Genomic DNA, 72,089 nt, shown 5'->3' with positions numbered 1-72,089 from the left:
TTTTGTCCTCGTTAACAATGTTCCCTTCGGGGTCTACCTGGCGCCAACTGAAGCTGATGTCCTCGGTCTTGGCTTCCACTTGCTTCGTCCTTCATTGTCTCCGGTTCCACGTGTCACTCTATTATTCAAGTATTTAATATAACCCGATTTTAACCTATACATAAAAATATATCCCCTTTGCAAAGGATTTTCCATACCGGCCATGACTTTTGCTCGAGGGAATGTATTTGGTTTTCTTTTATTTTCCCACAGCACGACCACCCATCATTTTATTTGAATAATGATTGGTTTCAAACATATTTTTAAGGACTCGCCATAAGAAGCGGATTCAGAATTATATGGGTTCTTAAAGCGATCTTATCTTAATATGATAATAATAACTGAATTCATAGTCAAATATTTTATATTAACTAGACAGGTAAGCAATTTTATTCCCAATGCAAATTCAAGTAAGCCAAGCATGCATACTCTCTCTCTATTACACGTGTCGGGGTGATTTACCTAGAGGAGGTTTTAGGTCCTTTCTTTACTGAGACCATGGACCAATAACTTTAGATACAAAGTATGATTTATCCGAGACGTGCAAGGCACCCCCACCTTCCAATGGAAAAGACTTCAATTCATATCTTTAAAATGAAATCACTTCATCCTTTTTTAATCTTTTTTTATTACAGAGATTTTTGATAATTTTCTTAATATATATATAGAGAGAGAGAGTTGAACAAATGTTATTCATGTGAACCCTTAATATATATAAATAGTTGATCGGATGCTGACTTATATATAAATGACCCTAGAATAGAGTTTTAATAATTCCAATAGCTCCGTATGATGATTTTGGACTCAGGAGCATGTCCGAAAAATTATTTGAAAGCTCGTAGTTAAATTAGGCTTGAAATGACTAAAATATAAATTTAAGCTTGGAAGTTTGACTGGGGAGTTGACTTTTTTATATCAAGGTCGGAATATGATTCTGGAAATTTGAATAGGTCTGTTATGTTGTTTATGACTTGTGTACAAAATTTAAGGTCAATCGAACTTGATTTGATAGGTTTCGGCATCGAATGTAGAATTTGGAATTTGTTAGTTTTGAATAGGCTTGAATTGGGGTGTGATTCATGTTTTAGTGTTGTTCAATATAATTTGAGGCATCGACTAAGTTTGTGTCATATTATGGGACTTGTTAGTATACTTGGTTGGGGTCCCATGGGCTTGGATAAGTTTTGGAAGAGTTTTTGGAAGAGTTTGGTGTTTTAAGCATAAGTATGTAATGATCCAAAGGTCCAGTTTTAGTTCTAGAGATCGAAATTCAATTCCGAGACTTCCGAAATTTTGATAATGAATTATAGGAGTGATCTGGAAAGTTTGGTCTAATTTCATCAAGTCGCGATTGGGTTTTTAGCGCAAAACATGAATTAATTATTTAACGAGCGAAATTAGTATCGCATTGAGCAAATGAGATCCAAATTGAGTTTTGATTGAACGACTAGGTTCGTATTATTATTTTTGACTCATAGGAACAAGAATCGTCGAATTCCGAGATTGTATAATGGAGTTAGAGCCTTTTTAGTGAAACAAATAACTGCTGGTACAAGCAAGTTCTGGTATGGACTTTTAGTGACGGCAAATGAAATTTTAGTGACGGATGGGCAGAAAATTAAGGACCAAAAATGGTCATTTCCTTCATTTCGTTTTGGATTTTTGGAGCACGGTTCTTGGGCGATTTTGAGGATTTCTTCACGACTTCGACTTGGGTAAATGTCCTATATCCAAAAGTGATTATATTTCATAAATTCATGGTTATATTCATCATTTATTTTGGAATTAAATGGAAGAAATCAAGATTTTTGCAAAACCTTTCAAGAACAAAAATCTTAGATTCGGAGGTCGAGTTGTTATCGGAATTTAATAAAATTAGTATGGTTAGACTTGTAATTGAATGGATTGCCAGATTTTGTGAGTTTCGTCGGATTTCGAGACGTGGGTCCCACGGGCGATTTTTGAGTTAAATTTTGGATTTTGTTGGAAAATTTATATTTTTATATGGAATTAATTCCTATAATTAGTATTGACTGAATTGAATTAACTGTCGTTAGATTTGATGTGTTCGGAGGCCGATTCGCGAGGAAAAGGCATAGCAGAATAAAGAATTACATAGTTCGAGGTAAGTAACAGTTTTAAATTTGGTCCTGAGGGTATGAAACCCCAGATTATGTGTTATATGATCGGTTTTGGAGGTGACGCATATGCTAGGTAACGGGTGTGTGGGCGTGCACCGTAGGAATTGTGACTTGGTCAAATTCTATGGAACTGTGTAGTTGGATAATCTGTGGTTATCTGTACATTCTCCATGTAGTAGAGAAATTGAACCACAAATCGTTTAGATTATGTGTTTCCACTGTAGGGACCCACAGAGGTCGTGTACATGTTGAATTATCTGCTAAATTATTATTTTGTACTCAGTCACAATTTACTTATTTATTTTATCTCAGTCTCTATTGTTCATTATTGATGCATCATATTATTGTTGTTTGAGCTGATTATCATGACTATTAAGAGCCCGAGAGACTGGAGAGATTTATGACTGAGTGAGGTCGAGGGCCTGATTGTGAGATATTATACTATAGCACGTGAGTTGCCCGTGCAGCACGTGAGTTATCCGTGAGGATCCAGATATTATACTATAGCACGTGAGTTGTCCGTGCTAATCCATATATGTATACAATAGCATGTGAGTTGTCCGTGCAGCACGTGAGTTGTCCGTGCGGATCCAGATATTGATACTATAGCACGTGAGTTATCCGTGCAACACGTGAGTTGTCCGTGCATATCAAGATATTATATTATAGCACGTGAGTTGTCCATGCAGATTATAGCGTTTGGGTTCATATATTATACTACAGCACGTGAGTTGTCCGTGCGGATTATAACGCTTGGGCTGAAGGAGCCCCTTCCGAGTCTATACACCCCAAGTGAGCGCAGGTACCTACTGAGTGCGAGTGATGAGTACTGAGTAAATGAAATGGCTGAGTGACTGTGGTCCTGAGAGTATGCATATGATTTCATTCTTATTGCACTACAATTGTCATATATTACTGTGTTAGAAATTTCTGAAAGCTATTATCTTCTTTTTCAGTCAAACTTGATATGAAATTATTGTTAAGTGTTAAATGTTGAACATGAAAGCATGCCCTAAATCTTATGTTGGAAATTACTGTAATTGGACTCAACTGCGAAGCTCGTCACTATCTTCAGCTCTTTATTTAGTATTGAAACTTGCTGAGTTGGTTGTACCCATACTACACAATTTTGGAGAGCTGTGCAGCGAGAATTGGCACACAGGCTCAGTTGAGTACAACATTTCATCCTCAGACGGACGGACAGTCCGAGCGTACTATTCAAATATTGGAGGATATGCTATGCTCTTGTGTCATTAATTTTGGGGGTTTTTGGGATCAATTTCTGCCACTCGCGGAGTTTGCTTACAATAACAGCTACCAATCGAGCATTCAGATGGCTCCGTATGAGGCTTTTGGGAGATGGTGTCGGTCTCCGGTGGGTTGGTTTGAGCTAGGTGAGGCTACGCTACTGGGTACTGACTTGGTTCAGGATGCTTTAGAGAAGGTTAAATTGATTCATGAGCGGCTTTGCACGGTGTAGTCTAGACATAAGAGTTATGCTGACCGGAAGGTCCGTGATATTGCTTACATGGTTGGGGAAAAGGTTCTGCTCAAGATTTCACCCATGAAGGGTATGTTGAGGTTCGGAAAGAAGGGCAAGTTGAGCCCTCGGTATATTGGGCCTTTTGAGATACTTAAGAAGGTTGAAGATGTGGCTTATGAACTTGCTTTGCCACCTAGTCTATCAGGTGTTCATCCAGTGTTCCATGTATCCATGCTCCGAAAGTATGTTGGGGATCCGTCTCATATTTTGGATTCCAGTACAGTACAACTGGATGGTAATTTGACTTATGATGTGGAGCCGGTGGCTATTTTAGACTGGCAAGTTCGAAAGTTAAGGTCAAAGAACATAGCATCAGTGAAGGTACAGTGAAAGGGCCAGCCAGTTGGAGAAGCTACCTCGGAGATTGAGCGGGAGATGCGGAGAAAATATCCATACCTATTTGAGACTTCAGGTATGATTCAAAACCCATTCTAGGACTAACGTTTGCGTTAAGAGGGGAGAATGTAATGACCCGGCCGGTCGTTTTGAGTATTATAACTTTGTTCCCCTATTTACTGCTCAAGTTATGCTTTACAATTGTTTTATGACTTACCAGGTTAGTTGGTTCAGGTCCGGAAGGATTTCGAAGTGAATTGAGACATTTAGTCTCATAATTAAAAACTTAGGTTAGAAAAGTTGAGCGGATATTGACTTATGTGTAAACGACCTCGGATTCAAATTCTGATGATTCCAATAGCTCCATGTTGTGATTTTGGACTTAGGAGCATGTCCGGAAAATTATTTGGAGGTCCGTTGTAGAATTAGGTTTGAAATGGCGAAAGTTGAATTTTTATAAAGTTTGACCTGGGGTTTGACTTTTTGATATTGAGGTAGGAATCCGATTCTGGAAATTGGAATAGGTCTGTTATGCCATTTATGACTTGTGTGCAAAATTTGAGATCAATTGGACGTGATTTGATAGGTTTTGGCATTGAATATAGAAGTTGGAATTTCTTAGTTACATTAAGCTTGAATTGATATATGATTCATGGTTTTAGCGTTGTTTGACGTGATTTGAAGTTTCGACTAAGTTCGTATTATGTTTTAGGACTTGTTGGCATGATTTGATGGCTCCCGAGGGGCTTGGGTGCATTTTTGGATCATTGGTTGAGATACTAGTAAAGTTAAAAAATTTGGGAGTTTTACCATGGTCAATATCGGCTCAAGAAGACATCTTTTCAATGTTTTTAGTGCACGAGAAGGTCCGTAGCATATTTTATGATTGAAATTCATATATGGTTTGTGTCCGGGAGGTTCCGGATGAGTTTCAGGGTGGTTTCGGATCATTTCGGAGAAGTTTGAGTTTGCCGGTTTCTCGTGAGGTATTGTTCATTCGCAATTGCGAACCATTTATCGCAATTGCAAAAACACTGTTTAGCAAAACATTGTTCACTCGCAATTGCGAACAATTTGTCGCAATTACGAACACTGCTCATAGGAGGTACTGTTCATTCGCAAATGCGAAGTTTTTGCCCGCAAATGCGAACCTAGACAGAATGTTTAAGATATGATTTTCCATTTTTACCGATTTGGGGCTCGGATAGAGGCGAATTTTGGGAGATTTTCAGAGAAAACAATGGGGTAAGTGTTTTTAACTCAATAATGGTTAAATTACCCGAATCCATGAATGTTTTTAACATTTAATGGGTGAATTAAGTTGGAAAATTTAGAAACCCCTCTAGGTTTAATTTGAAGATTTGAGGGTTGAGTTAAGGTCAGATTTTGGTAAAATTGGTATGGTTAGACTTGCAGTTGAATGGGTTTTTTGGATTTTATAACTTTTGTCGGGTTCCGAGACGTGGGCCCCACATGCGATTTTTGAGTTAAATTTTAGATTTTATTGGAAAAATAGTATTTTCTTATGGAATTAATTCCAATAAATTATATTGACTGCAATGAATTAATTGTGACTAGATACGAGGCTTTCGGAGAGCAATTCTTGAGGCAAGGGCATAACGGGGTGAGAATTACACTGTTCGAGGTATGTAATAGTTCTAAATTTGGTCCTGAGGGTATGAAACCCCGGATTATGGGTTATGTGATTGGTTTTGAGGTGACGCACATGCTAGGAGGTGGGCATGTGGGCGTGCACCGTAGGAATTGTGACTTGGTCAAATTCCATGGAACTGTGTAGTTGAATATTTTGTTGATACCAGTACATTCTCTATGTGTTAGAGAAAATTGATCTGAGACTCATATTAAAAATCATGCTTAGACATATGCTGTTAGTATTGGGACCCACTGGGGTCATTTCTGTGGTTGAACTATATGTTCAAATTGTAATTTCACACTCAGCCATATTTATTCACTTCATATCATATGTGCACGCCGCAGCATGTTTCATTGATTTATGCTATGAATGGCTTGATATAGCGCTTGGGCTGAATAAGCCCTTCCGGAGTCTGTATATACCCCTAGTGAGCACAGGTACCTACTGAGTGCGACTGCCGAGTGTTGAGTGACTGTGAGGAATGAGTGATTGTGAGGAAAGAGTGACTATGAGGTTGGAGTGAATGGGAGGACTGAGTGACTGTTACTCTGAGAGGATGCATTGATTTCATTATTTGCTGCATTTCAGCGGTCATATATCACTATTTTGGAAATTTTGGAAAACACTATTTTCTGTTTCAGTCAAATTTGATATGAAATAACTGTGAAATTTTAAATGTTGAACGTGAGAGCATGCCTACCCTTTTATGTTAGAAAGTACTGTATTTGTACTTAACTGAGAAGCTCGTCAGTACTTTCAGTTCCTTATTTATTATTGTTACTTACTGAGTTGATTGTACTCATACTACACCCTGCACTTCGTGTGCAGATCCAGGTGACCCCGGACACAGTGGGTGTAGATTCTTTCACACAGTTGATTTTCCGGAGATTCAGAGGTAGCTGCTATGTTTCGCAGACCTTGTCTCTCCTTCCCTATCCTTTGTTTATTGTATTTGGTCTCAGATTACTGTAGACCGGGTTTCCTAGACTTGTAATGTATAGATGCTCATGTACTCAGTGACACCGAATTTGGGGAGTGTTTATATCTATGTTTGTGGGATTTACTCTTAAATTTAAATATTATGTTTTTAAATTTAAAAGATATGGTATTTTATTTAGAATGTCGGCTTGCCTAGTGTTGAGATAGGCGTCATCACGACAGGTGAGATTTTGGGTCGTGACATATAATGTTTCTCGTGTTCGTACCTTTGATGAGAACTATCTGAGCTACATTTGAGGTTACAAAGAGGCTAATTCCCCTAAATAAACGGGGTAGTTACTACTTCTGCGTTAACTTGCCGATTTGAAGTATGATAGTAGACTTTGCACATGCTTACGCTATAGCATGTTATTTATACCAGTCCAAGAGCATGAGAATCTTATTTCATTATCATATACATGTGTACTTGTTTATTTGCTCATGTATGATATGCTGCCGATTTGAAGTGTGATAGCAGACTTTGCATATGCTTACAATATGGCGTGTTATTTATACCAGTCCAATAGCATGAGAATCTTATTTCATTATCATATACATGTGTACTTGTTTAATTGCTCTTGTATGATATGCTGGGACTGGAGGCTTGTGACCATGCCAGGCGATTTATATTATTGGCACATGAGTTGTCCGTGTCGTATGTGGGAATTCTATTTCTATGATAATTTATCTGATTTATTAATTTTCTTCCTCTAAAATTGTGCACATGTGCCTACGGTTATCCTCTTCATGAAATATGAGGAGTTGGTTGTAACAGTGACGTTGTGGTGGTGCTTGTTGAACTTGCAATATAGTTCTCTTCCTTGAGACATCTCCCATATTTGGGTACACGGATTGCGCAATTGTGTCTTGAGTTATATTGATGTGGCGTGTCTGTGGGATAGTTGTGTTTAATAATATAAGGTCATTGGACCTAGAATGGGTACTATCAGGTTTGATTACGGTATATTCGGGAGGATAATATTGAAAGCCGGCTTAGAAAGTGATTATGGTTCTGGTTGGGGCGAGAGAGCTCCACGACTTATTGCTCTGATAAGGGGTCATGAAATTTCTGCATGTTTCTTTTATTATCAGCACTGTACGAAGGTTTTGGAACGAGGTTTGGCTTGATATGGGGTTTAATACTTGTACTTGGTTGGTTTAGAGTAATTACTGTGATCGGGAATGGTGCTGCGAGCATGTGAGTTGTGTAGTATGTAATGTGATTATATCTGGGGTTATGGCTATGGCTTAATATAGCTTGTTCAGACTTATACTATGTAGATGTGAGATTTAGATCTTGGAAAGAATTCTGGGTATTAGAAATCGGGCTCCAAGTTTTGAGCTAAGGTTAAATTAATGATTTTCAGTTGAGTTATGTTTTCAAGCCTATATAGAATAGGGTGTCATGGGATCACCCCCAGATATGTGCATGGTAAGGAGGAACAGTGATTTAAAGTCTTATGAACAACTTTTGGCACGTTCGAGGACGAACGTATGTTTAAGTATGGGAGATTGTAACGACCCGACCGATCGTTTTGAGCATTTACACTCCTTTCAACTATTTGAAGTCTTGAATAACTTCCTACGAGGTATTATGACTTGTGTAAATTGTCGGTTTTGGTTTTTAAGGTATTTCAGAGTTAGTTTGGAAGAATGAATTTCATGTTGGAAGCTTAAGTTGAAATAGTTGACCGGATGATGACTTATCTGTAAACGACCCCAGAATAGAGTTTTGATGATTCCAATAGCTCTGTATGGTTATTTTGGACTTAGGAGCGTGTCTGGAAAATGATTTGGAAGCCCATAATTAAATTAGGCTTGAATGGCTAAAATAGAAATTTAAGCTTGGAAAGTTGACCGGGGAGTTGACTTTTTTATACCAAGGTCGGAATCTGATTCTAGAAATTTGAATAAGTCCGTTATGTCGTTTATGACTTGTGTGCAAAATTTGAGGTCAATCGAACTTGATTTGATAGGCGTCGGCATCGAATGTAGAATTTGGAATTTGTTAGTTTTGAATAGGCTTGAATTGGAGTGTGATTTGTGTTTTAGTGTTGTTCAATATAATTTGAGTCATCGACTAAGTTTCTGTCATATTATGGGACTTATTAGTATACTTGGTTGGAGTCCCAAGAGCTCGGACGATTTTTGGAAGAGTTTGGTGTTTTGAGCATAAGCATGTAATGATCCAAAGGTCCATTTTTAGTTCTAGAGATCAATATTCGATTTCAAGACTTCCGAAATTTTAATAATGAATTATAGGAGTGATCTGAAAAGTTTGGTCTAATTTCATCAAGTCACGATTGGGTTTTTAGCGCGAAATATGGGTTAATTATTTAACGAGCGAAATTAGTATCACATTGAGCAAATGAGCTCTGAATTGAGTTTCAATTGAACGACTGGGTTCGTATTATTATTTGTAACTCATAGGAACAAGAATCGTCGAATTCCGAGTTCGTCTGATGGAGTTAGAGCCTTTTTAGTGATAACAATAATTGTTGGTGCAAGCAAGTTCTGGTGTGGACTTTTAGTGACGGAAAATGGACTTTTAGTGACGGATGGGTAGAAACTTAAGGACCAAAAATGATCATTTCTTTCATTTCGTTTTGGATTTTTGGAGCACGATTCTTGGGCGATTTTGAGGATCTCTTCACGACTTCGACTTGGGTAAGTTTCCTATATCCAAAAGTGCTTATATTTCATAAATCTGTGGTTATATTCATCATTTATTTCAGATTTAAATGGAAGAAATCAAGATTTTTGTAAAACTTTTCAAGAACGAAATTTTTTAGATTTGGAGGTCGAGTTATTATCGGAATTTGATAAAATTGGTATGGTTGGACTTGTAATTGAATGGGTTGTCAGATTTTGTAAGTTTCGTCGGATTTCGAGACGTGGGCCCCACATGCAATTTTTGAGTTAAATTTTGGATTTTGTTGGAAAATTAGTATTTTCATATGGAATTAATTCCTATTATTAGTATTGACTGAATTTAATTAACTGTCATTAGATTTGATGTGTTCGGAGGCCGATTCGCGAGGAAAAGGCATAGCAGAATAAAGAATTACACAGTTCGAGGTAAGTAACAGTTTTAAATTTGGTCCTGAGGGTATGAAACCCCAAATTATGTGTTATATGATCGGTTTTGGAGGTGACGCACATGCTAGGTGATGGGTGTGTGGGCGTGCACCGTACGAATTGTGACTTGGTCAAATTCCATGGAACTGTGTAGTTGGATAATCTGTGGTTATCTGTACATTCTCCATGTAGTAGAGAAATTGAACCACAAATCGCTTAGATTATGTGTTGCCACTATAGGGACCCACAGAGGTCGTGTACATGTTGAATTATCTGCTAAATTGTTGTTTTGTACTCAGTCACAATTTACTTGTTTATTTTATCTTAGTCTCTATTGTTCATTATTGGTGCATCATATTATTGTTGTTTGAGCTGATTATCATGACTATTAAGATCCCGAGAGACTGGAGAGATATATGACTGAGTGAGGTTAAGGGCCTGATTGTGAGATATTATACTATAGCACGTGAGTTGCTCGTGCAGCACGTGAGTTGTCCGTGAGGATCCAGATATTATACTATAGCACGTGAGTTGTCCGTGCTAATGGCTGAGTGACTGTGGTCCTGAAAGGATTCATATGATTTCATTCTTATTGCACTACAATTGTCATATATTACTGTGTTGAAAATTTCTGAAAGATATTATCTTCTTTTTCAGTCAAACTTGATATGAAATTACTGTTGAGTGTTAAATGTCGAACATGAAAGCATGCCCTAAATCTTATATTGGAAATTACTGTAATTGGACTCAGCTGCGAAGCTCGTCACTATCTTCAGCTCTTTATTTAGTATTGTTACTTACTGAGTTGGTTGTCTTCATACTACACCCTGCACCTCGTGTGCATATCCAGGTACCTCCGGACACGGCGATTGCTTGTTTTTCGGAGCTTTATCTGCGAAGACTATCGAGGTAGTTGCTTGGCATCCGCAGACCTTGACTCTCTTTCCTTTCAGTTAATTGTATTATTCTTTATTTCCAGATAGTGTTTTATCCGTCAGACTATGTTATCATTTAGATGCTCATGTACTCAATGATACCGGGTTTTGAGAGTGTTTTATGTTGGTATTAATGAGATTTTGTATTGAACTTAAATATTATATTTTTAAACTTAAAAGAAATTGTGGTTTATTGAGGTTGTCGGCTTGCCTAGTATCGAGATAAGCGCCATCACGGCAGGTGAGATTTTGGGTCGTGACAAGTTGTTATCAGAGCCTAGGTTACATAGGTCTTACGAGTCATGAGCAAGTCTAGTAGAGTCTTGCGGATCGTTACGGAGTCGTCTGTACATTTCTTCGAGAGGCTACAGGAATTTTAGGATCACTTCCCTTCTTGATTTCCTCATCGTGCGATTTGATTCTATTGCGGCTTGTGCCTTTATTTCCTTCCTACTGAATCTTATGCGACGCTGAGCGCTTGTTATCAATTGGGCGTCGAGGAGTTGTACTGGTATTGCAAACGTGGTACAGGATGTTTTTCCCTACGTGTTCGGGCAGGCTATTATCGTCGCCTTGCACAAGAGTGTTATTTTATTCCAGCTCAGTATCTGTATTTTCTATGATTTCGAGACTGTGCACGGGTTGCTACGATGGCTATGTGTTGTTATCGCACAATATTGGTGTAATGGTAAGGTGCTCGTTATGTGGTGAGGCGGTGAATGGCTCGAAGAGAGGATTTCTCAGTGCATGATTAAGGGGTTCAGCAATTAATTCCAGCGGAAGAAAGGCAATCGGACTATAGATGTCCAAGTTTGGTTGTTAAAGTAACAAGATTTGGTATTTGCGAGCATGGTGGAATTTACATTGTGATGCGGTATCGCCGTCCTTGTTTGAATGCATTATGGTCCGCCGGTGTTACGGTCTTCTTGGATTTCACCTTTGGGGCAGGGTGTTATGAAATGGTGCATGAGGGGCGGTTGCCATAGATAGCTATGTGCAGCGGTTTAGAATCGAATGGGTATTTCTAATGTTGATGGCTCGAGAAAGATGATCTTCGAAGAGGCTTAGAGTCGGTTACATTGTATTGGTTCAGGTGCTACAGAGATGCATTTTGATTTGATGCAACAGTTGGGCAGCCAAGTATGATGGAAGACATGACGGGAAGTGTTTCGCGGTGGTTGAAGTACTAGCAGGTCAAGTAGGAGAAGTAGAGGTTGAGAAGTTTCTTAAAGGAGATGGTTTAACCGAAGTAAGAGTGGCAGATTAGCATATGGATTCTGTGATAGGGTAGTCGCGCGCCTTGAGAAAGTGTAGAACGGTTTGGAATCGTGATAAAATGTGATTTGGCCTACGGACTTTATTTAGAGTGATGGTTACTGTACGAAGAAAGATTGAATATGGCAGAAAGGAGTTTGTTTGAAATGAAGAGGGATGTGAAGATCTGATTATCATTTCAGGCGCGATATGACTTGAGTTCAGAAGGTATTGTTGAACTTTCAGTTGATGTCAATAGGGAAAGTGCAGACTTATACAAATGCTGGGCGAGCATGAGCTCAGGAGAATTTACTGATTACGTAGTCGTTGCACCCAGTGCAGCATCGTTGGAAGATGTCGGTAAGGAATTCCACAGGTGGGTTATCTCCTGTGAGCAGTTAGCGCTGGCGTGATATTGATAAAGCTTCTGCGAGAAATATTACTTACTACCTGGTAAGAGGTCGAGTGTGTGATTGTGGCTGGTGATTCAGAATGTTCATGAAAAGCTTAACAAAAGACTTTGAGAAGTCTGGCGAGTTAACAGTGTGAGATCATGGTAATTGAGAAGGAGAAATCCTTGCGGGTTCTAAGTTTATATAATTGCACCTTAAAGCTAAGTGGGGGAGCCTGCTATTGACAATTTGATTTCATGGTAATGTGTTAAATTTTAGTTTTGGTCGGAGACATACTTGTGGATCAGTTATGACTTGCAGAGATGGAGATCGAGGATGACTCGAGTAAGGAAATTCCTGAATACGGATTATATGGCACTTTATAGAGATACGGAAATCATGGAATGATTAAATTATTATTTTGAAGAACGTAGTGCGCACGAAGTATGAATTTGATTGGTAGTGTTAAGCAGTGTTACTTCTTTGGGGTGGTTGTGCTAATGGGGTTTGTGCCTTTCGGCCCATTTGGGCGGTGCAATTTAGATTTGAGCAAAGTGGGTGACTCCTAAGAAATTTCTAATGGGTTTGAGAATTATATATAGCAATTGAGAATGTTTCCGGACTTGTGTATGGATAAAATTTGAGATTTGCATTTAAAGGTGTCGGGACTTACAGTAATTTTGTATGACTATCGATTCTACATTTCAGAATAAGAAAGGAAAGAGGAACAATTTTAAATTCACGTAAGGTATTTTCAGAGTGAGTGTTACGGTTGTGGTATTTATGGGGTAATTATGATGTTGTGAGACTTTACAGAAATTTTGGTGGCAATATTCTTGGGTTTGGTGACCTACGTGGCTCGGTCGAGTTAGAGGGATTCGGTTCTGATAACTTGGTTATGTGCAAATGTATTTCAAAGTGTTCTTAAGGGTTTCTACCATGGGTTGAACCGGATATATTCTACTGGTGTAGGAAATGTGTTATGTATTATGAATTCCTCCTAGAAGGAAGCAAGATGAAGGTTACTGAATGACCGAGTATGTAATTTGCTGGTTACCCAAAGTTGATAATGAGATTCTCGTACTTGTCACATGATGGCATGATATATGTGGTGTGTGGCGCGGGATTAAGATTTACATGTACAAGGTGGCAGTTCATTCTTGAAAGGAAGATCACGAATTTTGGACGGAATGGTCAATTTCAGATAATTAGATGAATGTTATAACTGCTCGGTAATCCCTGAGAAGGGTGCGCATTTCAAAAGGCGCATTGTGTTTTGACTTACAGATGTTCATTGGTATTACAGTACTCACCTGGTTGATAGACTGCTCATATTCAAATTATTATTGTGTGGCACGGAAGAATTATGAAAGTATTCCTCATGGGAAGATAGTGAATGGAAGATGTGTTAGTCATTCTAGTGCTGCAGTTGGGATCAGTTACGGTGATTCAGTATATTGTTTCGGGTTGTGGCCTGTTTGAGATGAGTATTTTATTTTAACTCAGATGAGGCACTAGTTGCGTTAATTATTTGTGATAGTTACGCGCTATAAGTGTGCATATATGTGAGGTTTGAGCCAACGTGCAGGCATCGGGGCAAGTATTCATACTCGAAAGAATGCTTAGGCTATGATATGCCTAAAGTTGACTGTTAAACGTAAAGTTATAATGTAACGATCCGGCCGGTCATTTTGTGTATTATAACTATGTTCCCCCATTTACTGCTCAAGTTATGATTCATAGTTGTTTTATGACTTACCAGGTTAGTTGTTTTATGACTTACCAACTTAATTAAAAACTTAAGTTGGAAAAGTTAACTGGATATTGACTTATGTGTAAACAACCTCGGATTCGAATTCTGATGATTCCAATAGCTCAGTGTTATGATTTTGGACTTAGGAGCGTGTCCGAAAAATTATTTGGAGGTCTGTAGTGGAATTATGTTTGAAATAGCGAAGGTCAAATTTTTATGAAGTTTGACCGGGGGTTGACTTTTTGATATTGGGGTCGGAATCTAATTCTGGAAATTAGAATAGGTCTGTTATGTCATTTATGACTTGTGTGCAAAATTTGAGGTCAATAGGACGTGATTTGATAGGTTTCGGCATTGAATGTAGAAGTTGGAATTTCTTAGTTTCATTAAGCTTGAATTAATATATGATTCATGGTTCTAGCATTGTTTGACGTGATTTGAAGTTTCGACTAAGTTCGTATGATGTTTTAGGACTTGTTGGTATGATTTGACGGGTCCTGAGGGGCTTGGGTGTATTTTTGGATCATTGGTTGAGAGACTAGTAAAGTTAAGATATCTGGGAGTTTGACCATGGTCAATATCGGGGTGAAGACGACCTCTTTTCAGTATTTTTGAGTGCGCAAGCAGGTCCGTAGCATATTTTATGATTGAAATTCATATATGGTTTGTGTCCGGGAAGTTCCGGATGAGTTTCAGGGTGGTTTCGGATCATTTCGGAGAAGTTTGAGTTTACTGGTTTCTGGTGAGGTACTGTTCATTCGCAATTGCGAACCATTTATCGCAATTGCGAAAACACTGTTCAGCGAAAACACTATTCACTCACAATTGCAAAAAAATGTCGCAATTGCGAACACTGTTCATAGGAGGTACTATTCAATCGCAAATGCGAACCTCGACATAATGTTTAAGATCTAAAAATGGGACGAAGTCCCATTTTTCATTTTTACCGATTTGGAGCTCGGATAGAGGCGCTTTTTGGGAGATTTTTTGAAAAAATAACAGGGTAAGTGTTCTTAACTCAATATTTGGTTAAATTACCTGAATCCATGGTTGTTTTTAACATTTAATGGGTGAATTAAGTTGAAAAATTTAGAAAACTCTCTTGGTTTAATTTGAAGATTTGAGGGTCGAGTTGAGGTCGGATTTTGGTAAAATTGGTATGGTTAGACTCGAGGTTGAATGGGTTTTCGGATTTTATAACTTTTGTCGAGTTCCGAGATGTGGGCCCCACATGCGATTTTTGAGTTAAATTTAAGATTTTATTGAAAAATTAGTATTTTCTTATGAAATTAATTTCAATAAATTGTATTGACTAAAACGAATTAATTGTGACTAGATACGAGGCTTTCAGAGAGCAATTCTTGAGTCAAGGGCATAGCGGAGTGAGAATTAAAATATTTGAGGTAAGTAACAGTCCTAAATTTGGTCCTGAGGGTATGAAACCCCGGATTATGTGTTATGTGATTAGTTTTGCGGTGACGCACATGCTAGGTGACGAGCGTATGGGTGTGCACCGTAGGAATTAGAACTTGGTCAAATTCCATGGAACTGTGTAGTTGAATAATCTGTTGATACCAGTACATTCTCTATGTGTTAGAGAAAATTGAGCTGAGACTCGTATTAAAAAATCATGCTTAGACATATGCTGTTAGTATTGGTACCCACTGGGGTCATTTCTGTGGTTGAATTATATGTTCAAATTTTAATTTCACACTCAGTCATATTTATTCACTTCATATCATATCTCAGTCTCGGTTGCTATTTATTACTACATCATATTATCATTTTTGGGCTGATTATCATGATTTCTAAGAGCCCAAGAGACTGGAGAGTTGAATGATTATCATGGGATCGGGCTGCACGCCGCAACATATTTCATTGATTTATGTCATGATTGACTTGATATAGCGCTTGGGCTGAAGGAGCCCATCTGGAGTCTATACACACCCCCAGTGAGCGCAGGTACATACTGAGTGTGAGTGCCGAGTGCTGAGTGACTGTGAGGAATGAGTGATTGTGAGGAAAGAGTGATTGTGAGGCTAGAGTGAATGGGAGGACTGAGTGACTGTTACTCTGAGAGGATGCATTAATTTCATTATTTGCTGCACTTCAGCTGTCATATATCACTATTTTGGAAATTTTGGAAAAACACTATTTTCTATTTCAGTCAAATTTGATATGAAATTACTGTGAAATTTTAAATGTTGAACGTGAGAGCATGCCTACCCTTTTATGTTGGAAAGTACTGTATTTGGACTTAGCTGAGAAGCTCGTCACTACTTTTAGTTCCTTATTTATTATTGTTACTTACTGAGTTGATTGTACTCATACTACACCTTGCACTTCGTGTGCAGATCCAGGTGACCCCGGACACAGTGGGTGTTGATTCTTTTACACAGTTGATTTTTCGTAGATTCAAAGGTAACTGCTATGTTTCACAGACCTTGTCTCTCCTTCCCTATCCTTTGTTTATTGTATTTGGTCTCAGATTATTATAGACCGAGTTTCCTAGACTTGTAATGTATATATGCTCATATACTCAGTGACATCGAGTTTTGTGAGTGTTTATATCTATGTTTGTGGGATTTACTCTTAAATTTAAATATTATGTTTTCAAATTTAAAAGATATGGTGTTTTATTGAGAATGCCGGCTTGCCTAGTATTGAGATAGGCGCCATCACGACAGGTGAGATTTTGGGTCGTGACATATAACGTTTCTCGTGTTCGTACCTATGGTGAGAACTATCTGAGCTACATTTGAGGTTGCAAAGAGGCTAATTCCCCTGAATAAATGGGGTAGTTACAATTTCTGTGTTAACTTGCTGATTTGAAGTTTGATAGCACACTTTACACATGCTTACGCTATGGCATGTTATTTATACCATTCCAGGAGCATGAGAATCTTATTTCATTATCATATACATGTGTACTTGTTTATTTGCTCATGTATGATATGCTGCCGATTTGAAGTGCGATAGCATACTTTTACACATGCTTACGATATGGCATGTTATTTATACCAATCCAGGAGCATGAGAATCTTATTTCATTACCATATACATGTGTACTTGTTTAATTGCTCCTGTATGATATGCTGGGACTGGAGGCATGTGACCATGCCTGGCGATTTATATTATTGGCACGTGAGTTGTCTGTGCCATGTGTGGGAATTCTATTTCTATGATAATTTATCTGATTTATTAATTTTCTTCCTCTATAATTGTGCACATGTGCCTACGGTTATCCTCTTCACGAAATTTGAGGAGTTGGTTGTAACATTGCGGTTGTGGTGCTGCTTGTTGAACTTGCAATACGGTTCTCTTCCTTGAGACATCTCCCATATTTGAGTACACAGACTGCGCAATTGTGTCTTGAATTATATTGATGTGGCGTGTATATGGGATAGTTGTGTTTAATAATATAAGGTCATTGGACCTAGAATGGGTACTATCAGGTTTGATTACGGTATATTCTGGAGGATAATATTGAAAGTCGGCCTAGAAAGTGATTATGGTTCTGGTTGGGGCGAGAGAGCTTCATGACTTGTTGCTCTGATAAGGGGTCATGAGATTTCTGCATGTTTCTTTTATTATCAGCACCGTACGAAGGTTTTGGAATGAGGCATGGCTTGATATGGGGTTTAATACTTGTACTTGGTTGGTTTGGAGTAATTACTGTGATCGGGAATGGTGCTGCGAGCATGTGAGTTGTGTAGTATATAATGTGATTATATCTGGGGTTATGGCTATGGCTTGATATAGCTTATTCAGACTTATACAGTGTAGATGTGAGATTTAGATCTTGGAAAGAATTTTGGGTATTAGAAATTGGACTCCAAGTTTTGGGCTAAGGTTAAATTAATAATTTTTAGTTGTGTTATGTTGTCAGGCCTATATAGAATAGGGTGTCATGGGATCACCCCCAGGTATGTGCGTGGTAAGGTGGAATAGAGATTTGAAGGTTAAGAACAACTCTTGGCATGTTCGAGGACGAACGTATGTTTAAGTGGGGGAGATTGTAACGACCCGACCGGTCGTTTTGAGCATTTACGCTCCTTTCAACTATTTGAAGTCTTGAATAACTTCCTACGAGGTATTATGACTCGTGTGAATTGTCGGTTTTGGTTTTAAGGTATTTCAGAGTTAGCTTGGAAGAATGAATTTCATGTTGGAAACTTAAGTTGAAATAGTTGACCGGATGCTGACTTATGTGTAAACGACCCCGGAATAGAGTTTTGATGATTCCAATAGCTTCGTATGGTGATTTTGGACTTAGGAGCGTATCCGAAAAATTATTTGGAAGCTCGTAGTTAAATTAGACTTGAAATGGCTAAAATAGAAATTTAAGCTTGGAAGTTTGATCGGGGAGTTGACTTTTTTATATCGAGGTCGGAATCTAATTCTAGAAATTTGAATAGGTCCGTTATGTCGTTTATGACTTGTGTGCAAAATTTGAGGTCAATCGAACTTGATTTGATAGGTTTCGGCATCGAATGTAGAATTTGGAATTTGTTAGTTTTGAATAGGCTTGAATTTGGGTGCGATTCATGTTATATTGTTGATCAATATAATTTGAGGCATCGACTAAGTTTCTGTCATATTATGGGACTTGTTAGTATACTTGGTTGGGGTCCCATGGGCTCGGACGATTTTTGGAAGAGTTTGGTATTTTGAGCATAAGCATATAATGATTCAAAGGTCCATTTTTAGTTCTAGAGATCAATATTCGATTTTGAGACTTCCGGGATTTTGATAATGAATTATAGGAGTGATCTGGAAAGTTTGGTCTAATTTCATCAAGTCGCGATTGGGTTTTTAGCATGAAATATGAGTTAATTATTTAATGAGCGAAATTAGTATCGCATTGAGCAAATGAGCTCTGAATTGAGTTTCAATTGAACGACTAGGTTTATTATTTGTGACTCATAGGAACAAGAATCCTCAAATTCCGAGTTCGTATGATAGAGTTAGAGCCTTTTTAGTGATAACAATAACTGTTGGTGCAAGCAAGTTCTGGTGTGGACTTTTAGTGACAGAAAATAGACTTTTAGTGACGGATGGGCAGAAACTTAAGGACCAAATATGGTCATTTCTTTCATTTCGTTTTTGATTTTTGGAGCACGGTTCTTGGGCGATTTTGAGGATTTCTTCACGACTTTGACTTGGGTAAGTTTTCTATATCCAAAAGTGATTATATTTCATAAATTTGTGGTTATATTCATCATTTATTTCGGATTTAAATGGAGAAAATCAAGATTTTTGCAAAACTTTTCAAGAACAAAAATTTTAGATTTGGAGGTCGAGTTGTTATCAGAATTTGATAAAATTGGTATGGTTGGACTTGTAATTGAATGGGTTGTCGGATTTTGTGAGTTTCGTCGGATTTCGAGACGTGGGTCCCACATGTAATTTTTGAGTTAAATTTTGGATTTTGTTGAAAAATTAGTATTTTCATATGAAATTAATTTCTATAATTAGTATTGACTGAATTGAATAAACTGTGTCTAGATTTGATACGTTCGAAGGCCGATTCGCGAGGAAAAGGCATAGCAGAATAAAGAATTACACAGTTCGAGGTAAGTAACAGTTTTAAATTTGGTCCTAAGGGTATGAAACCCCAGATTATGTGTTATATGATCAGTTTTGGAGGTGACGTACATGCTAGGTGACGGGCGTGTGGGCGTGCACCGTAGGAATTGTGACTTGGTCAAATTCCATGGAATTGTGTAGTTGGATAATATGTGGTTATCTGTACATTCTCCATGTAGTAGAGAAATTGAACCACAAATCGTTTAGATTATGTGTTGGCACTGTAGGGACCCACAGAGGTCGTGTACATGTTGAATTATCAGCTAAATTATTGTTTTGTACTCAGTCACAATTTACTTGTTTATTTTATCTGAATCTCTATTGTTCATTATTAATGCATCATATTATTGTTGTTTGGGCTGATTATCATGACTATTGAGAGCCCGAGAGACTGGAGAGATTTATGATTGAGTGAGGTCGAGGGCCTGATTGTGAGATATTATATTTAGCACGTGAGTTGTCCATACAGCACGTGAGTTGTCCGTGCAGCACGTGAGTTGTCCGCGCGGATCCAGATATTATACTATAGCACGTGAGTTGTCCGTGCAGCACATGAGTTATCCGTGCGGATCCAGATATTGATACTATAGCACGTGAATTGTTCGTGCAGCACGTGAGTTGTCCGTGCGGATCCAGATATTGATACTATAGCACGTGAGTTATCCGTGCAGCACGTGAGTTGTCCGTGCGGATCAATATATTATATTATAGCACGTGAGTTGTCTGTGCAACACGTAAGTTGTCCGTGCAGTACGTGAGTTGTCCGTGCCGATTATAACGTATGGGCTGAATGAGCCCCTCCGGAGTCTGTACACCCCCAGTGAGCGCAGGTACCTACTGAGTGCGAGTGATGAGTGATGAGTAAATGAAATGGTTGAGTGACTGTGGTCCGGAGAGGATGCATATGATTTTATTCTTATTGCACTACAATTGTCATATATTACTGTGTTGAAAATTTCTGAAAGATATTATCTTCTTTTTCAGTCAAACTTGATATGAAATTACTGTTGAGTGTTAAATGTAGAACATGAAAGCATGCCCTAAATCTTATATTGGAAATTACTGTAATTGGACTCAGCTGCGAAGCTCGTCACTATCTTCAGCTCTTTATTTAGTATTGTTACTTACTGAGTTGGTTGTCTTCATACTACACTCTGCACCTCGTGTGCATATCCAGGTACCTCCGGACACGACGGTTGCTAGTTTTTCGGAGCTTTATCTGCGGAGACTATCGAGATAGTTGCTTGGCGTCCGCAGACCTTGACTCTCTTTCTTTTCAGTTATTTGTATTGTTCTATATTTCCAGACAATGTTCTATCCGTCAGACTATGTTATCATTTAGATGCTCATGTACTCAGTGACACCGGGTTTTGGGAGTGTTTTATGTCGGTATTAATGAGATTTTGTATTGACCTTAAATATTATATTTTTAAACTTAAAAAAAATTGTGGTTTATTTAAGTTGTCGGATTGCCTAGTATCGAAATAGGCGCCATTACGACAGGCGAGATTTTGGGTCATGACATATACAATAGAGACGTAAGATAGATTCATGTACCATACCCATCCCTTCTCCTATCCCTATCCTATCTTTTTAATTATTTCCAACCCTAATTTTTATTTTATTTTTAATCAAAGATACCAAAATGAGAGTGCACAAAGTTTATACGTTTATACTTATTCTTGGAATTCATTGACAAGAACATGAGAGAAGAATAGACCATATCATTCTGCACCATCGAGTTTATTCTTTCAGTCAGTGGATAGAGCTAGTGGAATCAGATGTGGATCCACTGCATATTTGATTTATTAGGTTCGAAATTTACTTTTTTTGGTAGTACATATTTAGTAAATTGTAACACATATATAAGGTCTGGTTTTTTGTGTTGGTGTAATAATGGATATGACATTTGAATAAGATCAATAAAGAAGAATGATGAGTCACGAGAAAAATACCAACGTGATTGTTCACAAAAGATATCGTACCTGATTATTGGGAAAGAAAAGATAGCTACGGGATGCATGAAGGCTACAAAAGAAGAAGATTGATCATCGTCAACTGTGAATATGGAAAAAGAATCTACGTGATTCCTTATTATATGCGATTGTTTATTATTACCATAATTATTACGAATAATTTGTATAATGAGCAATTAATGTAGTTATTGTTAGTAACGACAGGAATTAAGTGGGAAAAGTAGTTACATAACGCATCCTTATATAAACACCACTTGCCATAATTATCAAAGAATTCACAAATATATAAAATCAGTCTTTTATTCTTATTTCTATGCTTGATTGAAGATTCTTACTCTCAATTTTTGGAAGGAAGTTGAGATAATCAATAAAATTTCATTTCCTTTACTCATTAAATATTTAGTTTCTGTTATTTCTTATTTTTTTATATTTTAAAAAGTGAAGTAAAATTGGTTATTAGAAACCCGATTTATTTCGATAGTTGTTTTGATCACAAAAACTATTTTTTTAGTTACACAATTTTAAGTTCGAATTATTCCGTAACTTCTGCACTGCATCCATCTCCAAAATGGATCACCAAAAAGTTGCGTTTGTGCGTGTTTATTCTTTAATTTCCTATAATCATATTTTCTTTATTTACACCATGCATATAATTAACTGACCGAAGTTGAGTGTTATTAGGCTTGGGGTAAGAAAAATAAAAGAATGATGGTGAGATCAAACATTGCACCTAGTACATAAAAGATACCAACTTTATTAGTGATTTACCAATGAAATATCTTTCAGTCTCTCATTTACTTCGGTTAATTTGTTATAATTCAAGATGGAAAAGAAATAAAAGCAAAGTGGTAGGCACTAATGACCTATGGATCATCTTTTGCCGATTTAAAATGCAACTCGGTACACAAAGTATTATGTATTCACGTAGGATCTCGAGATAGACCGCACCCAATGAATGTGATATATACAGTCTACTTTAATGCAAGTATCAGTAATTGCTTCCACGGCTCGAGCCTGTGATCAAAGACAGAGCCAGGATTTCAAGCTTATGGGTTCAGGATCCTAATCCTTTTAAGAAACTGGATTCTAAATTAATAATTTGTACATGTTTAATGAAAATTTTAAGACAAATATATGATTTGAACCAAAGTTACAGGGTTCGGCCGAACACGTTGTGGCTCCGCCTCAATAATATAAGACTCCCCTTCAATAATCTTTTAGCAGTAATGGAAGAATAATAACCTATAAAGAATATAAAAAGACATCCACAAAATTAAAGGTAAATATTCCTAAAATCTCTAGTTATAAGTAGCTTTCAGAAGAAGAGAAAAAGACCCAACAAGAGAAACAACAATATAATTCACTTCAAGCTGCTAATAATTATCATATAAAATGTCAAAGCAAGCGATCAGTACTAGTGTTTCTGAAAAGTTGCCAACAGTTTGCAGGAGGACAGAGAGGAAACTGAGCTTTGAATTGAAGTTGGAAACCATTGAAGAAGAAAGTGGTGACAAATATGGTCGCCATTGCCAAACCTTTCGTTCTCAAAAGTCATCCCCAAAGCTAGCTACTTCTTCTTCTTCTAATAAGGGCTAGCTAGCTTATATCTTGTACATCATAAAGTGGCTTATTATAAGCCAAAAAAAAAAACTTAAGTGCTTTATTTTGCAGTTTAAGAGTTTATATATTTACAATACCCCATCTCATTACAAATTCACGAGGAGACATCTCTATTTTTCCCGCAGAAATCTTTAGAGTCTTCACTGCTTAACTTTAGTTTCCTCTAATCATTAAACGAAATAGGAATAACCCGTCATTCTCTCTTTGAAGGGGCACTTCAGGTTTCTATTTTTCCGATCAAATTATATATATTTTTTCGGATATTTTGGTCTATATAGTCTCCCTACGTTTAATTCATCTCCCGTCTTCTTCTTTTTTTTGTTAATAAAGTATCCACCTCCAGATGATTTACAATAAATAAAATCTAATTGTAAAAAAAAAAAGTCTCTCGCAAAATTACGTATGCATATGAAGACGGGACAATTTTAGATACAAGTTGAGGATGTAACGAATTTCATGTTTATAATATTAAACAAAAAGTATATGTAAGTTTCCATGATAATGTTAGTAATTTCCATGAGTTGTGGTTACTTCCTACAAACTATTTCTCCGAAATTTTACCACTAGAACTTTTTGTTTATATTGTTATTTAATTAATCCAGTTAAATAATGAGCCATAACGACAGGTGTAGATTTCACAACTTAATAACTTAGGCAACATTTTACAGAATTTTGAGCCGATCAAATAGAATTATAACGGAACAGTGAAGTTAAAAAGATAAGGGCAAAATACAAAATTGATCGGCCAGACAAAATTAATTGTATTCGCTAGCCAAAAAATATAAAAAACACACACACACACACACACACACACACACACACACACACACACACACATATATATATATATATATATATATATATATATATATATATATATATATATATATATATATATATTATTGGATCGGGTTGCACGCCGCAAAAAATTACACATTTCTCAAAAGATTACGCTCAAGAAACTATTATATCGGGTGGCTATCATCAATGAGAACATATTCTTAAACAGATCTCCGCAAATAAGGAACATGTTCCTTTTTCATTAATGGAATAGTCTTAAGTAATATTTTTGTTTTAGTGTTGTGGTAGGATAATTGATTTTGGTTTTGTTTTTCTGGGGGTAGTTATGACTATTTGATAACTGTTGTAGCATGAGTTTTTAAATTTAGTTTTGGGAGTATTATTTTTGAATTTTCCGGAAAAAACTGATTTGTTAAAATTGAAACCGAGTGAGTAAAACATGTTTACAATAGGAAAAGACCATTGATTTTCGGCCCCAAAACCAGAAACCAATTAGTGACTATGTTTTTTTAAAATTTAGATAGTGATATTATGTGGATTTTATCATAGACAAGTGAAAAGGTCTTAATCTTATTACCTACTACTATATCTTATCTTAAAACGAAGTCGTCATGTCACGAATGCCAAAAGTTATAATACATATCATATTTTGTGTGCTTACGGCGCGGAGCCACATTGTTAGTTGCGGGTTTGGCCGAATCAGTAACTTTTGTTCAAATCTTGTATTTGTATTAAGAAATTCAATAAATATATAGAACCCATAAGGTTCAAACCCATAATAAATATTTAGAACCAAATAACTTAAAAAGATTATAATCTCAAACACATAAGGTTCAAATCATAGCTCCGCCTCTGTGCTTACCCAGAAAGGCAGAAACTACAAAAGAAAGGACGATTGAATGTAACGAAAAGAACGACGAGAGTTTGTAATTTAGAACTAACTTATACTCCGTTTATATTAAACAAGACATTGTACAATAATGTAAGGTATAATAGTAATTCATTTTCGAGGAAGAACTAGCCAAATACTTCTTATGTTGGTCTTGTTTTTTCGAATTATATTTCTTTATTGATTTGGAAGATAAGCATTCTGGCAAAGAAGTTAATTAGAATTGCTGATGCTAAGTTCTGGCAAAGAAGTTAATTAGAATTGCTGATGCTAAGTTGGAGACTTATTAATTGATAATAACTTGTAAATCTCATTCAATGCATAAATGGAGACATACAACCGTTTTATTGGCACTAAAAAGAACCAAAAAACTAAAACAGGAAACAGATGAAGCTTAAAGTACAGGGGGGGAGCAATCGGGAGAGGGGGTCGGTGCGACGTTGTAGGGAAATGAGAACAGCATATCCCCAACAAATCTTGCATCCACCACCAGTGCACTGTGTCCGAAAGACCTGAAAAGGCACAAATTGGAGTATAATTTTTTAGAGGAATTGCATACAACAAAAGCTCCACAGTTTAGTGATTACAAGAAATGCAGATATCAGAGATGATGTTCAAAGGAAGACAATCACATACCTCTATAGTTCATCCTTTGCTGAATCGGTTTTGGCAGAGTCTGACTGAACAGGCTTGTCGCGATTCTTTTCAATAAATTCGATGATTGCCTCTTTTGTTCTATCACCATCATATTGTGACAAGTTACCGGAGGCAGATTTGAAGTACATAGTAGGGAATCCCTGAACGTCGAATTGACCTTTTGGGAGATCATTCATGGTTGCATCCTGCAAAGGGAAAGCAGATGAGGAAATGACCAACGATGAACACAATAACTAATATATGAACATTTTGATCCATTTATCTGTTATCTGAAAAAATGTTGAAATCGGCTAAAATATGTAATCTAACAAAGAACGAAAGAGATAAGTGGGTCGGATATCATAGTTTAGTTGATGAAAAAATTCTTACCAGTTTCGCAATCAGAACATCTGGATCACTTTCAAAGGATACGGCCACTTCATCCAAAATTGGAGCTAGCTTCTTGCAGTGGCCACACCAAGGTGCATAGAACTCCAACAGCACTGCGCAGACAAAGAAGATAAAGGAGGGGCCTGATCACTCAATAGGTGAAAAAGATAAAATGGTAAATAATGTCTATGACGATAGTCTAAAATCAAGCAATAATCCTTATAGCAACTGTAGGATATTTGGAGCATTTCTTTAGTTCTACTCTCGTCACTTTTATATCTCAGTTTATCTTCAAGATATCCCAAAATAATCTTCTCATTCATTAAAGGATTAAATTTACCTCATATATTCAATTCATCAAAATGACAACACCTGTACCAACTTTTTGCTCGTTGCTCTTCAATATTTTTGGGCTCATTTCTCAACATACTACTATATATGATTTTTACTCTTTAACATACTACTACACAGAGGCGGATGCAGTGTGTTAGTTATGGGTTCAATTGAACCCATAACATTGGACGCTGAGTAGAAATTTATGCGTAAAAATTCATTAAAATTGCAAAAATAATAGATTTGAACCCATAACTTTAAAAATATAATGGGTTTAATGTTAAAAATCTTAAAAGTTAAACTCATAGAGTTTAAATCCTGAATCCGCCTCTGCTACTACATCTTACACACTAGTAAAGAATAAAGACATGTAGTAAACACTAGAGGCAGAGACGAAATGGTGTAACAAAGAAACGGTTCTCGCCCAACCAAAACATGGAATAAAGAATATGACATTGATAGACACGCACCGTTTTTCCCTGAGTTCAAAACCATATCCTGGAGGGTATCCCTAACAACCACCTTAACAGGTTCGTCATTGGTTTCAGGGATGGGCTGTGATTTTACATATGGCTTCAATTTTCCGTCCTGTAACCATGTGGAAAATAAGAGGACAATGGTTAGCCAAGCCTTCCCTTCAATTCAGAATTTGTTCACAATTGTTTACGTTTTATCCCAAATATCCAAGAAGATACAAGTGCAACATGAAAACTACCAACAACGAAAAGAACAGGACTCATCACCTTGTAATCCTTCAACCACGCAGCAATGGCATCAGGTTCGACATGATCCTTAAGAAACTTTTGATCATCAGTGCCCATTATTACGATCAAAGGTGCCTGTTCGAGCTTCAGTCCAAAATACTGCAATCAAAGACAAAATGAATGTTCAACATGTCTTTCTATGTGATCATGGTGGTAAAAATAATACACTAATCAGATAGCTGAATTTTTTTAACTAACCTCAAAAGCACCTTCACCAGCCTCAACATCACCCAAGAGAAAGCTCACTCCGTCCCCCTTATAAAGCTTGGCAACATCATTGTACTTGGACTTAAAAGCCTCAAGCTCAGTGCTGAAGTTCACAAATAGCAATGCCTGCAGATTTGCAGATGTCAAATGGATAAAAAAATTTAGTACCTTAAATTTGAAGTTAATCATCAAATATTAGTAAATAAAAACAAAATAATACTGGTACCAAATTTAGAACTGCAAAAATCATTAAAAGCATAGAATTGCTTGACGTTGAAATATCACGTCAAAATGCAGCATTACAGCTCACAGAATTAAGTACCTTGGAATTGGTGCCGTCAAAGAACTTGTTAACATACTCATGGTTGTTTGGGTCATTGTCAAAAACAGTAACAACAGGAATACTAGCTTCTGCAATGAACTTCTCCATTGCATCGACTTGAAAATCCTGCAAGAAAGGCCAATTAGAAGATAACATGGGGCAAGAGTTCAGCTGCGTAACCATGACTCAAATGAGTATCAAAGAGACAATATAACACAGAGATAACAGCAATACCTCAAAATCAACAAATAGTTCATCAAATGGCTTTAGAAGACGAAGAGTGGGCTTATCGACTGGACCACCCCGAGGGAGCAGTTTAGCATCAACAGTGTGAGCAAAATTGGTCTCAGCTCGCAGTTTCTCAGCTAGTGTTAGATAGTTCTCAAATTTTTCTCCAGAGGGTTCTGGAAATATACCGACCTAAAGAAACATAAATAGATTTTCAGACAGCAACAAGCTATGGCTCGCTGGAGAATAAATTCTCATAATGAGAAGCGAGGAAATAATCAATCAAAAGTAATCACCACTTACAACAAAGATCTTTTTCTCATCAATAAGGTTTGCAGCATCCTCCTTCGATTTGATTTCAGGAGATGCAGGACCCACTTGTTTCTTCAAATAGGCTACAATACCATCTGCTTCACGAGGTCCGTTATAATCTTGAACTTTCTTTCCTCCATCCCGCAAGATCTTAATAGTGGGGAAACCCTGGAGCTCGTACTGCGCTGCAAGTGCTCTATTTGCGTCATCACTAGCATCATACTTTGCTAGAACAATTGGAGGGTCGTGACTGCTCAACTCTGCGGCAGCTTTTTCATACTGCAAAAGAAAATAATTTACCATAAATTGGTGACAAAGTTTGAAAATGCCAAATAAAAGTATAAGGAAGGAGATAGTAGTAGTACCTCAGGAGCAAGACTCTTACAGTGCCCACACCTATTATAGGAAATAGATTATCAGATGCTTATAAAATATAAAGAGGTTGCACATTGTTCATTACACAATTGAATCTACGTTTGGTACTTCTTTTGCTGATACACTCAAAATACCCACAGGTATGAAGGCATTTAAATCCAATTTGAAGATTTGTACAGACCTAAAGTCAGTTTTTCATGCCAAAGCATAACTAAATAAGCATTTTGACCACACTGTATAACCATGAAAATTGATTATCAAAACCATAGGAAAGATCGAAATTAATGTCAAGTTGTTAATCCAACCATCTCAAGCATGCCATGTCCTCAAGTCATATAGCTTTAACATAAACTGCAAGAGTCTCTTTTCATGGGCCTCTACTTGAAAACAAAAGAAGAACATAACAAGACTCTTTGTGATGTTCGGGTGAACTTGCGAGCACCTGGACTAATTCCACAAGACTCTTTGTGGTGTTCGGGTCAGTTTACGAGGACTAATTACACAAAACTCTTTGTGGTGTTCATGTCAGCTTGCGAGTACCTATACTAATTCCACCAACATTTGCCACTTCCCACCAGTAACTGTATCCACAAAATACTACAACAGAACTCTATACAAATTATATCAAAATGGACTCACTAGTTTAATTTACAGATCAAGACCATTTGAAGTTTTGATTTTCTTTTTAAAAAGGGAAAAAAGCAAAAACATAAAGAACTTTATCACGATCTAGAGAATTTGCGACAAATTTATGTTCCAATTCACCAGTCAAATCAACAAGTAAACGTTGACCTACAACAGACTGTACCAGAAATAAAAATCCATTAACTTGCCATAACACAAAACACAAAAATAAATCTAATTAAGAGTTATCACAATTTAAAAAAAAAAAAAAACAGAAAAACTGCAGATGTAGAAGAGAAAAAAGGGATAAATTACCAAGGAGCGTAGAATTCAAGGACGATGAAATTGTGCTTGGCAACAGTTTCAGTGAGGTTAGAATGGTCCAAAGTCAAAACATACTCCTTTTCCCCTTCTGCAGCAACACAAGCTACAAGAAGAAAGGCTGCTACAATTACCAAAATGCTCCTCATTCCTCTCCTCCTCGTACTCTATAATGTCTGAAGTTGGTTTGGGTCATGCTCCTAAGATTTTTATATTTATAAGGAGAAAAAATTATAAAGTAGGAGTAGTTGAAGGGTGCCATGTCAGCATGTAATTATTACGTGTAAAGTAGTGATTGGTATAGGCATGTGTCAATACGTGGAGGGGTTGTAATTGAAATTGTAATTGTAAAGAAAGAACTATTATTAGCACCCGCGCGGATATTAATCATATCAAGTATTTGAGTTATTTGGATCATGTAAATAATTTTAAAATTTAAACTTTCTCAATAAATATAAATAATCATTAGATATTAATTAAGAAACATTACATGAAAAAGATTAACCATTTATCAAATCTCCTAGTTATAATTATATTTTCTTTTTTGATACCATTCTTGTCGGTGTCATTGGATCATAAAAATAGCCGGAAACAAAAATAATAACGCATATTTGATGGATTCAATTACACCACCTGGAGTTGGAAGCATACATCCTTATTCTGTGTAATAGCTAGCTCAATGGTATTAGCATGTACTAGCTAGTACTATTTTTGTATTTTTATATTGATTTGGACATCTTGTAAGCTTTGGACCCAAATTGTGGGTTATTATATATTAGCCACTAGGCAATCTGCCTAGTGGTATATTTGCTTTTTTAAAAAAAATGCATGTTTGTGGTAAAACAATCAAAGGTTGAGATTATGAATGACTCTTTCGATATGACTTGACTCTTTGGATATGACTTGAACTCTTATTTGGTGTATTGATATCTTTCGAAAAATATTTCTATTCTAAATTTCAGTTTCTAAAACTTTATTTTTCAATAATAATTATTTTTATAATAATGTAAGTGAAAATATTATCCTTAATTCAAAATTTATTTTAGCCGGCTATCTAAAAATTTAAATAATTCGTTAGCCATCGAATTTTTTTTCAGTATAACTCCATTTTGATATTTGGCACTAACCATATAAAATATCTAATTTATTTGAATTATATTTAAATAACCTTAAATTTTAAACCTTCTAGATAATTATAGATAATCGTTAGATATTAATTAAGAAACACTATATGAAAAAAGACTAACATTTTCTCAAATCTTGTAGTGGTAATATTTTTTTGCACAATTTTTATTGGTGTCAATGGAATCTAAAAATAGTCACGAAGCAAAACAATAACTCGTATTTATGGAAAAGTACAAAGGTTGACAAAATATGAACGACTCTTTGGTTACGATATGACTCTTTTACTACGACTTGAACTCTTATTTGGTATGTTGTTATCGTTTAAAAAATATTTCTATTTTGAAATTTCAATTTCTAAAACTTTACATATATTTTAATAATGCTTATCTTTATAATGATGCAAGTGGAGATATTATCCTTAATTTAAAATCCACTTTAATCGGCTATCTAAAAATTTAAATAATTTTATTGCCACTGAAACTTTATTTCAGTATGACTCAATTTTGAGTTTATCGATATATCTACCTACAGATTTTAAATTTTGAATACCCTATATATTCAGATTTTTTGTTCTTTGTATCATTAAATGTTAGTTTGGGTGATTTTTATTATATAAAATTGCACATTTTGTCTTAAATCTGCCAAGTAGTTTTTTCTCGATACCGTATGGCTTAACCTCAATGCAAACAACTCAAATTGCATTTAAATTCAGATTCGAATATCATATCAGTTTGTTAGGAATAGTAATTTTTGAAAAATGACATACAATGTAAATTAAAAAATCCTTATCTTATAATCTATGTATTTGTGTTGAAAAAATATATATCTAAAATCGATGAGATCAGCTTCTAAATTTTTGAGAAATTCGTTGTCATCTCTTATTTATGGTTTTTAGATTTTCCATACATTGTTTTCTATATTTATTTTCTTTTATCTTATTTGTTATGTTTCTGGTTTTTTTTTTGTTACAAAAAATTAATTTATTTTGCTATAAAATGATGAGTTATAATAGAAATTGTCTACATAAGAAATTTATTTATATTTTTAGTCTTTGGTTGAAATTCTTTCATATTTTTCTTTTGGCTTTACCTAATCAACCTAAATAGGTGCTCATATATGATGACCTAAAATGTCATCTTTAAATTTAATAAGTAATTATGTGTTCTAAGACCTCAAAAAGTACCATTTATCATTTCTCGACTTGCGTGTGCAGTCCGTATAATTTTTCAGAAAGTTTTTATGTGAAAAATGGATTAAAATGTGAAATAAAGCCTTAAAACTCAATTGGGTTGACTTTGGTCAACATTTTGAGCAAACAGACCCGGATCAGTATTTTAACAGTTCCGGTAGCTCTGTATCGTGATTTGGGACTTGGGCGTATGCCCTAAATTTAATTTGGAGGTCCCTAACTCAAGTTATGACCATTTAACGGAACTAACAATTTAAAGGCTAAAGATTCCAAGTTTGTCCACGGGGTTGACTTTTTGATATCGGGGCCGGAATCCGATTCTGGAAATTTGAACAGCTCCGTTATGTCATTTATGACTTGTGTGCCAAATTTAAAGTCATTCCGGATTCATTTAATATGATTTGGCACGAGGTTTGCAAATTGAAAAGTTTAAAACTCAAAGTTCGAATCGGGATGTGAATTGTAATTTTAGCATTGTTTGACGTGATTTTAGACCCCGAGTCAGTCCGTATTACATTACGAGACTTATTGGTATATTCGAACGGGGTCCCGAGTACCCCTAGTGTGATTCGAATCGAAATCGGAACAAGAATTGGACTTAAGCAAAATCTGAAATTTTGGGTTCTGGTGTAATCGTACCTGCGGATTTTTGACCACATGTGCGAGCTCGCAGAAGCGAGCCTTCCATCGCAGATGCGGGACTGGGCTGGCCTGGGGTATTCGCAGGTGCGGCCTTTTTGCGCAGAAGCGGATGTCGCAGGTGCGACAGGAGTGTCCGCATATGCGGAACTTCACCTGGCAGCCTGGTATCGCAAATGCAAGCTTTGTCTCGCAAATGCGAGTCCGCAAATGCGGAACTTTTGTCCACATATGCGAAAATGACTGGGCAGAACCCACAAATTCGGAAGTCGTCATTTTTACTCATTTTTTGAGTTTTAAGTCTCGGATTTGGGCGAATTCAAGGGGGATTTTCACGATTTTGAATTGGGTAAGTATTCTTTAACCAAAAGTGATTATATTTCAAAAATCCATATCTATATTCATCATTTATTTCGGATTTAGATGGAAAAAATTGGAATTTTTGTAAAACTTTTTCAAAAACAAAAAATTAAGATTTGAAGGTCCATTTGATATCGAAATTGGATAAATTTTGTATGGTTGAACTCGTATCGGAACGGGTGTTCGAATTTCACGAGTTTTTCCGAGATTTGAGACGTGGGTCCCACTGTCAAATATTTTAATAAATTTCAGAATTTTATCCGGAAAATGTGTAAATTCATATGGAATTAATTCCTATGATTAGTATTGAATATATTGAATTATTTGTGAATAGATTTGAAGCTTTCGGAGGCAAATTTAAAATAAAAGGTTGTGGTTGAATAATTGATTGGAATTTGCAAAGCGAGGTAAGTGTCGGGGTTAACCTTGACTTGAGGGAATAGAACCCTTAAATTATTTGTTATGTGAATTGCATATGAACGACGTATAGGCGAGGTGACGAGTGTCTATACGTCGTCAAATTAATTGTTTGTCTACTTACGTGAAAAATCATAAATTATTTTTAATCATAAATTAATTATTATAATAATTGTTTCTCTCTTATTCTTTATCAAATGTTAATTCTCGAATTCCTGCATTAATTGTTACATGCTATTTGAATTATGTTTTTTCATTGTTATTTGACATTTAGCATATTAAATATTAAACTGCCTATTTTCTCCCTGATTTCTATAATAATTTGCTATTTGTCATTGTTTGTTTCATAATTAAATCATAATTATTGTATACTTGTTGTCTTATAATTTTATATTAATTGTTGTATTTATTGGAAAAATTTCTTCTATAAGAATTGATTGAAATGGATATAGTGGAGGATCGGGTTGCACGCCACAACAGGCTTATTAAAAGTTAATATTGGAGGATCGGGTTGCACGCCGCAACAGACTTATTAAAAGTTAATATTGGAGGATCGAGTTTTACTCCGCAATAGACTTATTAAAAGTCAATATTGGGGGATCGGATTGCACGCCACAATAGACTTATTGAAAAGTCAATATTGGGGGATCGGATTGCACGCCGCAACAGACATATTTAAAAGTCTATATATATACTTGATTGAAATAAAGATATGACAGACTTGATTAAAAGGAAAATATTGGGAGAGCGGGTTGCACGCTGCAACAGAATTGAATGTAAATATATTGTGAGAGCGGGTTGTACGCTACAACAGAATTAGTTGAAATAATAATGGATTATGACTGCTGGATTGACTTCAATTATTATAAATGAGTTACCTGATTTATTTCTATTATTTATTGTTGTTATTAATATTGCGTACAGGTTAATGTAAGTGAACCGCCTTAGCCTCGTCACTATTTTGTCGAGGTTGGGCTCAGCACTTACCAGTATATGGGGTTGGTTGTACTGATACTACACTCTGCACTTCTTGTGTAGATTTTGAAGTTGGTCCCAGCGTCGTACTATAGACTTACTCGAATTTAAGCTACCAGAGGAGACTTGAGGTATAACTGCATGGCGTCCGCAGTTCTGAAGTCCCCGTCTATTGTACTTTAGCTGTGTGTTTATTTTCAGACAGCTTTATTTTATTCAGACCTTTATTTGTATTTATTCTAAAAGCTCGTGCACTTGTGACACCAATTCTGAGATGGTATTTAGACACCGTTATTTTTATGGATTATTTCAAAATTGCTTCCGCATTTGTTTTCTTGTTATTAATAAATTTAAAATTGTTTAAAATGGATAATATTATTCTAATGTTGGCTTGCCTAGCAAGTAAAATGTTAGGCGCCATCACGGTTTGAAGGTGAGAATTTCGGGTCGTGACAGTTGGTATCAGAGCACTAGGTTATATAGGTCTCACGAGTCACGAGCAAGCTTAGTAGAGTCTGAAGGATCGGTACGGAGACGTCTGTACTTATCTCTCAGAGGCTATGAAGTTTAGGAACAATATCACTTCTTTCTTATAATGTCGTGTGATTTTATTCTATCATCGGTGATTGAACCATTTTACTCTTATTCTCAAGCAGATGGTGAGAACACGTAATACCTCTACCGATGGACAGGGACCAGAACCCCCGATGGCAACTATGGCCAGGGGTAGAGGTCGAGGCCTAGATCGTGCTAGAGGCCAAGGCAGAGGCCGAAGTAGAGCTCAGTCCAGAGCTCGAGCAGCTGCACCTGTTGTAGAACATTAGATGGACCTTCAGGAGGAGGTTCCAGTTCAGAATGTACCAGTTAGACCAGTTAAGGTCCCGGAAGGATTCGTAGCCACTCCAGTACTTCAGGACGCTCTAGTCCATTTGGTAAGTCTTATGGAGGGCGTGGCCCAGAATGGAATATTTTCAGTGGCACCAGCCATCTCACAGGCTGGGGGAGGATCATAAACTCCCACTACTCCCGCTCCAAAGCAGATGGATCCCCAAAATCAGGCTCCAACAGCCCCGCCAGTTGGGATAGTTCAGCCGGTTATTGCGGTACAGACCGGTGATAGGCCCGCCATGTCTTTTGAGGCCTTATTGAGACTGGATAAGTTCACTAAGCTCTTTCCAGTTCACTTCAGTGGTACACCTTCTGAGGACCCACAAGATTATCTTGAACGCTGCCATGAGGTGTTACGGAACATGGGTATAGTTGAGACCAATGGAGTTGATTTTGTTGTATTCCAGATGATGGGTTCTGCCAAGAGGTGATGGAGAGATTATACATTGACCCGACTAGTCGGATCACCTGCACTTACCTGGGAGCAGTTCTCTTAGCTATTTTTGGAGAAGTTCCTCCCTATCACACTGAGAGAGGAATTCTGCAAGCAATTTAAGCATTTACAGCATGGTAGTATGATTGTTACTCAGTATGAGTCCCATTTTGTGGATTTGGCCTGTTATGCTCTCCTTTTACTTCCTGCGGAGGGAGAGAGAGTGAGGAGGTTTATTGAGGGACTCATTCACCCTATCAGACTTCAGATGGCCAAGGAAATCGGAAGTGAGATTTCTTTTCAAGCGGCTACTAATGTCGCCAGAAGGATCGAGATGGTTCTTGCACAAGAGAGAGTGCAGAGGTCTGATAAGAGGCCTCGTCAGTTCGGTGGTTTCAGTGGTGCCTCGTCTGGAGGTAGGGGTAATTTTGGTAGGGGTCATCCTCCCAAACCGTTTCATTCAGCACTTCATGCATCTCCCGGTGCTTCAGGGAGTCATGGTCCTATTATGCCTTACTCTGGGCAGCCAGTATTCAGTGCACATTCAACTCCTATCAGTGCACCACCACTCTAGAGTTACTACAGTGGTTATCCAGCATATTCGGGTCAGCTTCAGCTTCAGCAGCCACGGCATTAGGATGGGTGTTATGTGTGTGGGAACATTGGTCACATTAGGAGGTATTGCCCTAGATTGGCGAGTAATAGATCTCGGCAGGATTCTCGCGCCATCATACCGGCATCGGTTGCTTCACCACCTGCTCAGCCAGCTAGAGGTAGGGGTCAGACAGCTAGAGGTGGAGGTCAGGCCATTAGAGGTGGAGGTCGGGCCATTAGAGGTGGAGGTCGGGCCATTAGAGGTGGAGGTCAGACCAGTAAAGGTGGAGGCCAACCAGTTAGAGGCCGTCCCAGAGATGCAGTTTAGAGTGGTGGGGCCCATCCCCGATTTTATGCTTTTCCAGTTTGGCCTGAGATCGAGTCATCTGATGTTGTGATCACAGGTATTATTCCAGTTTGCCATAAAGATGCTTCAGTTCTATTTGATCCAGGATCTACTTATTCCTATGTGTCCTCCTATTTTGCTTCATATTTGGTTGTGCCTTGTGATTCTCTGAGTGCTTCTGTGTGTGTATATACACCGGTGGGAGAATCTGTTGTAGTAGATCATGTCTATCATTCATGTGTGGTTACTATTGGTAATCTTGAGACTAGTGTGGATCTTCTACTTCTTGATATGGTAGATTTTGATGTCATCTTGGGTATGGATTGGTTATCTTCTTATCATGCTATATTGGACTGTCATGCTAAGACAGCGACCCTAGCTATGCCGGGGTTACCTCGATTAGAGTGGAAAGGAACTCCTGGCCATTCTGCCAGCAGGGTTATTTCTTATATGAAAGCTCGGCGTATGGTAGAGAAAGGGTGTCTAGCCTATTTGGCTTATATTCGTGATCCCAGTGCGGATGTCCCTTCTATGGACTCAGTACCAGTTGTTCGTGAATTTTCAAAAGTATTTCCCACCCGACAGAGATATTGACTTCCATATTGATTTGGCTCCGGGCACTCAACCCATTTCTATTCCACCGTATCGTATGGCCCCGCCAGAGTTGAAAGAATTGAAATAGCAGTTACAAGACTTGCTTGATTAGGGATTCATTAGACCCAGTGTCTCGCCCTAGGGTGCACCAGTATTATTTGTAAAGAAGAAAGATGGCTCGATGCGGATGTGTATAGACTATCGACAGTTGAACAAGGCCACTATCAAAAACAAATATTCGCTGCCAAGAATTAATGACTTATTTGATCAGCTTCAGGGTAACAAGGTATTTTTGAAGATTGATTTGAGATCTGGTTACCATCAGTTGAAGATTAGGGCATATGATGTCCCTAAGACGGCTTTTCGGGCTCGGTATGGGCATTACGAGTTCCTAGTGATGTCATTTGGGTTGACAAATGCTCCAGCAGCATTTATGAATTTGATGAATCGGGTGTTCAGGCCTTATTTGGATTCTTTTGTGGTTGTATTCATTGATGATATCTTGATTTACTCTAACAGTCGAGAGGAGCATGAGCAGCATCTTCGAAGTGTGCTTCACACCTTGAAAAATAATCAGTTATATGTCAAATTTTCAAAATATGAGTTTTGGTTAGACTCAGTTGCCTTTTTGGGACATGTTGTATCGGCAGAAGACATAAATATGGATCTTAAGAAGATTGAGGCTATTCAGAATTAGCCTAGACCTACTTCGGTTATAGAGATCCGGAGTTTTCTGGGTTTGGCAGGTTATTATCGTCGGTTCGTGGAAGGGTTTTCATCTATAGCAAGCACATTGACCAGACTAACCCAGAAGGGTGTCCCATTCAGATGGTCAAACGAATGTAAGTTGAGCTTTCAGAAGCTCAAGACTGCTTTGACTACGGCGCCAGTGTTGGTATTACCCACAGGTTCAGGATCGTATATAGTATATTGTGACGCATCTCACATTGGGCTTGGTGCAGTATTAATGCAAGATGGCAAGGTAATTGCATATGCGTCGCGGCAGTTGAAAGTTCACGAGAAGAATTATCATGTTCATGACTTAGAATTGGCAGCCATTGTTCATGCGCTGAAGATTTGGAGGCATTACCTCTACGGTGTCTCGTGTAAGGTATTTACTGATCACCGTAGCCTCAAGTATCTGTTCAAACAAAAGGATCTTAATTTGAGGCAGAGAAGATGGATGGAGTTGTTAAAAGACTATGATATCACCATTTTGTATCACCCCGAAAAGGCCAATGTGGTGGCCGATGCCTTGAGTAGAAAGGCTGTGAGTATAGAAAGTCTTGCGTATATTCCTGTTGGTGAGAGGCCATTAGCTGCAGATGGTCAGACTTTGGCTAATCAGTTCGTGAGGTTAGATGTTTCAGAATCCAGTCGGGTTCTAGCTTGCACAGTTGCTCGGTCTTCTTTATATGAGCGCATCAGAGAGAGGCAGTATGATGATCTTCACTTACTTGTCCTTAAGGACACGGTGTGGCACGGTGATGCCAAACAGGTTGCTGTGGGGGGAAGATGGGGTTCTGCGAATGCAGGGTCGTATTTGTGTGCCTAATGTGGATGGGCTTCGTGAATTAATTCTTGAAGAAGCCCAGAGTTCCAGGTATTTTATTTATCCAGGTACCGCCAAAATATATCAAGATTTGCGGCAACATTATTGATAGAGGAGAATGAAAAAAGATATAGTTGCACATGTAGCTCGGTGTCTGAATTGTCAGCAAGTTAAGTACGAGCATCAGAGACCTGGTGGTTTGCTTCAGAAATTAGAAATTCCTGAGTGGAAGTGGGAGCATATCACTATGGATTTTGTTGTTGGGCTCCCACGGACTCAGAGAAAATTTGACGCAGTTTGGGTCATGTTGGACAAGTTGACCAAGTCAGCACATTTCATTCAAGTAGCAGTTACCTATTCTTCAGAGAGATTAGCTGAAATTTACATTCGTGAGATTATCCGCCTTCACGGTGTGCTCGTGTCTATTATTTCAGATCGAGGTATGCAGTTTACCTTACATTTCTGGAGGGCTGTACAGCGTGAGTTAGGCACGCGGGTGGAGTTGAGTACATCATTTCATCCACAAACAAACGGACAGTCATAGCGCACTATTCAAATATTAGAAGATATGCTCCACGCTTGTGTTATAGACTTTGGAGGTTCTTGGGATCATTTCTTTCCACTTGCGGAGTTTGCTTATAATAATAGCTACCAGTCGAGCATTCAGATGGATCCATATGAGGCATTATACGGAAGGCGATACCGATCGCCAGTTGGTTGGTTTGAATCGGGAGAGGCTCGGTTGTTGGATACCGATTTGGTACAGGATGCCTTGGATAAGGTCAAGATTATTCATGATTGACTTCGCATAGCTCAGTCTAGGCAAAAGAGTTATGTCAATCATAAAGTTCGTGATATTGCATTCATGGTTGAAGAAAGAATATTGCTCCGGTTTTCACCTATGAAAGGTGTAATGAGGTTTGGGAAGAAGAGCAAGTTGAGCCCTAGGTATATCGGACCCTTTGAAATTCTTGAAAGGGTGGGTGAAGTAGCCTACAGGCTTGCATTACCACCTAGTTTATCAGCGGTTCATCCGGTGTGTTACACCCTATATTTTCGTACATAAAACTACGTCGTGAGCAAACTAATGTAGGACCCAAAAAAAAGAGATCATCTTTGAAAATATATAAAGCAAGTTAATCATTTTACCTTGGAAGTTACAAACATTGAAGATCATGAACAACAAGTACAAAGAGGGTTGGAAGGTTTAGAAGCTAAAGGAATTGAAGAAAATAATGTTTCGTCGAAAGCCGACAAGTTAGGAATGTTATAGCATGTACTTTTGGGGTAAGACCAGGGTGTTTAACATGATAAGGAGGTTATGTTATGAGTTATGTTTTTCGTATGATAGTCGTGTGTTATATTTTGAAGTCAAGCGAGTGGTGGAACAAAAGTCGATGAAAGTCATCACAAGTTACGTTCATACGTTTTACTGAAACTTTGGGTCAAATGTAACTGCGATTTTCTCCCAATATACTTAGAGTTATGGGGTGTTACACCTATCAAATTAAATATCTATGAGTCTATTTTCCAACGCATTAAACCGTTTATCAATACGATATCGGAGTAGAGAGATATGGGCATTTTTGCAAGACTGCGCAGACTTTCACCTACTTGCTTAAACGAGAATCCAAAACTGGGCCAATTCGGGTCGTCCAAAATTGGGCCAATTCAGGTCGTTCAAAGAGGCCTTTTTTAAAGTCCTATCCCCTTCATATATTAGGAAGATAATAGGATAAAATAACCAGACTTAATCTCTGCAAAAATCCTCCCAAAAATTCCCCACAAACCCCAATCGATTTTCTCTCCCTTTAAAGTTCTAATTGGAGGTAAAGCCTAGAGTTTGAAGAACCAAGATAGGAGTTGAGTTATCCCACAAATAAGGTAAGTTTACTGCTCTCTTTCATCCATTCTTTACAGTTGTAGATGCATGGTAAGTTGTTCTATATTTGTAAGAACTCACGGGACGGTGATCGGAAGCCGTGAGTTTGAGTTATTCACTTGTAGCAGACTGTTTTATGGATTGTTTTGTGGACTGTTTGGTGTTGCTGTTGGGCTGCGTGATTTACTCTTATTTTGTGGAGTTTTGGAGGATGAAGGGTGTGGATAAACACCACATAAAATTCAGGATGTTGGACTGGTCATTTGTCGTAACATTTTCGGGTTGTTGACACTACTACGGTGGTCGTTTTGTGTATGAAAAGATTGGGGGTGTGTTGGGCTGTTTTGTAGATTGAGGTGTATTGGGTTGTTTTGTAGTATTGTGTGGTATACATAAGGTTGGAAAATAATTTATATATGTTGTTATTGTTGTTTTTAGTGTTGTTGGTGTTATCTTGAATTTGGAGGAAGTAAGGATTATAGGGGAAATGCTGTCTGTTTTAATACAAAATAAGCATGTCGTTCGTTGGCGATAGTTATACGTTTCGTAACTTAATGATAGTATTATTATCGTTGTTGTAGATTAAGGTGAGAAGAGGCGAGTTCAACTTGGTGATTGGAAAGATTGTGATAAGGTATGTTAAGGCTAAACCTTTCCTTTATTTTGGCATGATCCCGTAACTGTATATGTTTGACAACGAGACATAAATGGAAGTTCGCATTCATGAATTTATATACATTATCCTAGTCTCATAAGTTACAGTATTCTCCCTTATCGGGACTCTATATTCAATTTAGTATTGTCTTCTTCCAGTCAAGAGAGCATAGGGCCGATATATATACAGTATTACAGTATTTTCACCACCATCGAGCTATAATCGGTGGGCAGGCCCTTATTGGGCAACCTCTGATCAGATGGTAAGTTATATACCGAGCCTACTGTGGCCGAGCGCCTATGAGCGAGCCCAGGATGGTCGAGATACATAGCCTAGTATGGCCGAGCGCCTATGAGCGAGCCGACTACGGCGGAGCAGTTACATTTACCGAGCCTTATAGGGCCGGACATTTATCTTACTTAATATATTGAATGAGTTGAGTCAGTATCAACAGGTAAGTATATCTCCATATCATCTTTGACTCCCAGTTACTTCCAGTTATTATATTATCAGTTCAGTTTTAGTTTTTAGTTATGTTATTGCCTTACATACTCGGTACATTATTTCGTACTGACGCCCCTTTTCTGGGGACGCTGCATTTCATGCATGCAGGATCAGATAGACAGACGGGTAGAACTCCTCAGTAGGTGTTTCCAGAGTTCAGTCTGATTGGTAAGCTCCACATCCTTCGGAGTTATCGGGTCTAGGTTTTCGTGTACATCTTCTGTATGTATGTATATATATATAATGGGTAGGTCGGGGCCCTGTTCCGATCATAATATATCTATCAGTAGAGGCTTGTAGACATATCCTGTTGGTTAGTACAGTATGTTGGGTTTGTAGGCCTGATATGTATATTTTGGTGGTTTGTCAGCTGTAGTAGTTATGACGGCCTTGTCGGCCTAGCTTTATATTGATGTTTAGTTAGTACTAGTTTCCATTCAGTTTTATATTTTGCTTCGCAAATTATCTTGCAAGGTGGCCCCATGGCCAAATTATGACATTATATGTTCAGAGTCCCTTAGTCGCAATTTGGTACGCCAGGTTAGGTGAAGCACTGGGTGCTGGTCTCGCTCCTAGGTTCGGGGCGTGACACGGTGTTCCATGTGTCTATGCTCTAGAAATATCATGGTGATCCGTCCCATATGTTACATTTCAGCTCAGTCCAATTGGACAAAGATTTGACTTACGAGGAGGAGCCGGTGGCTTTTCTAGCCTGGCAGGTCCGACAGTTGAGGTCTAAGAGTTATCCTTCAGTTTGGGTGCACTGCAGAGGTCAACCGGTAGAGGCATCTACCTGGGAGTCCGAGTCGGACATGCGGAGTAAATATCCACACTTTTTCTCCAGCTCAGGTACTTTTTCTAACTCCGTTCGAGGACGAACGTTTGTTTTAGAGGTGGATAATGTGATGACCTAAAATGTTATCTTTAAATTTATTAAGTAATTCTGTGTTCTAAGACCTCAAAAAGCACCATTTATCATTCCTTGACTTGCTTGCGCAATCCGTATAATTTTTCGAAAAGTTTTTATGTGAAAAAGGGATTAAAATGTGAAATAGAGACTTAAAACTCAACTTAGTTGAGTTTGGTCAACATTTTGAGCAAACGGACCCGGATTAGTGTTTTGACAGTTCCGATAGCTTCGTATCGTGATTTGGGACTAGGGCGTATGCCCGGAATTCAATTTGGAGGTCCCTACCTCAAGTTATGACCATTTAACGGAACTAGCAATTTAAAGGCTAAAGATTTCAAGTTTGACCACGGGGTTGACTTTTTGATATCGGGGCCGGAATCCGATTCTGGAAATTTAAACAACTCTGTTATGTCATTTATGACTTGTGTGCCAAATTTGAAGTCATTCCGGATTCATTTAATGTATTTTGGTATGAGGTTTGCAAATTAAAAAGTTTAAAACTCAAAGTTCGAATCGGGATGTGAATTGTAATTTTAGCGTTGTTTGACGTGATTTTAGACCCCGAGTCAGTCCGTATAATATTATGAGACTTGTTGGTATATTCGGACGGGGTCCCGAGTACCCCGAGTGTGATTCGAATTGAAATCGAAATAAGAATTGGACTTAAGCAAAATCTGAAATTTTAGGTTCTGGTATAATCGCACCTGCGGATTTTTGACCGCAGGTGCGAGCTCGCAGAAGCGAGCCTTCCATCGCAGATGCGAGACTGGGTTGGCCTGGGGTCTTCGCAGGTGCGATCTTTTTGTGCAGAAGCGGATGTCGCAGGTGCGACAGGAGTGTCCGCAGATGCGGAACTTCACCTGGCAGCCCAGCATCGCAAATGCGAGTCCGCAAATGCAAAACTTTTGTTTGCAGATGCGAAAATGACTGGGCAGAACCCATAAATTCGGAAGTTGCCATTTTTACTCATTTTCGAGTTTTATGTCACGGATTTGGGCGATTTCATGGTGGATTTTTACGACTTTGAATTGGGTAAGTGTTCTTTAACCAAAAGTGATTATATTTCACAAATCCATATCTATATTCATCATTTATTTCGGATTTAGATGGAAGAAATTGAAATTTTTGTAAAACTTTCCCAAAAACGAAAAATAAAGATTTGAAGGTCCATTTGATATCGGAATTGGACAAATTTTGTATGGTTGAACTCGTATCAGAACGGGTGTTCGGATTTCGCGAGTTTTTTCGGGATTTGAGATGTGGGTCCCACTATCAAATATTTTGATGAATTTCAAATTTTTATCCGAAAAATATGTAAATTCATATGCAATTAATTCCTATGATTAGTATTGAATATATTGAATTGTTTGCGAATAGATTTAAAGCTTTCAGAGGCAAATTTAAAAGTAAAAGTTGTGGTTGAATAATTGATTGAAATTTGCAAAGCGAGGTAAGTGTCGGGGTTAACCTTGACTTGAGGGAATAGAACCCTTAAATTATTTGTTATGTGAATTGCATGTGAACGACGTATAGGCGAGGTGACGAGTGTCTATACGTCGTCAAATTAATTGTTTGTCTGCTTACTTGAAAAATCATAAATTATTTTTAATCATAAATTAATTATTATAATAATTGTTTTTCTCTTATTCTTTGTCAAATATTAATTCTCGAATTTTTGCATTAATTGTTACATGCTACTTGAACTTTGTGTTTTAATTGTTATTTGATATTTAGCATATTAAATATTAAACTGCCTATTTTCTCCCTGATTTCTATAATAATTTGCTATTTGTCATTGTTTGTTTCATAATTAAATCATAATTGGTGTATACTTACTGTCTTATAATTTTATATTAATTGTTGCATTTATTGGAGAAATTTCTTCTATAAGAATTGATTAAAATGGATATATTGGAGGATCGGGTTGCACGCCGCAACATACTTATTAAAAGTTAATATTGGAGGATCGGGTTGCACGCCGTAACAGACTTAGTAAAAGTTAATATTGAAGGATTGGGTTGCACTCCGCAACAAACTTATTAAAAGTCAATATTGGGGAATCAGATTGCACGCCGCAACAGACTTATTGAAAAGTCAATATTGGAGGATCGGATTGCACGCCGTAACAGACTTATTGAAAAGTCTATATATATACTTGATTGAAATAAATATATGACAGACTTGATTAAAAGGAAAATATTGGGAGAACGGGTTGCACGCTGCAACATAATTGAATGTGAATATATTGTGAGAGTGGGTTGCACGCTGCAACGGAATTGAATGTGAATATATTGTGAGAGCGGGTTGTACGCTGCAACAAAATTGATTGAAATAATAATGGATTATGACTGCTGGGTTGGCTTCAATTATTATAAATGAGTTACTGATTTATTTTCTATTATTTGTTGTTGTTATTAATATTGCGTACAGGTTAATGTAAGTGAACCGCCTTAGCCTCGTCACTACTTTGTCGAGGTTAGGCTCAGCACTTACCAGTACATGGGGTCGGTTGTACTGATACTACATTCTGCACTTCTTGTGGAGATTTTGGAGTTGGTCCAGTGGCGTACCATAGACTTGCTCGGATTTCAGCTACCAGAGGAGACTTGAGGTATAACTGCATGGCGTCCGCAGTTCTGAAGTCCCCGTCTATTGTACTTTAGCTGTGTATTTATTTCCAGACAACTTTATTTTATTCAGACCTTTATTTGTATTTATTGTAGAAACTCGTGCACTTGTGACACCAATTCTCGGATGGTATTTAGACACCGTTGTTTTTATGGATTATTTTAAGATTGCTTCCGCATTTGCTTCCTTGTTATTAATAAATTTAAAATTATTTTAAAAATAGATAATATTATTCTAACGTTGGCTTGCCTAGCAAGTGAAATGTTAGGCGCCATCACAGTCCGAAGGTGGAAATTTCGGGTCGTGACATCACCCAACTACTTAAATTAATTGAAGGATATGTAATTTATATATAATTTATATTTAATATGTGTATAATCGTGTATTGTTAGTATATCATCTGTGTATATCAGCTATAAAAAGTAAACAATAAATCTAGCAAGATATTTACGTAAATATTTCATAGAATTTTGGTTACTTGATTTTATCCATGACATGACTTCTATTATAATAATTTAAAAAACTCTCTACTAAAATTCAAAAATATCTCATCCTTTTATTTTTAAAATTACATTATATCTTAAAAAATAATCCCATTTCGAAATAATTTATTTAAAAAATAAATAAAAAATCACATCATACCAATTTTATTTTTTAAAATATATATTTTGTTATACTTGAAGATCGTTATAGAAACTATCAGTTAGAAAGCCAATATTCCTCTTGTTGAAATTCGAGAAAAAATATCTTTCATATAATATAATTATTCAAAATTAATATTCTTCAACAAAAGAAATATTATACCCTTGCAATGTTGGCTGCAGCTAAATGAAGAGATTTCAGCTTATACCCTTCAATTTCTAGAAGGTGCTAAATAGAAATTAATGATAGCAATTGTATAACCAAAGTTTTGTTATTTGTTTGATATCCATTTATACAAATTGACTCTTCAAACAAACATTCTTCAAAAAGAAAAGAAAAATAACTTTTTTTTTGAATATTGACTGATTTTTGTGATGTTTCTTTCTCTAGCATGTAGGTTTACTTTATTATATATGTAAGTAAATTTTTACTTGACTTTTAAATTCTTTTTTATTATCTGGATAAATATAGACGTGTACCCTATATATTTCATTTATTTTAAAAGAAATTTACTTTATTCAAATCTAGCTACAATATTTTAAAGAGCTTTAATTATATGGTTTTAGATGTGAAAGAGTTTTATAGTTATATGGAGTAGTTTTATTATTATTATTTGTTGCCAGAGGCGAAGTATTTTATTTAAATAATTAGAAAAGATAACAAAAGTTCCTAACATAATTGCATATGATCATTAACCGAATTAAGTATGATACCAAAAGATAAATTTATTTTTTATTTTAATTCAAATTTAAAAACTTTATCTATAAATTAAAAAGTATCCTTTAATTTAAATTCAGTTATATATATATATATATATATATATATATATATATATATATATATATATATACCGAATTAAGTATGATACCAAAAAATAAATTTATTTTTTATTTCAATTCAAATTTAAAAACTTAATCTATAAATTAAAAAGTATCCTTTAATTTAAATTCAGTTATATATATATATATATATATATATATATATATATATATATATATATATATATATATATATGACTAACATAGCCAAATATAGAATAAAGTTACCATATATTATTAGCATTTATTAGTTTCCCACCTGGCTTAACCACAATGCCAATCATATATGGTAACTTTATTCCTTTAATATACATAGAGATATTTGGAAAATCCTATTCTGGATTTTGTTTTAGTCTTGCTATTTATTAGGCGTGAAAAATGTGAAAATGACACAAGGTAGTCATTTTTAAGTATGTTTTTAAAATATATTTATAGTTAATAATGTATTTAAAGATTAGTCAATTTATTCAAATTTTAGGACATCGTATCCTAAAATTTAAAAATTGTGTCAAAAATTTGAATCTTAAGTCCTAAATTTTTAATTAGCAGTTCAAAAATTCAGGACGTTTAGTCCTAAATTTCTAAGTAGCATTTCAAAAATTTAGGACACTTAGGATGTGTTTGGTATAAAGGAAAGTTTTTTTCAATTTTCTCATGTTTGATTGACTTAAATATTTTGGAATATTTCCTCATGAATTCATTTTCGTCGAATTGGAGGAAAATATTTTCCCAGAAAAAATATTTTTTCAACTTTCATCATCCCCACCAACCCTCACCTTCCCACCCTTATCCCACCCCCCAAACCACCCCGACTCACCCCCACCCCCACCACCCCCACCCCCACCCTCACCCACTTGCACCCCCGCCATCCCTACCTCACCCCCCAATCCCACCACACCACCCACCCTAAATAGAAATATTATTTAGCATACTTTCTTTTCATGTTATTGATAGAGTAATTTCTTTTTTATCTCGACAAAATGAGTATATTTTTTTCATGATATAGAAAATGTATTTTTGTTTATTTAAAGAAAATGAGTACTTTTTTTCATGATTTAGAAAAAGTATTTTATTTCATTTTAACAAAATGAGTACTTTCGTTTTATATTATAGAAAGAGTACTTTTATTTTGTTTCAACAGGAAAAATAATATTTTCTTTTTAGTTATGGAGTTCAAATTTCAACATTGTTCTTGTGTGAAAAAGTAAAGCAGCACACTAATTCATTCAGATTTGTGTGAATTTTTAAAAGATAATTAATTTTTTGAAGAAAATAGAGTCACGAAAATGTTGGGTATTTGGAGGGGGAGCACATGAAATATGGGAATTTGGGAGAGGGGGTAAGGAGAATAGCATAGAAAATTATTTTTCTAGAATACTAGCTCTATCGAGACACTAGAAAATATTTTTCGGAAAAAGTTTTTACTCATCAACCAAACATGAAAAAATAATTGATAAAATCACTCATTTTCTAAGAAAATATTTTCCCTCACACTAATCACAATCGTAGTCCTGAATTTTAAATTAGCAGCTCAAAAATTTAGAATACAAAAAGTCTAGAATATTTAGTCATAAAATTTGGACAAATTGACTAATCATTAAATTTATTGTAAATTATAAATATATTTTAAATAATAGATTTAAAGTGGCTATTGATGCGCTTCCGCAAATGCAAATGCTTACAACCCTTACCCAAAACCCTAGCTATTGCCTCTTCCTCTTCTTATATAAAGCGTCTTGTTATTATCCCTTTCAAAAGAAGAGGCGCCGGTTCAGTGGAAACCCCATTTCTTCATTTTCGTTTTTCAAAATTTCTTTATATTCTTGTTTTTTTTCTTTCAAATTTTTCTAGATCTCAACTTTGTTTAAAGGACGGTAATTATATGGCTTTTATGTTTATTGAGAGGGAAAATGATGGTTATTTATTGTCATCTGATTTGCATCTCATATTTGGATGCAAAATTAGTGATTGACACCATTATATCTGATTCTCTCTCAATAATAATGTTAAAATTCCTATGGATATAATTTTTAGCTTTTGTTTCAGTTTAGCTAAGTTCAAAATTATTTTAAGTTAAGATATGCAAAAAGGTGTGATGATGCTTATCCATCTATTCTGTAGAATTCTATGATGAATTCAAAAACATGCACTACCATCTGATCTTTTTGAATATCACATTTTTTTTTACTTTTTTTAAAGATTTATGTGTTTTTTTTGTCTTCAGAAAAAAAACAGAAGATTAGGTAAGTTCTTAATTGGTTTTTGTTCGGCTGAGATGCTTCTGCAAAATCCTCTTTTTGTAGTTTTTTTTTTTTTTTTTTAGTTCAAAAACTTACACATTAAAATGAATTAGTGCCCTTGGTATCTAATTTCCAGGCCTTATATTGTCACTGGATATTTCGTTTTTGAGGGAAAAAATTAAACTAAAGAACAGGTCTTGCGACATAGTTAGCTTTAATAGCAATAAGCTTTCTGTTACTTAAATCCTGCTCATATGTTATTAAGATTACTCTATTGTATGACACCTTTTTATATTTAGGGTGTGTTTGGTTAGAGAAATATTTTTTCGGAAAATATTTTTAAATTTTTTATATTTAATTAGTTTAAATATTTAAAAAAATATTTTTCTACTCAATTCATTTTTCTCCATTCGGACGAAAATGTTCTTTTTCAATCTTTCTCATCCCATCTAACCTTCACCAACCTCCCCACACTCTTACCCCATCCTCACCCTCGCCCCAGCCCCCCGCCCCACTCAAAAATGGAAAGAGTATGTGGGAACAGAGCTCATATATAGTAATATATAGTAATAGGATAATATCCACAACAATGCATTGAAAAGTATTAATTTTTTTTATAGTTAACTGATAGATATTATACTAAAAACACATTAATTTATCTGCTGCTCTGATACATACATCGAGTTCGGCTATGTATTTTTTGCATAATTTTTAATTTAAAATAAGAAGTTATAAATTCAAATTCTAAGGACTTTGTTATTATTGGTCGGTTGATAATGTAAATATGTAAAAGGAATGAACTTATATATTTATTTTTAGTAAGAGCGTATTTATTAATCCTCCATTTTATTTTAAATGGCGTGATTTTTTTACTAATTGATCCCATTAATAAATTTACCTTTCTAAATTTGAATTATATTTTATCATTATTGACAATATTTTCAAATATATAATGACATGTCTAAAACGAGTTCAAATAAAAAGATTAATATATAAAAAATTACCTCATTTCAACACTAAAATCTGGTTCCTTTTTTCAAAATATACAAGCTACGCATATTTCACATTTTTTTAAATATTATTTGTAAATTTTGTCCACTTTCTACGACTCTTTGTAGAATGTCATAAATTTTCTGCGTCCATTTTATAAGTTGTATATAACCCTTCTTGGTTAACTTTCTAGTTTGTGTAATTCTTATTATTCTTTTGTACAATCTATTACTGTAATACCTTATGTTGTAAGTCTAGAATAACTTTACATGTCCTAAGAATAACACACATATTTGATATATATACAATATATTCCGTATAATTTCACATAGTATGGTCTTAGAAGGATAATATATATGTCCTATATATCGTGTGTGTACTATTCTTTTCTTTTCAATTTAAGAAATAATATTTTCTTTTTAGTTATGGATCGTAAATTTTAGTGTTATTTTTGCATAAAAAAGTAAAGCTGAACATTAGTTCTTTGGATTTGTATGAATTTTTAGAAGAATAATTATTTTTCTGAAGAAAGTAGAGTTCCTTTATACCAAAACACACACTTAGTAATCACACAATTTGTTCGTGCAATAAATATCAATGAATTTAAAATAATTATTATAAATTCAATCTGGATATAAGAGATAATATTTTGATTTAAACATATAAGAAAATAGTTTATATAGTCATTAGTAGGTGGACATAAGACTTGTGATTTTAAAAAAAAAAATAGTATTTGAGATTAAGTTGAAAAATAGTATTTGAAATTTGAAATTATTTTTGGATATGCATTTTACAAATATTTTGTGCAACTTACAAATCTTCAAATACGTTTTTGAAAAAAAGATTCTGAAAAAAAATAATAATTTATGAACAAACGGATTCTTTCCAAAGTAGAATATTCTTATTAGAATTTTAGCCTAATAAATTTATCTTATCAGTTTTATTTTTTAAAGATAAATGAAAATTTAAGGAGACTTGTAGTTTTATGCGGGGGAGAGTTGTGTGAATATGATTCGTACTTTAATTATATCTATACTAGTCTTAGTATACGCGCGTCGCGTGTGTATCTATCTCGATGATATTTTTTTGTTTTTTAAATTTACATAAATATTAAGAGCAAAAACACATAGCCCTTGAAGATATAAATATTTTTTGCTTTTTGTTTTTTTGGAAAATTATTTTCAAGTTCATTCTTTTTAATTCTTTTTTTTTTTTCAAGTTCATTCTAGAAAACACAAACATGGTCATGTAGTTGACGTAAGATGGGTTTTTTCTTTCTTCCAAGCAAATTATGCAAGTTTTTCTATATGAATTGCTTCCGACAAATTAGAAAAGAATAAATTACTATTATAAAAGCAGAATACAACAGCTACTTTTAAAGTCTTAAATATTAAAGATATAATAAAATAATAATTTTATTTAATGTGAAATTAGTTTTTAAAGGTGAAAAGATTATCAATTTTTTGTATTAGAGTTTCTCGCTTTTATAATTATAATATAATATGATCGATAAATATATAATAATAAATAGTATAAGTACTTGAAAGAAAATAATAAATGTATCGGTAAAGAAAAATCGGGCTAGGAAATGACTCGTAATCGATCTGTCCGTTGGACCCTGAACCCACCAAACTTGTATATTTCATGTAGTGATATTGATCTAAAATAGCATAACATATAGAGGGGTTCAGGATCCAACGGCCCTTGGCATTTCCTAGCCCGATCTAAAATAGCATAACAAGTTTGGTGGACATGGCGAGGCTTCAGATTTTTGAGGACATACTATAACCCTAATGCTAGACCTCCACACTTTCCTATCAAGAGTCATGTCCTCGGAAATCTGAAGCATTGCCATGTCCTGCCTGATCACCACTTCCCAATATTTCTTGGGCCACCCTCTACATCTTCTTATACTTTTTGAACTATACCACTCACATCTCCTTACTGGGGCATTTGGATTTCTCCTCCGCACGTGCCCGAACCATCTGAGCCTAGCTTTCCGCATCTTGTCATCCATCGTGGCCACGCCCACCTTCTCTCGAATATTTTCATTTCTAATCTTATCCATCCTAGTGTGCCCGCACATCCATCTCAACATCATCATTTCTGCTACTTTCAATCTCTAGATATGCAAGTTCTTAACCGAGCAACACTCTGCTTTATACAACATGGCTGGTCTACCCACCGCTTATAGAACTTACCTTTGAGCCTCAGTGACACCTTCTTGTCAAATAGGACTCAAGAGGCTAACCTCCACTTCATCCACCCCACCCCTATACGGTGCGCAACATCTTCGTCGATCTCCCCATCTCCCTGTATAACCGACCCAAGGTACTTGAAACTGCTTCTCTTGGGGATGACCTGTGATTCAAGCATCACGTCCACGCCCACTTCCCTCGACTCGGCGCTGAACTTGCACTCTAGGTATTCTGTCTTAGTTCTGCTAAACTTGAAGCCTTTAGACTCAAGGGCCTGTCTTCAAACCTCTAGCCTCTCATTAACGCTGCCTCGCGTCTCATCAATCAGAACTATGTCGTCAGCGAATAACATACACCATGGCACCTCCCCTTGAATATGGTGCGTCAGTGCGTCCATCACCAGGGCAAATAAAAATGGGCTAAGCGCAGATACTTGGTGCAGTCCCATAACAATCGAAAAATGCTCGGAGTTGCCTCCCACCGTCCTATCCCGGGTCTTAGCTCCCTCATACATGTCTTTAATCGCCCTAATGTAAGCAACCGGCACGCCTTTCGCCTCGAGACATCTCCAAAGAACCTCCCTAGGTACCTTGTCATACGCTTTCTCCAGGTCAATAAAAACCATGTGCAGATCCTTCTTCCTATCCCTGTAATGTTCTACCAACCTCCTAATAAGGTGGATAGCCTCCGTAGTTGAACGACCCGGCATGAACCCGAACTGGTTATCAGATACAGGCACAGTTCTCTTCACCCTCTTTTCCACCACCCTCTCCCAAACTTTCATGGTATGACTTAGTAACTTGATACCCCTATAGTTGTTACAATTCTGGATATCGCCTTTGTTCTTATACAACGGTACCATCGTGCTCCACCTCCACTCATCCTGCATCCTCTTCGTCCTGAGAATAATATTGAACAGCCTAGTCAGCCACTCCAAACCTGCTTTGCCCACACTCCTCCAAAATTCAACTGGAATTTCGTCTGGTCCAGTCGCTCTATCCCTACTCATCATACGCATAGCCCCCACGACCTCATTAACCCTAATGCGTCTACAATACCCAAAGTTTCGATGACTCACGGAATGTCCCAAAACACCTAGCACTATATCCCTGTCTCCATCTTCATTCATAAGTCTATGAAAGTAAGTCTGCCATCTCCTCTTAATTTGTGCCTCTCCCGTCAATACTCTGCCGTCCTCATCTCTGATGCACCTCACTTGGTTCAGATCCCAAACCTTCCTCTCTCTTGCCTTGGCCAATCAGAAGAGCTTTTTATCCCTCACTTTGTCCGCCAGTTCCTTGTACAAATGAGGAAACGCAACATTCTTAGCATCTGTGACTGCCAACTTCGCCTCCCTCCTAGCTACCTTATACCTCTCTAAGTTTGTTCCTCCTCTCCTCCCCGTATGTGCTCCCTACTAACCTCAGGTACGCCGCCTTCTTCTCTTCTACTTTGCCTTGGACCACTTCACTCCACCACCAGTCGCTTTTGTGCCTGTCAGTGTATTCCTTTCGAGACCCCTAACACCTCTTTTGCCACCTCCCTAATACAGTCTGCCGTCGTCGCCCACATAGCACTCACTGCCTTGGACAGATGAGAAGAAATAATCGATAACCTCCTCTCCAATTCCTGAGCTTTATCCTTAGGCCAAACTCCTCACCTAATCCTCAGTCAAAGCTCCCTACCTGATCCTCGGTCGTCCCCGTGCCGATCTCTTCTTTCTCTATAATTATTTTTTAAAGTTACTTGTTGTAAGGTGGAGTGTGAATACCTTTTGAAATATTCACGCTAAAAGAGTACTATTTTATAATATTAGAATTCCTAAACCTAAAAGGGAGTTCCATGTGCACGAGACTTTATTTGTAGTTTTCTACTTTCTTTTAGTTAACTTTTATTTTACTAAAATTATTAATAAGTAATTGGTTATAATTCTATACAAAGAATAATGACTCCTAAATCTAAAAAGAGTTCAAGTGGACGAAACTTTCCTACTTCAATTTTTTTGGGTTGTTACTTTTATTTTACAAATATATTGTCTTACCTAGTTTAAACAATGGAGAATTCAATACAAAAAATTTAGTAAGATTTTGAATTCCTAAATATAAAGAAAATAATTAAATAATTATTCCTTATATTAGAAAAAATAATAAAATGACTATTGTGTCTAGCATAAAATATATTTTTAAAGGGTAAAAAAGGCTAACGACATTTCGCTAAGGGCTTTCGTGCTTTTAATATAATATAGATAACTAGTCTTAGTGTTCGCGCTTTGCGTGTGTACCAAACTCAATAAAAACATTTATTTAAAATTAATCTTTGATATATAAAATAAAAATATAAGTTCTTGAAAATAATGAATGTTGGTCGTATATAACTAATAAAAAATGAAACTGCTCCACAGAAATACTCAATCACCAGTCAAATAATTCAACTTAAAAGGCATTTTAAAGAATAAATAAAGTTAGAACGGGAAGTGTGTATTTAGTTTGGAAGTATCATTTTTCAAGTGAGATTGGTATTTAAATAATACTAATTAGCTGGCTCATTAATATTAAGGGAGTCGACAAGAGTGAGTTATTCTAGTGGTGAGCACCCTCCACTTCCAACTAAGAGATTATGAGTTCGAGTCACCCAAGAGCAAGGTGAGGAGTTCTTGGAGGGAGGGAGCCGATGGTCTATCGGAAACAGCCTCTCTACCCCAGGGTAGGGGTAAAATCTGCGTACAAATTACCCTCCCCAGGCCCCACTAGTGGGATTATAATGGGTTGTTGTTGTTGTTGTTGTTGTTGTTGTTGTTGTTGTTGTTGTAATTAGCTAGCCCATACCAAATTTTAAGTATTTAATTTTAATTATATTTTTATTCGATAATAATTTTGTTTTTCAAATAGTGAAAAGTCGATTAGGTGAAAAATCATCCACGGAAAAAAGAAATGATAATTCTTTATAAATCTCAAAAATTTAAGAATCACTTTATACCATAAATAAAGTCTACAATTAAAATGCCCTTTAAAAGACATAATTATAGTCTCGGATTCTTTTTATATTTTTTGGTATCGTTTTATCCTTGTGCTTTCATCCAATTATAGGTTGCGGAATCTAGGTCTTAGAAGTTTTTGGAACCTTTGAAGCTACACAAGAAAGCATATTGAGGTAATTTATTATTTTCTTATGTTTAGCGATCATGTGTCTAATAATTATTTACTTATTATTTGAATAATGTGAAATAATTATAACTCTTTAATTAATTTAATTCATGCGTAGTGAAGAAAAACTAAATATTCAATTCAATCTGCTATTTATCAAGATTTAATAATCTGAGTCGATATTCTTACGAAAAGTTTTTTAAATGGAAAATTAGTAAATTAAATATGTTTTTTAGTTGGCTAATTTTTTTTTCTTTCATAAAGTTGGATAAAAGCTGACAGTTGCGCTGTTGAATCTTCATAAACTGGTGTGAGAAAAAAAAAGGAGTAAATATTAAGCGAACACTGAAACTGAAAGTACTAAATTACTTTTCAAGTAGTAAAGAGCATTTGAAGAAGTCCAAGTCTAATGCCCTCCATATTTATTATTTCTCCTCTTGTAACACACTTTCTTTCCTGTATGCATATAGGCAAATTTTCTATCTCATTTAAGTTGTGATTTTTTTTTATTGTTTTGTTAATTAACTCTTGAAAATTCATTGTTTTTTCATGACTTTTAACCATTATTGGATTAAATTAATGTATAATATTCTCAAGTAATTTTCTCTACACTCTTTGATAAATTTTGTGACACTAATCGTACCTCAAAGAAATAATTAATGTTATCAAATCAAAATTAAAAAAAATATACATAATAATAGTAATTTAATATGAAATGTCAGCTAGCTACAACCAAAGATATTGAAAATCGGTGAAAAGATGCTCAACATTTAGTGCCACAAAAATCACAAAAAAATATTTTTAAGGATTTAACGTTATCGCTATAAATTGTTGAGCTCGAATTTTCTAAAGGAAGTCGCTCTAAGTGTCACGACCCCAATTTTCTTCCGTAAATAGATAAATAGATAGATAGAGAGAGAGATTGATAAATATAAATATATACATGTAATTAATTTATGGGAGAAAATTCATATTACGAAGGAAATTATTCGTAGAAAGACTATCTTAGTGTTTCGTGTAGAAAGGTCACCAACGAAACCCTTCATATGGTAAGAGACGGACAAAGTTTTCTTATATATCCATGTGAGATTACGGTGTTGAAACTACCAGGAAAAATATATATTTCATATAGTTACAATTTTAGAAATTTCGAAGGCCTATATTGTAGGCAAAATACTCGACTTTCACGTTAGCTTTATTTTACACTATCTAAATGAGGTAAGGATTTGTATAATTGAAATCTTCTAGTGAAATCCAACTTCGACTTTTAAAGTCCTAAATATAAGGATTTTATATATTATTCAAATAAGGAAAGATTTAATAATCAAAATTTTAGTTAAGTTTGAAATCTTAAATATTAGAAAATTAATTTAATTACAATTTTGTCCTAAGTAAACTCTACTTTTCAAGGGTAAAAAAGGCGAACGACATTTCGATAGCGCCTTCGTGCTTTTAATATAATATAGATAGATAAGTAGATAGATATAGATATAGATATAGATATAAATATAGATATAGATATAGATTAAATACATGAATGTATATATGCATTTGCTTTTTTCTTTTCACTTAACAGTGCAATATGTTATAAAAGGAAAAGAAAATCGGAAGAGAGGAACGGAACGACAAATAAATCATTTTGTGTGCAGCTCTATATAGATAGATAAAAGAATCATTTTGTGTGCAGCTCATTAAGTCAAATCGACAAATAAATCATTTTTTTAACCCATCTAAACTTATTAGGTGCACGGAACGAATTACTAAAAAATCGATTGATTTTATTATCTCTACTTTTGACATTGTAACAAACATATATATAAAATAATAAAAATTATAATAATATGTGTATGATGGTCCAAACTCCAAAGTGAAGACAGCCATAGAATTCACCGACTAATCTAACATGCAATTGATCGGAAGAAAGGAACTAAAGAAGAAGAAATGAAGATAAGCAGGTGAAGAAGACGAGTTTGTAATACTCGTTGTGGGTATTTATAGACCCAACTTCTAATCACCTTTAACAAACCAATACTTATTATGAGTGCAATCTTGTCTATACATATGAGTCCCTCAACTTATTATGAGTCCAATCTAGTCTATACAATAATACTCCCCTTCAAGCCGGAGGGTGAAATACATTGAACACTCTGAGTTTGGACAAGAGAAAGTGATACTAAGCTGATCCGCGGCCCTTGCTCATCAGGCCAACCAATTGCAAGTTGGTGGAAATGTACCGTGGGGTCAATTGTCCATTCTTGATCTTCTCTCGAACAAAATGGTAATCTATCTCAATATGCTTAGTTCTTTCATGGAAGATGGGATTGACAGCTATATGTAGGGCAGCCTTACTATCACAATGCAAAGGAATTGGCTGCTGAACATGAACTTGAAGTTCCTTTAGCAACCCCAAAAACTATGTGATCTCTGTAGCTGCTGCTGCTAGACTCCTGTACTCAACTTCTGTTGAACTTTGACTAACAGTTTGTTGCTTCTTGGTTTTCTAGGAAAGCAAGGAATCACCTAATTTAATGATGTAGCATGTGACTGACCTCCTGGTATTTGTATAAGAGGCCTAGTCTGAGTCACAATATGCATACAGACTGTTTTCATGACCCACCACATCATCATGCCACGTAGATGTCATTTGGCATATATTAATGCCACGTTGAAGCTTACATATGAAATAGACTAGCACATGTAGGAAGGTTTTAGAGAAATATGGAGATTTCTCATGGAAGACCTTAGAACCCTATGGAATTGTAGGAAAATTTTTAGAAGATTCTAGCTATGTAGAATATTTTAGAGAAAAGACTTGTAAATAATAAGGGTCTTGTGTAATAATTATTATTTACTCACTAGCCCCTATGAAACTAGTATACAAAGGGGGTTATTCATTTGTAACTCATCAAGCAAAATAATCAAGTTCTCTCTAATACAAAAGCTTCCTTTGACAAATTTCTCTTGTCTTTCTTATCTAACATTGCCTTAGCGATCTTGAATATAGTATTTTAGGATGACTTGGCATAGCAAGATCGTGACCGAGTTGTGCAAGATCGTGACCGAGTTGTCAAGTGCTACACGTGCGCTTAGTTCAAGATTAAGGACGTGACAACGTGGTATCAGAGCAAAGGTTGCAACTAAGGGAATGACGAACGACAGAGAAATTAATGCTGCCAATACCCAAGCCAACGTCATCCAGGATGATATTGGCAAGACGAGCTATAACAAAAAGAGGAATACCACCAACAAGATCCAGGAGGTGCTGCCCAAGATTATGCCAAACGAGGGGCTTACATTCCAAGAACCATCTGTCACTAAGGTGAGCGAGGATAAAGTGGAGGTCCTGCCAGAGGACGTCTCGCTCGGTAAAGAGTGGGTGATGAAGGTGAATGAGGGAATGGACACCGTCAAGATCTTTGGCCAATAGTTGGGGAAGGTAGAAGACACCCTTAGCATTCTTGAGGGACACACTCTTGAGGAGATTGAGAGTATCCAAAATGACTTGGAGGGACGTACACAGAATAACATGGAGCTAAGGCAAACCATCTCAGCCTTGGAATGCAGACTCATGGAGGCCTTGAGTACTATCGATGCTATGAAGGAAAAGATAGAATTACTCGAGGAACATGTCAATGATGGAGTAACCGAGGCAGATAATAATGTTATTGTGACAAGGGAGGCCAAGATCGAGGCTCCTAAACTGCCGGTGTTTAAAGGTGTTCGAGATGCACAAGAAGTGGAGAATTTCCTTTGTCACTTGGAGAACTACTTCAGGCACGTCAAAGTGAAAGACAACGAGGCCAAGTTCAACACTATTGTGTTGTACCTCTCAGAGATTTCAGCGTTGTGGTGGCGTAGAAAGTGTGTTGACATTGAGAAGGGGCTATGCAAGATTGAGACGTGGGAGCAGTTTAAGAAGGAGTTGAAGAAGCAATTCTACCCGGTGAATGTGGTGTATAAGGCTAGGCGGAAGCTAAGGGAGCTCCGACATACGGCCACAATTCGGGAGTATGTGCGTGAGTTCACTACTTTAATGCTGCAAATTCCGTCATTGTCCGAGGGAGATTCCCTCTTCTACTTCATATATGGGTTGCAAAATTGGGCAAAACAGGAGTTAAGAAGACATCAAGTAGCCAACATGGACGAGGCCATAGTGGTAGCCGAGTCACTCGTTGGCTTCAAGATGGATCCTACCTATTCCAAAGAAGGTAATACCGAGGGGGGTGAGGAAGACCATGACAAGGACAATGGGAAAGGCATAGCCGAGGTATACAAGGGCAATGGCAAGGGTCGGCCATCCCATAACAGACATGGGTCCAAGAGAAACGGCAAGGGGCAGAAAAACAACAGCGAGTACGTGCCTAAAGGAGGGTGCTACTTCTGTAAAGGATCACATCCGGCAGATGAATGCCTAGATTTGGGGAGGCTTGCAATGATCGGGAACTTTGCTCAAGCACACAAGGGTGACACAAGGGTGACCAGTTGTATTGAGGGGATGCGATTGGAATCTAAGCCGAAAGTAGAGGATTCCAAAGCCTATCTTGGCACCATACAACTGGAGCATGGTGGCAGCAAGAAAAGTTGGGCAGACATAGTTGAAGAGGATGGCGAGTTACAAAGTGATGGCACGCTATCAGACTTAGACGAAGCACCAAGCAGAGGGGTCAAATTTTCCAATAAAGCTGTGACCACGGAGGGAAGCAAAATAGGGAGTGGAAGCATGTACCCGATGCTTGAGAAGCTGCTAGACTTGGTCAAGTCATGGGGAAATTCAGGCCAATAGAAAGGAGAGGCATGTGATGGGCAGAGGATCGAGGCCATCATTCCTAGTCGTCCAAAGTACAAACAGGGTAAGAAGAAAGGTGACTAGTACCTTGTGACATGGGAAGACGAACCGCTTCATATAGCATCATGGCTAATAGACAAACACCAAGGTGAGGTGCGCGCGTACGTGTTGATGCTTTGTGCCGAGGGCGGGACAAAATTGGGTGGGGGAGAGTGTCATGACCCACCACATCATCATGTTACGTAGGTGCCATTTGTCATATATTAATGCCATGTGGAAGCTTACATATGAAATAGACTAGCACATGTGGGAAGGTTCTAGAGAAATATGGAGATTTCTCATGGAAGACCTTAGAACCCTATGGAATTGCTAGGAAAGTCCTTAGAAGATTCTAGTTATGTAGAATATTCTAGAGAAGAGACTTACTTGTAAATAATAAAGGCCTTGTATAATAATTATTATTTACTCACTAGCCCCTATGAAACTAGTATATAAAGGGGGTTATTCATTTGTAACTCATCAAGAAAAATAATCAAGTTCTCTCTAATACAAAAGCTTTCTTTAGCAAATTTCTCTTGTCTTTCTTATCTAACATTCCCTTAGTGATCTTGAGTATAGTATTTTAGGCTGACTTGGCATAGCAAGATCGTGACCGAGTTATGCAAGATCATGAGCGAGGTGTCAAGTGTCGCACGTGCGCTTAGTTCAAGATTAAGGACTTGACAATGTGCTCAACAAAATTCCAAGGCCTGGGGCTATTTTAACATATCTAACTACACGCAGTGTTGCATCCCAATGAGACTGTTTGGGATGTTGCATGAATTGTCTGAGTACCTGTACTGCTAAGCTAAGGTCTCGTCTGGTGATGGTTAAGTAAAATAGCTTCCCAATGAGCCATTGATAGCTCCCAAAATCTTCCAATTCTTCATCTCCGATGACCCCTATATGCTTGTCATAGTTGATAGTGGTTAATTTCTGATTTAATTCAATAGGAGTAGAGATTGGCTTGGCTACTGCAAGCCCAACTTCTGAGATCAACTGGAGAGCATATTTCCTCTTTATGAGTAGTATCCCTTCCTTTGATCTCAGAACTTCAATGCCAAGGAAATATTGAAGTTCTCCTAATCTTTCACCTTAAAGGAACTGTGTAGGGTCTGTTTGGCTTCTTCTATCAGTTATATATTGCTGCCAGTAATGAGCAAATTATCCACATATACTAGGATGGTGACAATGTGTGGGCATGTCTTCTTGGTGAAGTGGGAATGATCATGAGCACTCTAAGAGTAACCTCCCTCCAATAAAGCTTTAGTCATCTTAATGTTCCACGGCCTTGAGGCCTGCTTGAGGCCATATAGTGATTTTAGTAGTTTGCACACTTTGTGCTCCCCTTGTTTCTGGAAACCTTGATGCAATTCCGTATAAACTTCTTCATAAATATCTCCTTGCAAAAATGCATTATTTACATCCATTTGAAATAACGTTCATCCTTTTGAGGTTGCAATGTTGATGATTATCCTCACAGTGATCATTTTGTTCACTAGTGAGAAGGTCTCATGATTGTCCAAACCTTCCTATTAAGTGTAACCATTTGCCACTAGTCTAGCTTTATATCTCTCTATCCCCCCCCCTCCCCCCATTTGCTCTATATTTTATCTTAAATACCCATTTGGACCCTATTGCTCTTTTGCCGACAAACAAGTCAACCACCTCCCAAGTAGCATTGTCTTCAAGTGCCTTAATCTCTTGTGACATTGCCTCTATCCAATTCTTGTCTTGGCAGGCTTCCTTAAAGGACTTTGATTCAATTTCAACTGAAAACATTCCCAAATAAGCTTGGTAGTTGTCTGACAAATATGTGTAAGAAACATAATTTGAAATGCAATGTGGGTTGTTCTGTGAGATGAATATTATAATATTGTCTTTAGCCAAATGGAGGGTCTTAAAACTTTACTGGACTTCCTGATATGTAACTCATCTTCAAGGCCCTATTCCACAAGTGATTGACCTGTGTCTGATTTTGCCTCAACTGGTGCTGCAGACTGTTGAATGTCCCTCTACCATCAGAATTTTGCTTCATCACGAGGAGAATGAACTATTTGTTCAGGTAGGTGATCATATGTGACAACTGGAGGTGCCTCACTTGGAAAGTGATCTATTTTTGCTAGTTTACTATCCAACATTTCATATGGACACTTGCTTTGCAACACTCTTGTGGGCAGTTTGTTTATCAAATAGGAAGTTGTTCTAACACAGTTACCACAAAATCTTATTGGCACTAAGCTTTGAAACTTTAGTGCCCTTTTCACCTCCAGTATGTGCCTTTGTTTTCTTTCAACTGTTTCATTCTGTTGAGGAGTGTATGGTCAGCTATACTGATGTATAATTCCTAGAGATGTTAACAAATCATTATATTGAGAGTTAAAGTATTCAGTACCATTGTCTGATCTCAACACTTTTACAGTGACACCAAATTAATTTTGTATCATTGCAACAAAGTTTATTATTACAATCAACACTTCACATTTTGACTGAATCAAATATACCCAAGTATACCTACTGTAGTCATCAATAATGGTAACAAAATAGTGCTTCCTATCATATGTAGGAACTTTGTGAGGTCCCCAAATATCTAAGTGAATAAGCTAAAAGCTACTAGTATAACTAGTACTACTTAGAGGAAACTTTAACCTACATTGTCTAGCTAATGGACACACTTGGCAATTCTCTTGCACCTGCATATCCATCTTATTCTTCAATTATGGAATGTGTTTCATTGACTTTAGTGAAGCATGTCCTAGCCTCAAGTTCCAAAGTTCAGTTTCTGTACTCTTTTTCATGAAAACTCATGTTGCTGCTACTGTTATATTTTCTTTCAACAAGTATAATCCATTGTTCTCTCTACCAATCCCCATCGCACCTTCCACTGTAAAGATCTTGAAACATACAGAAATCAGGAAAGAATGTGACATAGCAACAGAGATCCCTTGTGAGTTTTGATACTGAGAGCACGTTGAATTTTAAAATCTGGCACATATAAGATATTTGTTACTGTCTTACTCCTAATATGAATGCCTCTCCTGTGTGAGTTATTTGTGATTTATTTCCTATAGATAGTTGTACTCCATGTCTCCATTGATCAGCTGCCTTCTTTATATTGTTTAGGATGCCCTTACAATATATAACATGGTGTGTTGTTCCTGTATCTATTACTCAATCACACATACTTGCATTGGATAATATAGAGACTATACCTGCCAAGTTAGTAGACCATTTTGCAGTTGTTGGTTTTGACAACAGTTTGACTAACTATTGGTATTGCTCTTCTGTGAAGAACTGTCCATCTCTTTGCACCTACACTGTTCCTGATTTCCCTTCCTCGCTATTTGTATTCACACTGTTGGCATATGCCTTTCCTCTTCCAGGCCGACTCTTCCTTTTACTTTTGAAGTCAGTTGGATAATTAATTATATTTTGAAGCAATTCTCCTTAAGGTGCCATTTATATCCACAATGCTCACAAATAAGGCCTGCCTTTTTAGCTTTAAAGTCCTGACCTCTTCTTGATAGCATAGTAAGTGATTCCCTTTGTATATCAACAACACCTAAAGCCTACCTATTACTGCTAAAAGAAGCAGTAACGAGGGATCAATTAAGATTGCTTCAAATTGGACATAATCTTTGATTTTTCTCATGTTATTCTAGTGTATGCATACAAAATAATCTTTGACTTTCTTCCTGAGTAACTATTGCATATGCTTCATTAACAGTCACAACATGTCTCTTAGCCAACACATTACTCCTTATGTTATTGTAACTTTCATTCAGTCCTATAAGGAACGGTAGCAAATGTTGTGATTTCATATTATTCATCCGAGGGTCTAGATTCTTCACAATCATATGAAGATAGTGGTGCTAACACATCAAGTTCATCCCACAAGTCCTTCATTTTAGAGAAATAGCTAGTGGCAGAGTCAGTACATTGCCTTAAAGTTGCTATGGCTCTCAAACGGTGATAGATCCTTGTTAAGTTCGACCGATCAAACCTCTCCTGGAAATCATTCCAAACTTTCCTCGCATTTGAGGCCTAAATAATACTTGGCATCAATTTACTCGATACAATACTCCCAATCCATGACAAGACGATCGCATTGCATTTTTCCTATTGCTTTGCCAATTCACCTTTGTACGTATTTTTTACACAAGTTTTGTCCACAAACCCTAGCTTACTCTTTCCCTAGAGTGTCAATTTCATCGTTCTGCTCCACAGAGCGTAATTTTCTGTCCCTGTGAGTTTGAGCGGTACTAAGACGAGACCTGGAGCATTTGAGGGTTGTAAAAACAGTGGATAATTGTGATTTGGTGAGGCGACTTCGTTTCCTGCTATGACTGACTAAATCTCAGTTTCGTCGGAGCTCCGATCTTCTGAATTTCGGCTGAAACTCGTGAATTCACGATCGCCGCCCTGATACCATGATAAAATCAGTTGAATGCACTGACTAATCTAACATGCAATTGATCGAAAGAAAGGAATTAAGGAAGAAGAAATGAAGAGAAGCAGGGAGGTGAAGAAGACTAGTCTGGTAATACTCATTAACTGAAAATTAGATACACGTGAGTGGGTATTTATAGACCCAACTTCTAACCACCTTTAACTAACCAACACTTGACTACTTAACTTTCTAATATTAACATATGAGTCCCTCAACTTATTATGAGTGCAAGCTAGTCTATACAACAATGGAGAGCAAAGAAGAGGATTTGAAGAGCACTACAAGGATGTAATTGTTGTGCAATGAACAACTGCCTCAACTCTCAAAGCAATTTACACATATTCGTCAATTAATAACACACAAAATGGGACTCACGTCTCACGAGATTAAGGAAATTTTTTAGAGTTTCATCAAAGATAGTTTAATTACTACGTACTAATTAATTTTGAAGTCACTCGACGAGTCTTTTTTCTTTCGCACACAAACACATATATTTACCAAGACTTAACACACCATCAAAATTATTCAAGAAAATAGAAAGTAGAAAATTAGGAAAAGGTAGCAACAAAGGGATATCTAGCCTCGGGGCGGAGCTAGAGTATTACCTATGGATTCGGACGAATTCAGTAGCAACAAAGAAAAGTCATTAAATACGTATAAATATTTAATTACAAACTCAATAATTAAGATATGCTATGGATTCAATGATAAGTTAAGAACTCATAAATTTTAAATCTTGACTTTGACTCTTCAGACTAGCCTATGATTTACAGTAGGGAACGTAGAGAAGGCTTTAGAGCAGAAAAAACAGCAAACCAGCCTTGCTGAGAAGGATGAATGACATCCCAAAAGAATGAAAGCTCTGGATTTCGACATAAGACGTAATTTTTCCTCATTCCCTTCTTGTCTCCACATGAATATTCACTGCTCGTTCCCGAGCAACATGGTTTCAGTGGTTTCTCAAAGTTTGAATTTCCTAATATATAAAAAATTGAATCATATACATGTCATATGGGAAGAAAAGAAAATGAAAGAGAGATTAGAAAATAAAAAATTCCTCCGTATAAAATTTTTACTGCCCATAATTTAAACAATAGACAATTTAAAAACACTTAAATGAAAAGGAAAAAAAAGATTTAAAACTTCCGTTTAATATAAAAATCTAGGCTGGCACCATATATACGTGAAATTAACCCAAAAAAACTCGAAATATCTTCAATGATTTAAATGGTGTAATATACATTTAATGCATATATTACCTGGATGGTTTTGCTGTATGTCCAAGGCAGAAATGAAGGCATTGTAGATATCAAGAATGACGAAAACTGGTTTACCAGTTTGATTATTGAGCTTCTCTATAGTTTGATGCAGAATTTCATTGTGAAATATTGAGAGAGAATTTGCAGAATCACTGCAATTCTCATAAGAAGAAGCAGCAGTCATTCTTGGCAAACATCCTATGGGTTCCATTGCTGTGATGCCAATTTTAGAAACTCCTAATCCATGTATGCGTCTAAGGTTCAATTCAAGTTGACTTATTATTGATTTAGTTATATCGCCCAAGTCCTGCACACACAAAAAATATGTAAATTACAAATGTTTTATTGATATTTTAGTTTTAGCAATAATTAATTCCAATAAAATAATGGATTGTTTATAGGAGAATAGGTTTCAAACCAAAAAAAAAAAAGGTGTGCATAACAAGGGAGTGTTTTATTCCCAACGTGGAACTTTCTTGTACAAATTTGGATTAGTCGAGTCCTAAAGCGGGTACCAATACTAGGCTAGAAACAAAAAAAAACGTGATATATAAGGAGTAGTAGTTCTACCATTATATTACATTCCTCGTGAATCAGCAAACTTAAATATGTTTGACACAATCTTGATAGAAGTCAAAGGTTGATGGGTTCCCAAAACAATATGTTAGAACCTATACAAATCCTCGAACAAACGAAAAGAAGAATGAAAAGTGAAAGTTTACTTGTAACTTTTAACTTATAACATTAAACAAAATAATCTAAATCAAGCTCTCGCGCAAGGTATAAATGTTTCATATTGAAAACATTTTAGAGTTACTAATCCCCCGGTCCATGTAACATTAAGCCGCTACATTTAATAAATTTAATCATCAAATATGTCTAAACAATCAATTAAATCTCTTTTATTACATGTCTTAGTTAATTAACGCTCCACTAATTAGAATCATATAAGGGTAGATTCTGACAAATATAATATATGACTTTTTTTTTAAACGTCAAATATTTTAAAACAAATTCTGTAAGGACTAATATTTGGGATGGGAAACTAATAAATGGAGTATAAAGAAATATACAGAACAATTTCTCATCAAACAGTAATGAGATCAAGAGCAATAAAACTTACTCACACTAGGTGTTGACACCAAGCCAATCAGAGGCGGATCCAGGTTTTCAAGAGGATGAATGCACTATTGTGAAAAGATGGATCTAAAATTTATATTTGACTGGTCTAACTTTAGTCTCTTACCATAACCTACTATACTTTTAAAATTATAGGTTCAAAATTATATTCTTTTTGAAATTTTAGTAATTTTCACGTATATATTTTTAGAGTGAGATCTGAACTGCCAATTTTATTTTTTTTTAATTATTTTTTAAACCCCTCCCAAATTAGGAGGATCTATAGTGTTTCCACACTTTCACTCCATCGTGACTCGAATCCAGGACCTAACGGTCGTAGGTGGAGGTGCTTTTACCAACTGAGCAAGCCTCACAAACTGCCAATTTCAATTGTAGAGGTGCACTCAATAATAATTGCACTGAGCATGAGTTCACGCACATATATTTAAATAATTTTGAGAAAATATAATATTGTGATGCATGATTTAGGAAGAGGAATATGAGTTCACGTGAACCCATATCCCTCTCCTTGGAAATGCCTCTGGTCACAGTGTGTTGGAGCAAATGCTTACACATACATTTTTATCACTTAACTATGGTTAATTAGGAGTATATATTATCACCTCATTAATTAATTAATCATGATAAATTAATACGATATGGTGAAAATACTGAATATGAATAAGTATTTACCACAATTAACATCTAATCAATATAATTTTCTTCCCTAACCAAGACATTGTTGCTTCACCATTAATTATGAAGACACTTGTTAGCTAGCAAAATCAAGAATATATACGAAGTCCATATATATATATATACTGATCACCAAACAGTGCTTGTGATATATAGGTAAGGTTAGTTTAACAACTTACGTCCATATTGTTGCCATTTTTGGTCAAGAAAGTAGCATAATCATTGCCTGCCACAGACACAAGAGCAATGGAGGAACTCATTTCCTTTTTTGTATACACCTCTTCTTCTTGAATTAGTTGCTGAAAATAATTTATTTGTGTTGTCATATTTGGTTGGTTAACAAAAGTGTTGAATACACCTGTGCCTCCATATGCAAAATTCACTCCATCTTTTACTGATGATTTCCCATCAGATCCCTTCTTAGTATAAGGTAAAGGTGATCTTATGCCAAGGAATGAAGCTGCATTTAGAAAGTGATCAGCAACGTATTTAATTAGCTTAAATTATGATATCCCAAAGGAAATAAATGAAATTTTAAAAAAAGTCATGGTAATAGTGGAGGACAAATGAAGAAAATAATTAAAAGTAATATTGATAATTTAATATCCGCGTTTAAAAAATCATGTTCTATTACTATATATTATATCCAAGCCTACAAAGTAAGGAAGTTTTCTATTAAATTCGGAAAGATCAGAGCATAATGTTTTTTCCTAAGCTGCCTTTTGAGAATCCTGTGCCTGGAAAAAGTACATTTCAGCTGAATATGCATTAATAATTAAATTCTTTGACATGCATTTTCGAAGTTCATTCATCCATTTATTCTAGAATTGAATTATTTTCAAATATAAAAATATGTCACTCTTAGAATATATTCAATAACAGTATAATGTCACATAAATTGAATAAGGATATATTGTAATAAGAAAAAAATTATCCACAATCATATTTACATCAATTTGATAAATAAATGAGATGAGCTATCACTAAAGTTTAGTTAGTTAATATATATTTTCACCTCAATTGATCATATAAACACGTAAATAATTGTGATTTGGTACAACTACCGCATGCAAGAAAATGTACTTAGTTAGTTAATATACATTTTCACCTCAATTGATCATATAAAACGTAAATTACTATGATTTGGTATAATCACTGTGTGAAAAAAAATGTATTGCCCAAAAGAAAAAGAAAAAAAAGAAGAGAAAAAGGATAATTAGAAGTATCTCTAAATTGATTTTGTTTGATAAGCTTGATAGAGGGAAAATACCAATAAAATCAGTGAGAACGAGGCCGTCGGAAAATCTGCCAGAAGGAGAACCAGGGTAAGTGAGACCATAAGGTTCTTTCCAAGAACTAGACATTGATGTTGGCCAATTCCCTGTATCTACGTACGAGTCTCCGAAAACAAACAGCTTATGTTTCCCATTGTGTCTTTTGACAGTATCAACCTTCAGATCAAACATGTCCACTGCAACCAAGTAAAAGAGCAACATCGGAAAAATTATGTTTGGGAAAGGTACGTAGGTGGAAATGATGGGGATTAAGATTTTAAACGCTACATTATGGGTTCTAAGTTTGAGTGATTAAATTCTGAAATATATATCTAACCCTATCTATATAGTCAAAAGTATTAGGTTTTGCCAAACTCACGAACCCGAGTTTATAATTGATGCAAACATATTATATATATATATATATATATATATATATATATATATATATATATATATATATATATATATATATATATATATATATATAGTTGGATGTAGTTGCGGATCCAACATAGACTTAATGGTACGTAAGTTCTGAAATGTATATCTAACTATATATATATATATATATAAAAATGATTAACCTGCCGGAAAAATGGTCATGTAAGTGAAGAGACATAAGCACCAGATGAAGCAAGCTTTGTTTTCCATTTGGGTTTTGGGTTGTGTGGTGGTGGGGGGGGGGGGGAGATGGAAACTGTTTGTGGAAGTGTTAAACGTTAAAGATCATAACATGTAAGGCAACAAGAATAAAATGAGATACGTATATATATAGAGGGTCCTTTCTTTGAGATGTTACGTGTAACAAAATTACAAACTTAGCGTGAGACTAGGGTTAATTATATTTCCTAGCTCCCTCGCTGGTTCAAAAGCAAACAGAAGTTTTCCATATTTCCTTCATTAGTTAGTCCAACATTTACTTATTTTAGAAAATCCCAATTAACCTTCTAAACTAACCATATCTTCTTTCTCTGGTCATTCTTTCAAGAAACCTTGATATACCTATTTACGAGAGAAAATGGGACACCCTAGTCTCTCAAACTAATCAAGTCCTATTTTTTTCCCCACTTTTTTCTTCTTGGTTATGCTTAAACAGGTTCACAATTAACGAAACGTTGCAACATTAAGCCGAGTTGGCATTTACAAGGGCAACATTTTAAACGAAAAAGGAATGAACAAGAAAGAAAAGTATGTTAATTATTCTACAATTTGGACACGAGAATATATAGCAATGCATCATAATAACATTGTGGGGTTGAGGAATTTGAGCAGCGAAGATAGTCGAAGAAGTTCTAAAATCTCAAGGGCAGTTCTAAAATAATTATTGAATGAGAACAAATATCTTATAATAACATATTCTCTGATCCTAAGAGACTAACATCGATCCAAGAACTCCGCATACCAATTATAAGTAACATATGAGTATATAAAATAAAATATTTGTATGTTGACCTAGAAAAACATGTCAAGAACTATAGGCAGTTTTGAAGAAAAATAACAATGAAGTAGAAGCAAGAGGGAAATAAAAGGCCCTAGTCTCTGATCTTCAAACCAACAATGGCTTGAAATAAATCCCAGTTTCATTGGGAGCCCAAACTCATTTGACCCGCTCAAGGTTGGGCCGGTCATTGACCTACTTATCTATTGAATTTAGTTCATCTTGACACAGCTCATCTAAAGTTGGGCTAATTTTAGTTCAAATTGATCCATGAATAACTTTGCTAAAATATCTTTAAATTAATTCTTTTTTTTTTGTTTGATATGTTATATATGACCATAATAAAAAAAAAATTATTTGATAATTAAACAATTAATAAGAAAATAACACACATTAATTAAAGCTAGATAAGAGTTGGGGGTTGAGTTATGACCCAAATTTTACTCCATCTTGACCCAGTTCATCTCAGCCCAAGTAACTTTTGGATTATTAATTCAACCAATTTTGACTCTTCCAAAACCAACCCAAGTTTAAGTTGCCAATTTGACACCCCTAGTTTTCCATATTATTCAATAATTAATAATACAAGTGGTTAAAATTTATATAATTCGCATATATTGACTATCATTTAAACCAGCATTTTAAAAGGCGTTTTTTGGGTGAGGCTTACCAAAAACGCCCCGGGGCGATGGTGTGGGGCGAAAGTCTCAAGAGGCGTACGCCCAACAATTCGGGACGTACGCCCGGGCGTTTGAGGCGCGTTGTTTTAGTGAGGAGTAAGCCCCAGAGACTTTTTCAAATTAAAATAAAATTTGTTGAATAAGTCCTTCATATAATACCCAAATTCTCAAAAGTCAGTTTGGTAATTACTCAAAAGGTTTGAAGGGAAACTCAAAAGTATTAAATTTAAAAGTCAAAATATTTTTTATTGATTGAAGCCCTAATTCATGGTCTTTCCCAATTCTTTATCTTGTCCGCTAGTCTGCTAATATCTCCCAAAAGTAACGAATATTTAATTTATTTTTACAAATATAAAGAGAACTCCATTTTCCTTCATAGCAGCAAGTTCGAAGTTCAAATTGCAGGTTAGTCATCCTTTTTGTTCCTCCATGTAGAAAACTTTATTCTTTTAGACTCAAGTTACTTGTGCTTGTAAGTAGCATATAATAGATTGTTTTGACTAGTTTTTTGTGGGGATAGAGCGCGCGCGCGCACACACACATATATATATATTTATAGTTTTTTTCAATTTTTATGTAATTTTACTTGTATATAAATATTTACTGTCATTATATTATTTTATAAAATATTAAAAACTAAATACCTATGGGGCTTACGCCTTATGCCTCAGGGCTTACGCTTCACTGGGACATATATAAAACGCCTCGCCTTTACGTCCACGCCTTTTAAAACACTGATTTAAACAACTCTAGAGGTGGCTCACTGTGCCAATTCCGCCCAGCAACTATGCGTCTATGTCCAAAGTATACGGGCCTTACAGCTTGTCATAAGCAATAAAAGGTCAAATGAGAAAAATGTTATCTTCATTAGATTGGGATTCTTTTTGTTCGTCAATAATTGTACGAGAAACTATCAGCTATATCTATTTATCAGTAGCTTATTACAAAAATTAGCCAATTAATTAAATATTATTAATATTAGTTAAATATTATCAATAATTAGCCAATTAGCTATTTGTGGCAAAAAACAAAAGTCAAATCTTTGCTTTCTTTTGAGTGGGTATTATTAGAATAGATTGAAAATATTTTAAGAAGTTTGAATCTCAGTTTTGGGATGATTTGGCAGAGTTTTG

The 72,089-nt window shown here is 36.0% G+C and overlaps 2 protein-coding genes, 1 non-coding gene and 1 pseudogene across 3 annotated transcripts; 2 read left to right on the top strand and 2 right to left on the bottom strand.

Annotated features, from left to right (window-relative positions):
- Window positions 1-25,268: 25,268 nt before the first annotated feature.
- Window positions 25,269-29,688, bottom strand: LOC107832078 (protein disulfide-isomerase). The gene is made up of 11 exons (XM_016659889.2): window positions 29,485-29,688; window positions 28,536-28,566; window positions 28,162-28,449; window positions 27,865-28,050; window positions 27,631-27,756; window positions 27,300-27,434; window positions 27,081-27,200; window positions 26,808-26,925; window positions 26,005-26,117; window positions 25,615-25,820; window positions 25,269-25,490 (listed from the first exon to the last, which is right to left on the bottom strand). The coding sequence occupies exons 1-10, from the start codon at window positions 29,637-29,639 to the stop codon at window positions 25,617-25,619; spliced, it is 1,476 nt and encodes a 491-aa protein (XP_016515375.1). The 5' UTR covers window positions 29,640-29,688; the 3' UTR covers window positions 25,269-25,490; window positions 25,615-25,616.
- An 18,859-nt stretch (window positions 29,689-48,547) lies between these two features.
- LOC142168584 (small nucleolar RNA U31b) lies at window positions 48,548-48,631 on the top strand (annotated as a pseudogene).
- A 95-nt stretch (window positions 48,632-48,726) lies between these two features.
- LOC142168563 (small nucleolar RNA Z195/SNORD33/SNORD32 family) lies at window positions 48,727-48,807 on the top strand. The gene has a single exon (XR_012698414.1). It is a non-coding gene; the product is annotated as a small nucleolar RNA Z195/SNORD33/SNORD32 family (small nucleolar RNA).
- A 15,067-nt stretch (window positions 48,808-63,874) lies between these two features.
- Window positions 63,875-69,528, bottom strand: LOC107780797 (GDSL esterase/lipase At5g03610-like). The gene is made up of 5 exons (XM_016601373.2): window positions 69,423-69,528; window positions 68,832-69,032; window positions 67,741-68,021; window positions 65,747-66,053; window positions 63,875-65,463 (listed from the first exon to the last, which is right to left on the bottom strand). Exons 1-5 carry the CDS (start codon window positions 69,487-69,489, stop codon window positions 65,255-65,257), a joined length of 1,065 nt encoding a protein of 354 aa, XP_016456859.1. The 5' UTR covers window positions 69,490-69,528; the 3' UTR covers window positions 63,875-65,254.
- Window positions 69,529-72,089: the final 2,561 nt, after the last annotated feature.

This window comes from Nicotiana tabacum, chromosome 13, assembly GCF_000715075.1.
Source record: "Nicotiana tabacum cultivar K326 chromosome 13, ASM71507v2, whole genome shotgun sequence".
NCBI classification, from domain to species: Eukaryota; Viridiplantae; Streptophyta; class Magnoliopsida; order Solanales; family Solanaceae; genus Nicotiana; species Nicotiana tabacum.
This window is presented reverse-complemented; position numbering and strand designations above follow the sequence as displayed.

Bases quoted from the DNA above. Each gene is read 5' to 3' on its own strand.
- LOC107832078 (XM_016659889.2), bottom strand. From the start codon at position 29,639: ATGAGGAGCATTTTGGTAATTGTAGCAGCCTTTCTTCTTGTAGCTTGT. The intron at 28,567-29,484 runs GTAATTTATCCC...TTCCTATAATAG, and splicing joins CTTGAATTCTACGCTCCTTG to GTGTGGGCACTGTAAGAGTC. The intron at 26,118-26,807 runs GTGCGTGTCTAT...TTGTCTGCGCAG, and splicing joins TTTGAACTCAGGGAAAAACG to TGCTGTTGGAGTTCTATGCA.
- LOC107780797 (XM_016601373.2), bottom strand. From the start codon at position 69,489: ATGGAAAACAAAGCTTGCTTCATCTGGTGCTTATGTCTCTTCACTTAC. The intron at 69,033-69,422 runs GTTAATCATTTT...ACTTGGTTGCAG, and splicing joins CATGACCATTTTTCCGGCAG to TGGACATGTTTGATCTGAAG. The intron at 65,464-65,746 runs GTAATATATGCA...TTTATATATTAG, and splicing joins CATACAGCAAAACCATCCAG to GAAATTCAAACTTTGAGAAA.